Consider the following 65,315-nt stretch of genomic DNA (forward strand, 5'->3'; position numbering starts at 1 on the left):
CTCTCTCTCTCCCTTCCCCTCTTCTGTCTCCTCCAATCCCCTTTGTATTCTTCCTGCTCCTCCTTAGGGTCTCACAGCCCCTATGCCTGGGTTTCCACTGGGTCTTGGGCATGGCCATGTATGAACTCAATGCCTGCCTCTCCCTGGGCATGTTCTCTGCCATCTTCCTCCTCACCCTCACCAGCCTGGACCGCTGCACTCTCCCCTGCCCCCCGTCTGGTGCTGCCATCCCCGCACTGTGACCCAGATCAGGAAGCTGGTCGCGGGCGTGTAGCTGGTCTCCTTCACCCTCAGCGCTCCCTAACTCCTGGAGTCATCTGCAAGAATAGTTACACCTTCTCTGGAGAAGGGGACGGAGCCGAGACGCAGGCCTGGAGGAGACGTCTCCATCTGCTGCAGTTCAGGGTGCCGTTTCTGCTGGACGCCCTGCTGCCCCTCCTCACCAGCATGGGATGCCAGGGCCGGAAGGGGCTGGAGATTAAGAAGAAGGGGACGGTGAGGAGCGGGAAGCCTTTCAAAGTCATGGTGACTGCGGTGGTGTCATTCTTCATCTGCTGGCTGCCCGACCACCTCTGCCAAGGCCTGCTGCTCCAGAAGAATGCGGTGCCAGTGTCGGTCATGAGTGCCTGAAAGTGCCTGGAGTTAGAGAGCATTGGAAACTTGTCATCCCACTTGTTTCTTCATCCCTGATGCTTCTGAAACCCTATGGGTTCCAGGTATCTCAATGTTTATAAACCGATTCCAGATTCCTCGTTATCTGCAGAATCCCATGTGTTCTCTCAATTTTTTCAAAGTCAATGGCTGTCAAGGGTTCCAGATCATTAGCTGGCTCCAGAATCTTGTTTGTTTTTGTTTCTTGATGTGTTCTAACCTAACTGATTCTCATGGCTTCTGCATCACTGGCTGGCTCTGGAATCTTTGTTTTAAGTTTCTCAAAGACTTCATACTCAATAGGGTCCATGGGTTCTAGATTCCTGACCAGTGCTAGGACCCCAGTGGATTCTAGAGTGTTTTAAAACCATATAGACTCCAACAGGTTCCAGACTCTTTGTTGACTTAAAAATCTCATGGGGGTTCCAGATTTCCAAATGGTATAAAATCCATTGTGTGTGGTGTATTATAGGAGAGTCTGTGTATTATAAGAGCAATAGCTAGCTCTTCTCTAGTGCTTGTCCTCAGTAGATCTCAAAGAACTTTGCCAAGGAGGTCAGTAGCAGTCTCCCAGTTTTTACAAATGGGGAAACTGAGGCAGGGAGTATGGAAGTGACTTGGCTAAGGTCACTTAGTCCGCCAGTGGCAGAGCCAGGAATGGTACCAAGGTCTCCTGAGACCTGGACCTGGTCTCTAGAAAATACTGACTCCTTAGACAGTAAGCTCTCTCTTGTCTTTATACAGTGCCTAGCACAGCGAGGCTTGGGGCCATGACTACACCTCCCACTGGATTCTAGCCCTGTCTCTGGGAGGGGAGTGGGGGCTAGTTTTCAAGCAGTTTCTTAGGTGGTTGCTCTGCTAAGACAGTGTCCGAATGACCATTTCCGTTTATGGTTTGCAGCTTTTCAATGTGAGAGAGCAGGTGGGGGTGGAGCATGTAGAAGACACAGAGTTAAGGGGAGTGAACTCAACACATACGGCAAAGCTGAGTTGGGGACAGACACGTAGACGCTTTGCTGGGCAAACACATGTCATCTGAGTCTCTCTGCTGGGTCCGTGTTTCCTCCACCCGCTGCCCATGTGAGTCAAAACAATGGGAAGAGGGCCCAGCATTGGTCTAAAGGGGAATTTCCTTGCTAAGGCCACCTAGGAGCCACAAAAATTGGCTATTGTAAAGGGAAACCAGTGGGACTCCCTGCCACTGGGTATCAGTGGGGTTCTCCTGTAAAACTCCCTGCCACTGGTATCAGTAAGGTTAGCCTGTAAAAGTCCCTGCCACCGATAGCCCTGGGGTTAACACAGGGCACACAATAGACAGAGGTGGCAGGGGATGTCTGTGATGTGGGTGAATTTTTCTGTTTTGTTTCCTGTTAATCAGATGAGGTGTTACCCCTTTGGGGAGTCTAATCAACAGGATCCCACGTCCCTCCCAGAGCCCAGGAGTCTTGGCTCCCGGCTCCTCCCGCATTCTCTAACCATTAGGCCATTCTCCAGAGCAGACAGGACTCCATGCTAATAAGGTTGTGAAGGAGGCAATCCCAGACAGAGGCAAAATCCCCGAGGTCCCTGCTGCAGGGCTGGCAGCCCGGCTTGGGGGCAGAGAAACAGCTCGGTGGATTGAGGCTTCCTGTGTTACAATGAGGGTGAGAAGGACTCTGCACCCTCTCATGAGTCAGGGTGTAGCCTCAGTTCCTGTGACTGGCAGATGAGCACGAGAGATGGGGTGGCTTTTTCTTCCTTGTAGCAGTGAGTTCCACCGGCACCAGCTCCTGCATGCTAAGAGTCAAGAGCACCGATCCCCCCCTAACTGAGTAGGCATGATCCCCTGCCCTGGGGCCAGATTAGAGCTGGCCACCTGAGAGGGGAAAGGCCCCATGGCCCATTTCCTGCTCCCCTGTGCCAGCCAGTCATCCAGATCACAGCTACGTGGTATTCTCTGCATAGCTGTATATTTGGTCTCCTAGAGTGTCCTCTTCTCCATTCCTCCCATATCTGCTATCGCCCTTGTCCTCCCTTACTGCTCACAGCTCTATCCTGTAGCAGTGAGTTCCACTGGTTCTGGGGAGGCTCTGGCTTAATTTAAGAGCAGCTGGTAAGGAAAACAAGCTGGCAAGACAAAGAGCGGCTCCAGAGAAACCCCCTGCCCGTGAGCACTTCAGGGTGGTGAAGAGGTAACGTCCAAGCTAGTGACTGCGATGCGGTATGGAATGTGGGGGACCCTTCATAATATTATGGATACCGATATTACGAAATTGCAGTGAATCATACGAGATATGCCCTGTAAGGTTTCACTGGGCAAGTTATTGTAGAAACAGAGTGTGGCCTCCTTCCCAGATGGCCGGAGGGACAGTCACAACTGACCCCTGGTGGGCAGAACCAGGACACCCGTGCCCGTCCCACCGGAAGGAGAGGGGCGGGACAGGAACCAGAAGTATAAAAGGCAGGCCCTCCAGCTCCGTGACCGCTCTAGCGCCTCAGACCCGGAGGGACAGCCAGAGCTGCCAGTCGGCGGAGACACTGAGGAGTTGCTGGGGCTGCCGTTAGCTGTTTTATCCTGGCGGGATGATCAAGGACACTGGGACCCAGGTATTTCCACCCCTCCCCTTGAACGGGACTGTAGGAAGTTGCCTGGAGAGCTGAATATAATTTGGCTGTTTTCTCACTCACAGCTGGCCAGTGTTGTGGCTGAATTTCCCCACTGACCTATTGGTGTACCACTCCACCACTGTTAGGGCCCTGGGCGGGGACCCGGTGGATTCGGGTGGGCCCAGGTCCCCCTCCCCTGCCACCTCACCCAGGGGTAGCAGGCTCCCCACCCTAGGCCAAAAGGCCTGCATTTATTGGCGGTCCACCCGAGCCAGGACCCCTGGCTGTTTGGTGCCCTGCCCTGCCTGAGGGCCTGGGCCCCTAACTAATTACTGCTCTACACCGCCGAGTGACGGAGACCCTTGTGCCCATTCCCCCTGAACTGTGCCCTTCCAGCCGTGTTGCAGTGAGGGGGCATGGCCTCCCTCCCAGACAGAGGAGGAACAGCCGCAACCACCTTAGAGTTATGATTTGCGAAATATGATAAGCTGATTGATATGTATGTGTCATCTTTGTATCATGAGTTATAAATACGTGTGGTATATTGACGTCTCAGACTTGTGCTGTGTATCTGGGTGACACCCCCAGTCACACTGGCATCTGCACTATCCAGCCTGTTGGATGGATCATCCAGGGCAATCAGCTGTACAATGAGCCCGTTGGGAGAAGCCAGGGGACACATCTATGAGTCAGCAGGACATGTAGGGAGATGCCTGTGGACTCCAAGTGCTTTTCCATGCCCGTATGGTGGGAGCTTGTGTTTGGGACAGAGGATGTACAAGCCACGTGGCAAACATAAAAGGCAGCTGCATCTTCTCCATTTTGTCTTCAACCTGGCTTCTCACCTCTGGAGCAACTTCTCTGCACACTGCAGCTCTCAACGAAGATCCGACAGGCCCATCCAAGCTTTGGGTGTGTTCCAGAAGAACTTTACAAGCCAGCAAACTCCCCAGTGCTGTGAGGAACCTGATCTATGGACTCAGAAATCATATGTACGTATCTGATTGCTTTCACCCTTTAACAACTCTCTTCTATTTCTTTTCTTTTAGTTAATAATAAAACCTTTAGTTTTTAGATACAAAAGGATTGGCTGGCAGCATGGCATTTTGGGTAAGATCCAAACTAGTATTGATCTGGGAATGTGGTTGGCCCTTTGGGGACTAGAATATTTTGTATAGTGAATAGAGTTTTAAGTAACTTCTCACTTTACTGGAGTTATTTGCTGACTGGGAGCCTGCGACTGGAATGCAATAGAGGGACCTGTGTGATTTTTTTTTTGACTTCTCAATAACCCGTGTTGTGGACCAGGAACACGGTGTGTGGCTGGTTGGTGAATCTAACTACAGTGTTAACCACCAGTTTTGGGAGAATCTGCACTCCTTTTTTGCAGCCCACCCTCACCTTGGCATTTTCAGTTTGGGGTACCACAAACATTGGGTCACAAGTCACAGTAAGTATGAAGATCCCACCTGCCAGCTCAAGCCAAGATACAAAAGCTTGGCCAAGGCTGGGGGCCAGCAAATCCAAAGGAGAAGAAAGATTTTAAAAGACCTTCCTGGTGGATTCTCCATCACCAGCAATGTTTAAGGCAGGACTGGGTGTTTTTCTAAGAGATCTGCTCTAGTTCAACCAGGGACTTTAATTCGGGGATGTTCTTCAGGAATTCATACTAGGGGACCACTACGCTCCTTCTGGCTTTAGAATCTCTGAATCTATCCAAAGGTCAGGGAGATGTTGTTGGGGTGCTGTACCAGTTGTCACCTGGAACCACTGGGGTATCTGAGTAAGCGAGGCCTGTGTGGGCCACCAGCCCCGGGTGGAGGGCTTCAGGTAAGTTAGATATGTGCTTAGCTCCTCTATTTTAAAAATCTTTTCCCTTTCCTATTGTTCAGATGAAACAAGGCTGGCAACCATGACAGAAAGCACCTCTCGCTGATTCAGAATTCAGTAGGATCTCATAGCTTCTAGGAAACCCTAGCCAGTTCTTAACCTCTTGAGTACCAGGACTCTCAGTGTTTTGAATGTGTTCTGATGTGATGCGGTCTAGATTTCGAACATCAGAGCCATTGGCCATTATCTTTGAAAACTTGTGGCAATCAGGGGAGGTCCCGGATGATTGGAAAAAGGCTAATGTAGTGCCCATCTTTAAAAAAAGGAAGAAGAAGAATCCGGGGAACTAAAGACCTGTCAGTCTGACCTCAGTCCTTGGAAAAATCATGGAGCAGGTCCTCAAGGAATCCATATTGAAGCACTTGAAGGAGAGGATGATCAGGAACCGTCAACATGGATTCACCAAGGGCAAGTCATGCCTGACTAATCTAATTGCCTTCTATGACAACATAACTGGCTATGTGGTTATGGGGAAAGTGGTGGACGTAATATATCTTGACTTTAGCAAAGATTTTGATATGGTCTCCCGCAGTATTCTTGATAGCAAGTTAAAAAAGTTTGGATTGGATGAATGGATTATAAAATGGATAGAAAGCTTGCTAGATTGTCTATCTCCATGGGTAGTGATCAATGTCTCGATGTCTTGTTGGCAGCCGGTATCAAGCGCAGTGCCCCAGGGGTCAGTCCTGGGGCCAGTTTTCTTTTTCTTCTTTATTAATGATCTGGATGATGGGATGGATTGCACCCTCAGCAAGTTCGTGGATGACACTAAGCTGGGGGGAGAGGTAGATACGCCGGAGAGTAGGGATAGGGTCCAAAGTGACCTAGACAAATTGGATGATTGGGCCAAAAGAAATCTGATGAGGTTCAACAAGGACAAGTACAGAGTCCTGCACTTAGGACGGAAGAATCCCATGCACCGCTACAGGCTGGGGACCGACTGGCTAAGTGGCAATTCTGTAGAAAAGGACCTAGGGGTTACAGTGGACGAGAAGCTGGATATGAGTCAACAGTGTGCCCTTGTTGATATAAAGGGTAACGGCATATTGGGCTGCATTAGTAGGAACATTGCCAGCAGATCGAGGGAAGTGATCATTCCCCTCTATTGGCACTGGTGAGGCCACATCTGGAGTACTGTGTCCAGTTTTGGGACCCCCACTACAGAAGTGATGTGGAAAAACTGGAGAGAGTCCAGTGGAGAGCAATGAAAATGATTAAGGGGCTGGGGCACATGACTTATGAGGAGAGGGGTCACTTGCAACCAGATGCTGCTGACGCTGAGTTCAAAACTGCCCCTGGTCTGGGAATCCCAGAGGAGATCTGCTAAGGGTGCTCCTGCATCTGCGCCTGCGGAGAAAACTTTTCCTGTCAGAACCGACGAGTCAAAGAGCTCTGAAATCCATGCACCCGCTTGGCTTGGCTTGAATCTGGCTGTCTCTGAGCAAGATGGGGGCAGAATGAATGGGGCCGGTTCGGGGCCTTGGGATCCAGGGCCCTCAGTTAAAGCCGCATGAAAAGGAGTCACTCTTAATTTTTTCACACCGCTCTGAAAACCAGTTGCAGACTCGCACTGACTTGTGAAACCCTTCTGCCAGGTGGAGCCAGCAGCATCAAGGGCTGGGTTCAGTATCTAGGGGGTTCCTTTTCAACAATACAACACAAAACTGTCTCGAGCCCCACCCAGTGACCTGGGACAATTACACACCACCCCCGGGTGCCTCTAAGAGTCAATACTTCCCCTCTCACAAGCACAGAGTTTGAGTGTAGTAAAAACTTTTAATAAAAGAAGGGAAGTAACTCAGCATTAATTTGGGAAAACACCGCAACTAGGGTTCATAAACGCAAACCATGAGCAAAAGACCCACCTGTAAGTAGGTTTGGCAGGGTGCTTTGCCCCTCAGGGTCTTAAGTCCAGCAACCCCCAAAGTCCCTTTAACGTGCCCATCCCTTCTCTGTACCCCACTCACAGTTGCTGTCCTTGGCCAGTGCAGCCCCAGAGTTCAGAGGTTCAGCCGCAGAGTTCGCCGCCCACCCTGGGTCGAAGGTGGGGGCGGGGGGTAAGGAGGCACCTTACATGCTGCACTGCTTGGGCACTCGCTGATTGTCTTGCCTCTGCGGGGCTCTGCTCGGGCCCTCTCCACCAGCTTCTGTTGGGAATGGCTAGGGAATGGTGTCCCTAGACTCTGGGGGTGAGCAACGGGATGGATCACTTGATGATTCCCTGCTCTGTTCATTCCCTCTGGGGCACCTGGCACTGGCCACTGTCAGAAGACAGGATACTGGGCTAGATGGACCTTTGCTCTGACCCAGTAGGACCACTCTTATGTTCTTCTCTGCTGGCCACTTACTCCATCTCTCCACCAGCCACCTTGCTGGCCACTTTCCCCACCTCCCTGCCAGCTGACCACTCACCAAGATGTCTTCAGGCCCCACCCCCCCACTTAACACAACTGTCAGTGATTTCAGCTGCTTATGGGGGAGCCTCTCTGCTGGTGCACCTGGATAGTCTCTTGCAATAGAGACACTGTCCCAAAGTAGATCTAAGACTTAGACCTAGGTATCAGTGATTTCAGCTCTGCAGCATGTAACAAGACTCTCAATTGAGTCTAAATTAGCTGTTTTATTATTATACAGAGAATGGGTCAAACACTGTCTGGGACCCAACCCCACACCACCAGATACTTATCCACACCCTCTCTCCACTCATTGGGCTTTGAAACCCATGTCCCCTGCTTAATGAGTGCTGTTCAGTTGAGGGTGAGTCCCTCCATTGGGGTATGTGAGGTCCAGTTCTGCTGCCCTTGGTTCACACAGCAAGGATACCAATGTTTATTACTCCTTCCCCAATAACAAGGAGACTGGGGATCCAACTCCAGCCAGAACTGATCATTTGGACAAGCAATCCCATCATGCTGAGCGAAGCAGGGTGGGTGTGTCCATGCAAACGAAATCAGCTTCCACAGCTCACCACTAGATGTTAGGGGAGAGCTCATCCAGACTCTGCTTACACTTGGAAAGTGGCACCAAGCCTCAGGGGCTCTGCTGGAGGAAAGGGTGAATGTTTAATTGGGGACTCCATGAGATGCAGCCCCCTGAAGGTGAGCTGCTGTTAATATTCACAAATTGCACTGACGCCCCTGTGCATGGGGCAACTACCTTGAAAAATGGGGCGGGGTTTGTAGTGCAAATTTGGGGTCATTTGGTTCCCGTTATACAGGCTCCCCCTCCCCGCCACACATGCTGATTGAACATTTTCAGATTGTTATAATGTTCTCGGTGCAGAGCGAGGGGAAATAGCAAAGAGGCCGAATTTCAGGAAACAACAAGCCTGGACGGCCCCTGAGAACAGCTACGCAACAGGTCCGAGGGCCAGTGCGGCCATACTGCAAAAGTGAGTCCGCTCCTCAAGCTGTTTGCACCTGTGTTTAATAGCAACTCACCCCTCCGTGAGGTACGGCTTCCAGCAGAAATTGAGGGTGAGTAACACACACATTGAGCTGACACGTGGGGGCCTAGAGACACGGCCACTGCTATTTTGATCTAGAAAGGGAGATGTTTGAATTCTCGTCTCTATTATCACCTTTGACCTGGTGTCTTCAGCCACAATGGGGCTGAATTGGGACCACTGATGGCGTGTAAGTCCTGTGCCAATAACCGATTCTTCGGGTCTCCGTTTATTCCAAAAAATTGGGAGAGGGTCACTTATTTGGAGATTACCCCAAATTATTATTTTTTGGCAAATGAAAAGGGGCGGGGGATTGTTTCAGACCGAAGAAAATGATTTTCTTTGTGAGCTTAGATTTTACACATTTTAAATAAAATTGAAGTACATTTCAAGACAAAGCCATTTTGAAAAAGAAAATAAAAATGTTTCATTTGAAAATGTCTGATTTTTGGTGATTGAGCGAAATAATCTGGCAAATTTTATACTAATTCATGAAATGTTTTGGTGTTGCTAAGTTTGATCTAACTGCTAGAGACCACTGCCCTCCCAGAGCTGGGGACTGAACTGAGGAGTCCTTGCTCCTAGCACCCCCCCCCCCCGCCCCAGACTGCACTCACCTCCCGGGGCAGGAGAAGAACCCGAGAACTCTGAAGTGAAATCAACAAAGTTACACTGATTTACACTGGCCGAGGATCTGGCCTGTTCACTCCATGTCTTATTGCCTTACAGGCTTAATATTCCAAAATAATTGGTGATTATTTGTTATGCTTCTCTTTCTGGGGGGGTTCCCAGATGAACACTGTGACGGGGCGCAACTCACCACTGCGGTGCCTCCTGCTGGCTGTCCAGGGAATTAGCGCTGTGCCCTCTTCTGGTGGCGTCTTGCCTGCTGTCACCTCTGTTCCTGGACCCACATCACTCCCAGGACCACGGCGTCCTCCTACAGTGACACTGCCCCCTGGCTGCGCCACACTCTGTTCCCCCCTTCCGGGGGGACCTGTAGTCTATTGTCCGGCCACTCCCTTCAGTGGCAAACTGTGGTCCATGATCTATCCACTTCCTTCAGTGGCTCCAGCACCCTCTTTGCCCGTGTGTCAGGGCCTCAGTCTGCAGATCCCTGCAGCCTGCCAGGAGCTGCCTTTAGCTGCCTGGGTCTCTGCCTGCAGCACTGCTCTGCCCAGGGGACTTGCTGCCCTCCTCCTGCAAGGCAGCCAGTCCTCCTCCCTTCTCCAGCTCCAGGGAGTGACTCCCACTGCTCTGTTCTGCAGCCCTCCATGCACATGTGATTCCATGGACTTCGCCCTCAAAGCGGAGAATGTTCTCAGTTCCAGATCTGCTGCCCTGAGGGGTCTTGCTTGTAAAAGGCTTGAGCTTCCATAGTTTTTTTTTTAATGGATTGACTTGTAACCCTGGAGTTTCTAGAACTAACTGCACATCTAGAATTCACACGATCCTACTGTTTTTTCAGACATATAGGTGTTTGGAGCCCTTGAAGTACTAGACCATGTCAGATCTGATTGGATTTCAAAACACTGTCACACCTAGAACTCAAGAGGTTTCAGAACTAGCCAAATAGCTAGAACTTGTGTGGTACTACTCTGTGTGTGTGTGTGTGTGTGTGTGTGTGTGTAAGTAGATTGTAATAAATATAAAGGGAAGGATAACAACCTTTATGTATGCATCTGAGGAAGTGGGTTTTCTACCCACAAAAGCTTATGCTCAAATAAATCTGTTAGTCTTTAAAGCGCCACTGGACTCCTTGCTGTTTTTGTGGATACAGGCTAACACCGCTACCCCCTGATACTTGACAACTTTTATGTATGCAATAATATAAAATCCTTCCTGGCCAGAGGTACAGAATCACTTTACCTGTAAGGGGTTAAGAAGCTGAAATAATTTGGTTGGCACCTGACCAAAAGGACCAATAAGGAAAGAAGATACTTTCAAATCTGGGAGAGAGGTTTTGTTTGTGCTCTCTTTGTTTGTTCCCTCTCTGGACAGAGAGAGAAACCAAGGAGGTAAACCATCTCCTGAAAAGATACCTGAAATGATACATCTAAAATAACAGAAATTGTAAGTAAAGGCAAGGAAATGCATTAGATTATCTTTGGTTTTAGCTTGTGAATTTTCCCTCTGCTAAAGAGAGAGTTTTATTCCTGTTTTCTGTAACTTTAAAGCTGAGCCTAGAGGAGAATCCTCTGTGTTTTAAATATTTTTATTTATCATGTAAAGTTACCTTCCGTCCTGATTTTGCAGGTGTGATTCTTTTAATTTTTCTGTAAATAAAATTCTTCTTTTAAGAACCTAATTGATTTTCAGTGTCCTAAAAACCCAGGAGTTTGGTCTGTGCTCACATTGTAACCAATTGGTTAGCAATTATTCTCAAGCGTCCCCAGGAAAGGGGGTGAAAGGGCTTGGGGGAATATTTTGAGGAAATAGGGACTCCAAGTGGCCCTTTTTCCTGGATTTTTGTCTAAATCACTTGGCGGTGGAAGTAATACCGTCCAAGGACAAGGAAGGATTTGTGTCTTGGGGAAGTTTTAACCAAAGCTGGTAGAAATAAGCTTAAGGGGTCTTTCATGCTGGTCCCCACATCTGTACCCCAGAGTTCAGAGTGGGGAGGGAACTCTGACATAGATATAGATAGATAGATATAAATGCAATAGTACCCCATGAGTTCTCGATATTTGAGTGGTTCTTGAACCTTTTGACAAGTTTTTTGACAACTACTTCTGACAAGTTTGTTAAAACCCAAACTGGTCCTATGTCAGCTAGGACATCATATATGAGGTTTGAAACTAAGATGTTCTGGTCCACATCAGACCGATTGAGTTTTAAAATCTTGGCAGACCTAGAACTCAAAGGTTCAAGAACCAGCCAAATATCTAGAACTCATAGGATCCTATTGGCTTTTGAAACATACATGGGGTTTAAAAACATAATGTCTAAATCCAGGCCACATCAGATCAGATCACATTCAAAACACTGGCAGACGTGGGACCCAAGAGGTTAACAATCGGCCAGGATTCTTAGAATCTATGAGATCCTATTGAATTTTGAGTCAATGAGAGATGGTAAGTGTCATAGTTGTCAGTCTTGTTTTGTTTGAACAGTAAAACACATATGTCTAACTTACCTACAGCCTCCACCCTGAACTGGTGGCCTATGCAGGCCTGGCTTCCTCAAACACCCCAGTGGGCCCTAGGTGACAACTGGTATGCCACCCTGACAACATCTGCCTGTTCTCTGGATGTATTCAGAGATTCCCAGACTAGAAGGAGCATGGTGGTCCCCTACTCTGACCTCAGGCAGAACGTCCCTGAATTAGTCCCTGGTTGAATTAGAGCAGATCTCTTAGAAAAACACCCAGTCCTGCCTTAAAAATTGCTAGTGATGGAGAATCCACCAGGCAGGTCTTTTCAAGTCTTTATTGTTCATTGGATCTGCTGGTCCCCAGCCTTGGCCAAAGTTTTATAACATGGCTGGAGCTGAGAGGTGGGGTCTTCTTGATTACTTGGATGTTACTTCTTTACCTGAACTGTTCATGGACAGGTGGTTTCTGTGGAGCTGCTCTTTGTCCTGCTGGCTTGTTGTCCTTATTGGCCAATCTTAATCTAAGCCAGAGCCTCCACACACTAAAGATCCCAGTGACCGGGTCACGCGGTGGTTGTAAAGTATTTCAGAGCCATCACACAAACTTTACAGAATCTATGTCATTCAAGGAATGCCTGGGAATGATTATACTTATTATATTTTATTTCAGGTAGTTCCGGGAGCCCTAGTCCTGACCCAGCACCCTGCTGTGCTAGGCGCTGTACAAACACAGAGTAAAAAAACAGTCCAGGTCACAGAAAGCTCACAATCTATGGAGATACAATATATAGAGACCTGGCTGGGATGCAGGAGACCTGGGTTTGTTTTCAGTTCTGCCACTGGCCAGACCAAAGGTTCTACTGGGTGTCCTTGGCCAAGTCACATTCCCACTCTGTGACTCAACTTCCCCATTTGTATAACCTGGAAGACTGCTACTGATCTCCTTGCTAAAGTTCTTTGAGATCTACTGATGACAAGCACTAGAGAAGAGCTAGATATCACTAAAGTAATACACAGACTCTTCTACAATATAGTACACCTACTGGATTAAAACCATTTAGAAATCTAGAACCACAATGAAATTTTCAGAAAAGAATCTGAAATCAGTTGGATTCTATGTGGTTTGAAAACACTCTTGAATCCAGCGATGTCTTTGGTCCAGTCAGGAATCTAGAACCCATGGACTTTGTGTATGAACACACTGAGAGGCTTAGAATGAAGGAAATTCTAGAGCCACCTAGAGATGCAGAATCCAAGAGCATTAGTTAGGTTACACCACATTGAGAGTCCTAAAAGAAACGAGATTCTGGAACTGGCTACCGATTTGGTGCCATTGATGGCCATTCAGTATGAAAAAAAAATGAGAGACCTAGAACGCATGGGATTCCGGAGAGAGGAGGGAATCTAGAATCCAGGAACACTGCAGGGTTTATAAACAGTGAGGTGCCTGGAACCCATTAGGATTTAGAACCATGAGGAATCTAGAAAGAAATGGGATACCAAATGTTCAACTCTCCCTAAACCTGGGCATCTTCAGGCCATCACCTGTTTTCTGTTCTAGACTTCTGACCCCTGTCTTCCACTAGACTAGGGGACACTGCTGCCGAGATCATCGACAAAAGCTGCTTTGACCAGAGTGAGAAGAGACATCCTGAAGACCTGCCAGGATTTCTCCACCACAAAGAGGTAGAGGATGGGAGTGAAGCAGGATGTGAAGGTATGAATGACCAAGAAAGCACCTGCCACCTACTCTGGCATCTCCTTCTTGTAGAGGGTCAAGCTCTGTTAGAGGTTGTAGGGCAGCCAACAGAGGAAGAAGGAAACCACTGTGGCCACCATGACTTTGAAGGGCTTCCCAGCCCACGCCAGCTTCTTCTCCTTCATCTTCAGCCCTACTCAGCCATAGCATCCCATGGTGGTGCAGAAGGGCAGCAGGAGGCCCAGCAGGAACCAGACCATGAAGACAGACAGGTGGACCCATCTTCCCATCCCCTGCAGCTTGTCTCCGTTCCAGTCTCCGGAGAGGGCATAGTTGTTGATGCAGATGATTCTGCCCCCATCCAACATGTGGGTCTCCTGGAAAGCCAGATAGGGAGCGCTGAGACTGAAGGAGGCCAGCCACACACCCACAGCCAGCTTCTGAGCCTGGGGCACTGTGCGGTGATTCCAAGACCAGATGGGATGCTGAGTGATGGTATAGAGGTCCAGACTGATGAGTGTGAGAATGAAGATGGAGGTGAACATGCCCATTGAGATGCAGGTGTTGAGAAGCTTGCAAATGGCCATGCCAAAGACCCAGTGGAAACCCAAAAGGATGTAGACGGCGAAGAAGGGGATCAGCAGGGTGAAGAGAAGGTAGCCAGGTGAAGGAACCAGAGAGTGATCACCATCCTCCTCATCTTCAGCCCCAGCACCCATTGGTACAGCCTGTTTCCCATCACATCCACCAGGAAGGTGGGGAAGAGCAACACGGCCTCAGCCAGGTGAGCATTGCTCCCAGGTGCTGGAGGCTTGCTGGTATTTGCCCCAGCAATTAGTTGGAGAGGTGTCTTGCCTTGGTCCATGGTGCCCTGGGGAGAGAGAGAAGATGGGTTAGAAGGGACGACAGAGGAGAGGAAAAGGGGGAGGGGAAGAGGAGGAAGGGAGAAATAAGAGGGGGTTAGGAAGGCACCATTGGGGAGGATATCTCTGGGCACCCTCTGGTCCTCCAGAATATCCAGGCTAGATATTCCAAGCAACTGGGCTATAGCCGATGGAACTCACCCCTACAAGGTAGAACTATGGGCCAAGGGAAAGAGGAATAGTAGATGTGGGAGGGGTGGGGACGGGGACATTGTAGTAGGTCAAATACACAGCTATTCTGATAATATCACCTTGCTGTGATCTGGAGGATGGACTGGCTCATAGGGGTGGGGAATGGGATATGGGGCCTTCTCCTCCAGGAGGTGCTGGTTCCAATCTGGCTCTAGGGTGGGGACTGGCTGGCTCAGGGAGGTGGGGGTTGGTTCTGTTGAGCTGGTGCCGGTGAGGGTCCCCTTAACTCTGTGTCTTCTACATGCTCCCCCGCAACCTGCTCTCTGGTTGAAAAGCTGCAAACCATAAATAAATATGATCATTTGGACATTGTCTTAGCAGATCAAACACCTAAGAAACAGCCATTACTTTAAACCAACCCCCATTCCCCTCTCACAGCTAGGGCTAGAACCCAGTGGGTGGTGTAGTCATGGCCCCATACCGAGCTGTAGTAGGTGCTGTGTAAAGACAGAGGAAAAAGACAATTCCTGCACGAGAGAGCTCACTGTCTAAGGAGTCAGGGTTGATAGAGACCAGGACTCAGGAGGCCTTGATCCTATTCCTGGCTCTGCCACTAGTGGACTGAGTGACCTTGGCCTCAGTTTCCCCATTTGTAAAAACTGGGAGACTGCTCCTGACCTCCTTGGCAAAGTTCTTCGTGATCTACTGTGGAAAAGCATGAGAGAAGAACTAGCTATTGTGTTTATAATACACAGACTTTCCTATAATACACCACACCAAATGGATTTTAAACCATTTGGAAATCTAGAACCCCCATGAGATTTTTAGATCAAGCAAAGAAGCTGGAACCTGTTGGATTCTATATGGTTTAAAAACACTCTAGAATCTCCTGGGGTCCTAGCACCAGCTGGGAATCTAGAACCCATAGACCCTATTGAGAGTGAACAATTTGAGAGACTTAAAGGGAAGATTCCAGAGCCAACCAATGACACAGAACCCATGAGAATCAGTCAGGTTAGAATACATTGATTCTGTAGCCAGCTAGTGATCTGAAACCCTAAACACCCATTGAGTTTTGTAATGTTGAGAGACCTAGAACACATGGGATTCTGCAGATAACAAGGAATTTGGAATCCCAAGGACCCTGCTCGGTTTATAAACATTGAGATACCTGGAACCCATCAGGTTTCAGAACCGTCAGGAATGAAGGAACAGGTGGGATGATAAGTTTCCAGTGCTCTCTGACTCCTGGCACTTTCAGACGCTCGTGACCGACACTGGCACCGCATTCTTGTAAAACAGCAGGCCGTGGCAGAGGTGGTCGGGCAGCCAGCAGCCCAAGAACGACACCACCGCAGTCATCGTGACTTTGAAAGGCTTCCCTCTCCTCGCCAACCCCTTCTTCTTAATCTCCAGCCCTGTCTGCATCCCACACTGGTGCAAAGGGGCAGCAGGAAGTCCAGCAGAAACTGCACCCTGAACAGCAGCAGATGGAGAGGTCTCCTCCAGGCCTGCATCTCGGCTCCGTCTCCCTCTCCAGAGAAGGTGTAACTATTCGTGCAGACGACCCTGCCCCCTCCATCTCCAGGAGTTCCAGGAAACCCAGTTAGGGAGCGCTGAGGGCGAAAGAAACCAGCTATACAACCGCGACCAGCTTCCTGACCCAGGTCACAGTGTGGGAACGGCAGCACCCCTCCCCGAGCTATGGCCAGAACCCAGGAATCCTGACTCCCGGCCCCCTCAGTCTAACCCTTTGGATCTCATTCCCCTCCCAGAACTGGGACTAGAACGCTGGTTTGTGACTCCCCACACAGACCTGCTCAACCACTCGACCCCACTGCCCTCCCCTAGCCAGGGATAGTACCCAGGAATCCTGGCTCCCAGCCCCTTCCTCCCCCCCACTCTAACCACTAGACCCCACTCCCCTCAGAATTCAACCTTGGTCTCGTGTACCATGCCGTTGGGGGCTGTTTTCCCAGTAGCGCTGGATTCCTGTCGGGGATCTCAGGGTCCCAGCTCCGAGGATGGGGCCTGTGTAACAAACACTCTGGGGAGGGCTGGGTGTGACTGAGATTTTATCTAGAATAGGAAGGGGCAGCATTTCACATGAGTTGTCTCACTCAGGGACGTACCCACTACATGTAGATAACACAGGACCCCACACAACTATTGACCTGCTCTAACCACTAGACCCCACCTCCGTCCCAGAGCTTGGGACAGAACCAAGGGTCCTTACTCCCAGTGTCCCCCGCCCCCACGTCAAACCACTAGACCCCCCACCCACTCCTTGGCTGGGAGTTGCATCATTTGTGACTCAGACTTTGTTGTGAGCTAACACTGCTGGGTTATTTCTGGGTCGAGTTGTGCAAAATACAGGCCCTTTCTCTTCATGGGGGCACGCCTCAATAGTTGAGCTCCTGGCCAAGAATCTAGTGCATTGCAGGGGGGCCTGGGAACCAGGACTCCTGGGTTCTATGCCAGGCTCTGGGAGGGAGTGGGGCTAGTTTTAAAGCAACGATTGTTGCTTAGGTGGTTTCTTTGCTAAGACAGTGTCCAATGATCATTTCCGTTCATGGTTTGCAGCTTGTGGATCTCAGAGAGTAGGTGGGGGTGGAGCATGTAGAAGACACAGAGTTAAGGGGAGTGAACTCAACACACAGGGGAGGGCTCTGGGGTGCAGGGGACAGACACACGGATGCTTTGCTGGCCAAACACACGCCATCTGAGGCTCTCTCTGCGCTGGGTCTGTTTCCACCACCCGCTGCCCAGGTGAGTCAAGACAGTGGGTGGAGGGCCCCATGTTGGGTCTAAAGGGGAATTTTCTTGCTAAGCCCCCCTAGAAGCCACAGAAATTTGCTATTGTAAAGGCAAATCGGTGGGACTCCCTGCCACTGGGTATTTGTGGGGTTCCCATGGGGCACTCAATAGACAGAGGTAGTAGGTGAGGTCTGTGACATGGGTAAATTTTTTCCCCTTAGTTCATGTTAGTCTGACGAGTGATCCCCATTTACAAAGCTCTAAGCCAGCAGTTCTCAACCTTTCCAGACTACTGTACCCCTTCTATTGTGTACCCCCAAGTTTTCCCTCACTTAAAAACTACTTGCTTACAAAATCAGACATCAATATACAGACGTGTCACAGCTACACTATCACTGAACAATTGCTGACCTTCTCATTTTTCCCGTATAATTATAAATTAATTGCAACATAAATGTTGTACTTACATTTCAGTGTATAGTATATAGGGCAGTATAAGCAAGTCATGGTATGAAATGTTAGTTTGTACTGACTACGCTGTGCTTTTTGTGTAGCCTGTGGTAAAACTAGGCAAATATCTAGATGAGTTGATGTACCCCCTGAGAGACCTCTGCATACCCCTAGGGGTACACATACCCCTTGGCTGCGAACCTCTGCTGTAAGCCACAAGGCCCCAATTTCCTCCCACAACCCAGGAGTTCTGACCTCCACCCCACTCCCAGAGCTGGGCGTAGAACCCAGGAGTCCTGGCTCCCAGCCTGCCCTTCTCTAACCATTCGGCCAGGCTGCAGAGCACAGAGGACACCGGGCTAACAAGGCCGTAAGGGGTGCAGTCCCTGCCAGAGGCAATAGCCCAGAGGACCCGGCTGCAGGGCTGGCAGCCCGGCTGGGGGGCAGAGCAGCAGCTCGGTGGATTGTGGCTTCCTGTTGCAATGAGGGTGAGAAGGACCCTGCATGCTCTCGAGTCAGGACGTAGCAGCAGTTCCTGTGACTGGCAGATGAGCAGAAGAGATGGGGTGGGGGAGGGGTGGCTTTTTCTGCCTTGTGGCAGTGAGTTACAGTGGCACCAGCTCCTGCATGCTAGGAGTCAACAGCACCGATCCCTCCTCAACTGAGTAGCCCTGATCCCCTGCCCTGGGGCCAGATTAGAGCTGGCCACCCGAGAGTGGAAAGGCCCCATGGCCCATTCCCTGCTCCCCTGAGCCAGCCAGATCACAGCTACATGGTATTCTCTGCATAGCTGTATATTTGATCTCCTAGACTGTCCCCTTCCCCACTTCTCCCATGTCTGCTATCCCCCTTCTCCTCCCCTACTGCTCACAGCTCTATCCTGCAGCAGTGAGTTCCACCGGCTATAGCCCAGTTTCTGGGAATATCTAGCATGGATATTCTGGAGGACCACAGAGTGCCAGCGACGTCCTCTCCAGTGTTACCTTACTAACCCACACTGGTATTTCTCCCTTCTCCACTTCCACTCTCCCTTTTGACCTCCAATGTCGTCCCTTCAAAACCCTCTTCTGTCTCTTCCCAGGGTACCATGGAACAAAATATCACGGCACTCCCACCAACCACAGTGGCAAATTCCAGTAAGATCACAGTCACCACGAAGACCCATCACCTGGCCTCTGCTGTGTTGCTCTTTATCACCTTCCTGGTGGGTGTGGTGGGGAACGGGCTGTACCTGTGGGTGCTGGGGCTGAAGATGAGGAGGACAGTGACCACGCTCTGGTTCCTTCACCTGGTCTCCTGCTACCTCCTCTTCACCCTGCTAATCCCGTTCTTTGCCATCTACGTCCTCGTGGATTTCCACTGGGTCTTTGGCATGGCCATGTGCAAGCTTCTCAATGCCTTCATTTCCATGGGCATGTTCTCCTCTGTCTTCCTTCTGACACTCATCAGTCTGGACCGCTACACCCTCACTCACCACCCCATCTGGTCCCGGAATCACCGCACCCTGTCCCGAGCTTGGAAGCTGGTTGTGGGCGTGTGGCTGGCCTCCTTTGGTCTCAGCACTCCCTACCTGGCTTTCCGGGAGACCCAGGTGGTGGACGGGGGCAGAATCATCTGCATCAACAATTACACCCCCTCCGGAGACCGGAATGGAGCTGAGATGCAGAACCTGGACAGAGAGGTCCACCTGGCCGTATTCGTGGTCCGATTCCTGCTGGGCTTCCTGCTGCCCTTCTGTACCATCGTGGGATGTTATGTCCGCGTGGGGCTGAAGATGAAAGAGAAGAAGTTGGCTTGGGCTGGGAAGCCCTTCAAAGTCGTGGTGGCTGCAGTGCTTTCCTTCTTCCTCGGCTGGCTCCCCTACCACCTCTACCACGGCTTGAAGCTCTACAAGAAGGCGGTGCCAGAGTCAGTGACGGGTGCTCTCATGGTCATTTACACCTTGTCATCCTGCTTCAATGCCTCCTTCTCCTCCATCCTCTACCTCTTTGTGGGGGAGAAGTTCTGGCAGGTCTTCAGGAAATCTCTTCTCACTCTGGTCAAAGAGGCTGTTGTCGACGATCTAGGCAGCAGTACTGCTGAGTCTAGTGAAAGACAGGGGTCAGAAGTCTAGAACACAAAACAGGAGATGGTCTGAAGGTGCCCAGACTTAGGGAGAGTTGAAAACTTGCCATCCTCTTTGTTCCTAGATTCCTGCTTGTTCTGAAACCTGATGGGTTCCAGGTATCTCAATGTTTATAAACCCCAGTGTCCCTGGATTCTAGATTCCCTGCTCTCTCCAGAATCCCATATGTTCTAGGTCTCTCAATTTTTTCAAACTCAGTGGGTCATCAGTGGCACCAGATTGCTAGCCAGCTCCAGAATCTTGTTGGTTTTAGGTCTCTCAATGTGTTCTAACCTAATTGACTCTCTTGGATTCTGCATCTCTAGGTGGCTCTGGAATCTCATTTATTGTAAGCCATTCAGTATGTTCAAACTCAAAGTCTACTGTGTCTAGGTCCCTGACTGGATCTAGGACATCACTGGATTCTAGAGTGTTTTCAAACCACATAGAATCCAACAGCTTCCAGATTGCTTGCTAAAAGTTTCATCCTGGTTCTAGATTTCCAAATGGTTTAACATCCATTAGGTGTAGTATATTATAGAAGAGTCTGTGTATTATAATAGTGATATCTAGGTCTTCTCTAGTGCTTGTCATCCGTAGATCTCAAAGAACTTTACCAAAGAGGTCAGTAGCAGTCTTCCAGTTTTTACAAATGGGGAAACTGAGGCACAGAGTGGGGAAGTGACTTGGCCAAGGACACCCAGTAGAACCTTCGGCCTGTCCAGTGGCAGAACCTGGAACAAACCCAGCTCTCCTGTGTCCTGGCCCAGGTCTCTATCCATTCTGGGCTCTCTGGGACATGGACTGTCTTTTTGCTCTGTGTTTGTACAGTGCCGAGCACATCGGGGTCCTGGGCCAGGGCTGGGGCTCCAAGCTCTGCTGAAATAAAGAATAGTAATTATTAATAATTCCCAGGTTTTGCTTGAACTACGTAGTTTCCATAAGTTTTTTTGTGGCAGCTCTGAAATAATTTCCAACACCATGTGACCCGATCACTGGGATATTTCATGTGGGGAGGTTGTGGCTTAGTTTCAGAGCGGCTGGTAAGGAAAACAAGTCAGTAGAATAAAGAGCTGCTCCAGAGAAACCACCTGCCCATGGTCACTTCAGGATGGTGAAGAGGTAACGTCCAAGCTAATAAGAGTGACGCTGTATGGAATATGGGTGATCATTCATAATGTTATGGATACAAAATTGCAATGGAACATACCAGATATGCCATGTAAGCGATCAGTGGGAAAGTTATCATTTGATAAATATGATCAGCTTGTTTATGTGTATGTATCATCTTTGTATTGTGAGTTGTAAAGATGTGTGGTATAGTGATATCTCAGACCTGTGCTGTGTATCTGGGTGACAGCCCCAGACAGCTTGCATCAGCCCTGTCCAGCCCGTTGGATGAGCCATGAAGCATTTGCTGGCAGTGTGGCATTTTGGGTAAGATCCAAACCAGTATTGATCTGGGAATGTGGCTGGCCCTTTGGGGATCAGAAGAACATTTTGTGTAGTGAATAGAATTTTAAGTAACTTCTCACTTTACTGGACCTATTTGCTGACTGGGAGCCTAAGATTGGAATGCAATAAAGGGGGCTGTGGGATTTCTTCTTCTTCTTTTTTTTTTTTTTGGCTTCTTGATCACCAGTGTGGCGGATCAGGAGCACAGCTTGTGAGTGGTTGGTGAATCTAACTACAGTGTTAACCACCAGGTTTGGGATAAACTGCTCTCCTTTTTGCTGCCCACCCTGACCTTGGCATTTTCAGTGTGGGCTGCCCTCTGCACCTCTAGTCACAGGTTACGGTAACTGTGAAGGTCTCACCTGCCAGCTCCAGCTAAGTTACAAAACCTTGGCCAAGGTTGGGGGGCAGCAGATCCAAAAGATGATAAAGAGTTAAAAAGATCCTCCCGATTCTCCATCACTGGCAATTTTTAAAGCAGGACTGGATGGTATTTCTAACAGGTCTGCTCTAGTTCAAATAGGGACTAATTCAGGGATGTTCTGAATCAGGTCAGACTAGGGCACCACCATGCTGCTTCTGGCCTTAGAATCTCTGATTCTATCCAGAGGTCAGGCAGATGTTGTTGGGGTACCTTACCAATTGTCACCTGGACCCACTGGGGTATCTGAGGAAGCCAGGCCTGTGTGGGCCACCAGCCCCAGGTGGAGGGCTGTAGGTAAGTTAGACATGCACATAGCCCCTCTGTGTTAAACATCTTTTCCCATTGCTACTGTTCAGCGGAAACAAGACGGCCAAACATGACAGATACCGTCCCTCGCTGATTCAGAATTTAATAGGATCTTATGGATTCTAGGAATCCTGGCCAGTTCTTACCCTCTTGGTCCCAGGTCTGTCAGGGTTTTGAATGCAATCTGATCTGATGTGGGCTAGATTTAGACATCATGTTTTCCAAGCCACTTTATGTTTCAAAAGCCGATAGGATCCTATGCATTCTAGGTATTTGGCTGGTTCTTGAACCTCTTGGGTTCTAGGTCTGCCAAGATTTAAAAACCCGAAGAGATCCTATGTGGTTTTGAGCATCCTAGTTTCCAACCTCATACCTGACATCCTAGACCACACAGGACCAGTTTGGGTTTAAAATTTTTTGGTCAGAGCAAGAACCCAAAAGGTTCAAGAATCACTCAAATGTCTAGAACTCTTGGGATACTATTGTGTTTTTAAGTGTGTGTGTGTGTGTGTGTGTGTATACATATACGTATGTATATATATATATATATAATATACACACACACACACAACAGCACTGCATTAGTTCTAGATATCTGGCTTGTTCTTAAACCTCTTGGATTCTATGTATAACAGTGTCTTGAAACCCAATTAGATCTGACAAGGTCTAGTAACTGAAGGGTTCCAAGTACAGGGAACCATGTACTGACTTGAGACACTTTCCAACAGGCCTGATGTTCACAAAGCGTTCAGCTCCTTCTTCTGGAAAATCAGGCCTCTTTAATGGTGTTCATCTGGGACCCCCCCCCCACCCCCCCAAATAGAAGCATAACAAATAATCACCAATTATTTTGGAATATTAAGCCTGTAAGGCAATAGGGCCTGGAGCGAACAGGCCAGCTCCTCGGCCAGTGTAAATCAATGTAGCTCTGTTGACTTCACTTCAGAGTTCTTGGGCTCTTCTCCTGCTGCTGGGAGACGAGTGGGCTCTAGCAGGTTAGCGTGGGGGGGCTAGGAGCCAGGACGCCTGGGTTCAAACCCCAGCTCTGTGAGGAAATGGTGTTTAGCAGTTACAGTAGACTTAGTGACACCAAAACATTTAATGAATTAGTGTCAGATTTGCCAAATTGTTTTGCTCAACCACCAAAAAGCCGACATTTTCAAAATAAAACACTGTGATGTTCTGATTCCAAACAGCTTTGCTTGAAATTTGTTTAATTTGTTTATTCATTTAAAATGTGTAAAAACCAAGCTCAGGAAAAAAAAAAACATTTCCTTTAGACTGAAACAATCTCCATCCCCACCCCCCACACCTTTTCATTGGCTAATAATAATAATTTGGGGTCATCCCAAATGAGCCCCCCCGCACCTCGGCTGTTCAGAGACCCAAAGAATCGGTTATTGGCACAGGACTTACATGCCATCTGTGGTCCCAAGTCAGCCAAGTCACCAAGACACCAAGTCAAAGGTGATAATAGGGACAGGAACTCAAACATCTCCATGTTGAGATCAAAACAGCAGTGCCTGTGTCTCTCAGCCCCCACGTGTCAGCTCAGCGTGGGTGTTACTCACCCTCAATTTCCGCTGGAAGCCGTACTTCGCAGAAGTGTGAACTGCTATTAAACACAGGTGTGAACAGCTCAAGGAGTGGACTCAATTTTGCTACACGGCTGCACTGGCCCTCGGTCCTTTTGCGTGGCTGAGCTCAGGGGCCATCCAGGCTCGACGTTCAGCCTCTTTGCTATTTCCCCTCACTCTGCACTGAGAACATTATAACCATCTGAAAATGTTCAATCAGCACGTGTGTGTGGGGGGCCTGTATCACGGGAACTCCTGGACCAAAGGACCCCCAATTTGCATCACAACCCCCCGCTCCATTGCTCAGTGCCGATTTTCAAGGCAGTTGCCCCCTGCACGGAGGCTTCAGTGCAATTTGTGAATATTAACAGCAGCTCATCTTCAGGGGGCTGCATCTCCTGACGTCCCTGATCAAACGACCGCTCTTTCCTCCCGCAGACTCCAGCAGAGCCCCTGCTGCTTGGTGCCACTTTCCAAGTCAATGCGAGTCTGCAACTGGTTTTCAGAGTGCTGTGAAAAAAATTAAGAACAGCTTCTTTTCATGCAGCTTTAACTGAGGGCCCCAGATCACAAGCCTCTGAACCTGCCCCGCTCACTCTGCCCTGGGTCTTCCTCAGAGACGGCCAATTTCAAGCCAAGCCGAGCGGGCGCGTGGATTTCAGAGCACTTGGACGCGTCGGTTCTGACAGGAAAAGGTTTCTCTGTAGGCCTGGCTGCAGGACCGCCCTTGGCAGATCTGAAATAAGTATCTAAGATTACAAAAATTGTAAGTGAGGGCAAGGAAATTCATTAGATTATCTTTTGTTTTAGCTTGTGAATTTTCCCTATGCTAAGAGGGAGTTTTATTCCTGTTTTTTTGTAACTTTAAAGCTGAGCCTAGAGGGGAATCCTTTGTGTTTTAAATATTTTTGTTTACCCTGTAAAGTTACTGTTAGGGGGCTTATTCCTTCACCCACTTACTTCCCTGGTCCTTCTCGCATGAACAGAGAGCAACAATACCCAAAGTCCAAAGGTGCAAACAATTCAATGTTTATTGGGGTGAACTTCCAGCAAGCATGATTCCAGTTTCCTTCCTTAGTATCCTCCTTCCCAGCTCTGACACCACAGAGCCTTACACCTGTGTCCCTTTTCCCACTCCTGCCCTTAGCAAAACATGATTCCAATTTCCTTACTCCCATTCCCTGTTCCCATTTCCCCCTTTAGCAAAACATGGTTCCAATTTCCTTATCCCCATTCCCTGTTCCCATTTCCCCTCTTTAGCAAAACATGATTCCAATTTCTCCACCCCCATTCCCTGTTCCCATCTCTCCCACACACGCCCACCCCCTCCCACTCAGGCCCCCTCACTTTCTCATTGACTACAGATTATATAGTAAAACTTGAGTTCTGCTTAGCTATACCTTAACCAATCATTTTCCTGAAATTTAACTAACCAATCCTAACATATTGTAACATGATTATGTAACCAATTATATCCCACCACCTTAATTAGTTTACACCCAGCAAAATTAATTATCCAGCAGACAGGAACAATCCCAGAACCAGACCGAGATTATACAGACAAACAATAGCAAAGTGGGAACTATAATGACAAAACAATACAGAAGTGAGGATTTCACATCCCAGTATTGATAAGTGAGTTCTTGCCAGACAGGATGCTATCAAACTAAGTTTCCTTTTACATTTTCTAGGCACTTCCCTTTCTCTGGAGGTGATAGGAATTATCAGGACAGGATTGTATTCCTAACAGCCCAATAGCACCTTCTTTCAATGTGACTAGTTTGGGATGTGAGGATGTGACCGGTTGCTTCCTAGCTTATGGCTGCCTCTGCTGCTTAGCCAAAGGCCTTAGCCTAAGCACAGGGCCTCAGACTGTGACAGTAAGAGAAGGCCCTTACACCAGCAGACAGTGATTTTGATTCTCTCTTTTATACCTCTAGAACTAGCCAAGTGATAAGAATACACCTAAATTCTTAAAGTACAGGCCTTTGCCGACAGGCCTGAATATCTATATCCTAACAGTTACCTTCCATCCTGGTTTTGCAGGTGTGATTCTTTTCCTTTTTCCGTAAATAAAATTCTTCTTTTAAGAACCTGATTGATTTTCAGTGTCCTAAAAACCCAGGGGTTTGGTCTCTGCTCACACTGTAACCAGGTCGTTTGTATATTATTCTCAAGCCTCCCCAGGAAAGGGGGTGAAGGAGTTTGGGGGGGAATATTTTGAGGAAATAGGGACTCCAAGTGACCCTTTTCCTGAATTTTTGTCCAACTCACGTGGTGGTGGCAGCAACACTATCCAAAGACAAGGGGAGGGAACCCTGACATAGCTCCTTGAATCCAACAGCCCTTTCCTCTCCGCACACTTACATCCAAACCCGGGGCATCAGCCTGGCCATACTCATACCAGCCACCTCTGCCGCATCTCTGGGGAACGTGGATCTTTCAGAGCCCTATCGAAGCTCTAGTCCCTTTGGACATGCAACTCCCTCCAATGGACAGCAGTTGGCATTGGTATTTGCCCTGGAGGTACCGCTGAACCCACATTTCTGTAAAAAGAAAAGGAGTACTTGTGCCACCTTAGAGACTAACCAATTTATTTGAGCATGAGCTTTCGTGAGCTACAGCTCACATGCATCCGATGAAGTGAGCTGTTGCTCACGAAAGCTCATGCTCAAATAAATTGGTTAGTTTCTAACGTGCCACAAGTACTCCTTTTCTTTTTGCGAATACAGACTAACACGGCTGTTACTCTGAAACCACATTTCTGTGCATCCCTGGCCCTCCGCGTCCAACCGTCTAATGAGCCAAGCTGGGCAGTAGCGGATTATCCAATGGTGGAACTTGGTGGGATGACTGGAGTACTGTCATGGATGGATATAAACTGTTCAGGAAGGACAGGCAGGGCGGAAAAGGTGGGAGAGTTGCATTGTATGGAAGGGAGCAGTATGACTGCTCAGAGCTCCGGTATGAAACTGCAGAAAAACCTGAGTATCTCTGGATTAAGTTTAGAAGTGTGAGCAACACGGGTGATGTCATGGTGGGAGTCTGCTATAGACCCCCGGACCAGGGGGATGAGGTGGACGAGGCTTTCTTCCAGCAACTAACAGAAGTTACTAGATCGCAGGCCCTGGTTCTCATGGGGGACTTCAATCACCCTGATATCTGCTGGGAGAGCAATACAGCGGTGCACAGACAATTCAGGAAGTTTCTGGAAAGTGTAGGGGACAATTTCCTGGTGCAAGTGCTGGAGGAACCAACTAGGGTCAGAGCTCTTCTTGACCTGCTGCTCACAAACCGGGAAGAATTAGTAGGGGAAGCAAAAGTGGAATGGGAACCTGGGAGGCAGTGACCATCAGATGGTCGAGTTCATAGAATCATAGAATAACAGAGTTGGAAGGGACCTCTGGAGGCCATCTAGTCCAACCCCCTGCCCAGAGCAGGACCAATCCCAACTAAATCATCCCAGCCACGGCTTTGTCAAGCCTGACCTTAAAAACTTCTAAGGAAGGGGATTCCACCACCTCCCTAGGTAACGCATTCCAGTGTTTCACCACCCTCCTAGTGAAAAAGTTTTTCCTAATATCCAACCTAAACCTCCCCCACTGCAACTTGAGACCATTGCTCCTTGTCCTGTCATCTGCTATCACTGAGAATAGTCTAGATCCATCCTCTTTGGATCCACCTTTCAGGTAGTTAAAAGCAGCTATCAAATCCCTCCTCATTCTTCTCTTCCGTAGACTAAACAATCCCAGTTCCCTCAGCCTCTCCTCATAAGTCATGTGTTCCAGTCCCCTAATCATTTTTGTTGCCCTTCGCTGGACTTTCTCCAATTTCTCCACATCCTTCTTGTAGTGTGGAGCCCAAAACTGGACATAGTACTCCAGATGAGGCCTCACCAATGTTGAATAGAGGGGAACGATCACGTCCCTCGATCTACTGGCAATGCCCCTACTTATACATCCCAAAATGCCATTGGCCTTCTTGGCAACAAGGGCACACTGTTGACTCATATCCAGCTTCTCGTCCACTGTCACCCCTAGGTCCTTCTCTGCAGAACTGCTGCCGAGCCATTCGGTCCCTAGTCTGTAGCGGTGCATGGGATTCTTCCGTCCTAAGTGCAGGACTCTGCACTTGTCCTTGTTGAACCTCATCAGGTTTCTTTTGGCCCAATCCTCTCATTTGTCTAGGTCCCTCTGTATCCTATCCCTACCCTCCAGCGTATCTACCTCTCCTCCCAGTTTAGTGTCATCCGCAAACTTCCTGAGGGTGCAATCCACACCATCCTCCAGATCATTTATGAAGATATTGAACAAAACCGGCCCCAGGACCGACCCTTGGGGCACTCCGCTAGATACCGGCTGCCAACTAGACATGGAGCCATTGATCACTAGCCGTTGAGCCCGACAATCTAGCCAACTTTCTACCCACCTTGTAGTGCATCCATCCAGCCCATACTTCTTTAACTTGCTGGAAAGAATACTGTGGGAGACCGTGTCAAAAGCTTTGCTAAAGTCAAGGAACAACAAGTCCACTGCTTTCCCTTCATCCACAGAACCAGTTATCTCATCATAGAAGGCAATTAGATTAGTCAGGCATGACTTTCCCTTGGTGAATCCATGCTGACTGTTCCTGATCACTTTCCTCTCCTCTAAGTGCTTCAGAATTGATTCCTTGAGGACATGCTCCATGATTTTTCTGGGGACTGAGGTGAGGCTGACCAGCCTGTAGTTCCCAGGATCCTCCTTCTTCCCTTTTTTAAAGATGGGCACTCCATTAGCCTTTTTCTAATCTTCCGGGACTTCCCCCGATCGCCATGAGTTTTCAAAGATAATGGCCAATGGCTCTGCAATCACATCCGCCAATTCCTTTAGCACTCTCGGATGCAACGCATCCGTCCCCGTGGACTTGTGCACGTCCAGTTTTTCTAAATAGTCCAGAACCACTTCTTCCTTCACAGAGGGCTGGCCACCTCCTCCCCATGCTGTGCTGCCCAGTGCAGCAGTCTGGGAGCTGACCCTTGGTCTGGGAGTTCAGGATCCTGACACAGGGAAGAAAGGAGAACAGCAGAATATGGACCCTGGACTTCAGAAAAGCAGACTTTGACTCCCTCAGGGAACTGATGGGCAGGATCCCCTGGGAGAATAACAGGAGGGGGAAAGGAGTCCAGGAGAGCTGGCTGTATTTTAAAGAATCCTTATTGAGGTTACAGGGACAAACCATCCCGATGTGTAGAAAGAATAGTAAATATGGCAGGTGACCAGCTTGGCTTAACAGTGAAATCCTTGCTGATCTTAAATACAAAAAAGAAGCTTACAAGGAGTGGAAGATTGGACAAATGACCAGGGAAGAGTATAAAAATATTGTTCGGGCATGCAGGAGTGAAATCAGGAAGGCCAAATCACACCTGGAGTTGCAGCTAGCAAGGGATATTAAGAATAACAAGAAAGGTTTCTTCAGGTATGTTAGCAACAAGAAGAAAGTCAAGGAAAGTGTGGGCCCCTTACTGAATGATGGAGGCAACCTAGTGACAGAGGATGTGGAAAAAGCTAATGTACTCAATGCTTTTTTTGCCTCTTTCTTCACGAACAAGGTCAGCTCCCAGACTCCTGCACTGGGCAGCACAGCATGGGGAGGAGGTGGAGCCCTCTGTGCTGAAAGCCCTCTGTGGAGAAAGAAGTCGTTCTGGACTATTTAGAAAAGCTGGAGGAGCACCATGGACCGAGGCAACATGACTCTCCCACCAACCACTGAGGCGAATTCCAGCCAGACTCCAGCAGCTGTGAGCACCTCTCACCTGGCCTCTGCAGTGTTGCTCTTCCCCACCTTCCTGGTGGGTGTGGTGGGGAACGGGCTGTACCTGTGGGTGCTGGGGCTGAAGATGAGGAGGTCAGTGACCACGCTCTGGTTCCTCCACCTGGTGTCCTCTTACCTCCTCCTCTTCCTGCTGATCCCCTTCTTCATCGTCTCCCTCCTAATGGGTTTACACTGGGTCTTTGGCATGGTCTTGTGCAAGCTTCTCAACACCTGCATCTCCGTGGGCATGTTCTCCTCTGTCTTCCATCTCACCCTCATCAGCCTGGACCGCTACACCCTCACTCACCACCCCATCTGGTCCCGGAATCACCGCACAGTGCCCAGGGCTGGGAAGCTGGTGGTGGGCATGTGGCTGGCCTCCTTCGGTCTCAGTCCTCCCTACCTGGCTTTCCGGGAGACCCAGGTGGTGGACGGGGGCAGAATCATCTGCATGAACAATTATGCCCTCTCCGGAGACTGGAATAGAGCCAAGATGCAGGAGCTGGGGAGACGGGTCCACCGGGCCATCTTCATGGTCCGGTTCCTGCTAGGCTTCCTGCTGCCTTTCTGCACCATCGTGGGATGCTATGTCCACGTGGGGCTGAAGATGAAGGAGAAGAAGCTGGCACAGACCAGGAAGCCCTTCAAAGTCATGGTGGCTGCAGTGGTTTCCTTCTTCCTTGGCTGGCTTCCCTACCACCTCCATCATGGCTTGAAGCTCTCCAAGAAGGAGGTGCCAGAGTGCTCTCTTTGTCATTTATACCTTCACATCCTGCTTCAATGCCTGCTTCACTCCCATCCTCTATCTCTTCGTGGGGGAGAAGTTCTGGCAGGTCTTCAGGACGTCTCTGCTCGCTCTGGTAAAAACGGCTTTTGTTGATGGTCTTTTCAGCAGGGCTCCTGAGTCTAGTGGAAGATACGGGTCAGAAGTCGAGAACACAAAACAGGTGATGGCCTGAAGGTGCCCAGACTTAGGGAGAGTTGAACACTTGGCATCGCAGTTGTTTCTAGATTCCTGAGGGTTCTAAATCCTAATGGGTTCCAGGTATCTCACTGTTCAGAAACTCTGCAGTGTCCCTGGATTCTAGATTCCCTGCTCTCTCCAGAACTCCATGCGTTCAAAGTCACTCAATTTTTTCAAACTCAGTGGGTCATCAGTGGCACCAGATCAGTAGCCAGCTCCAGAATCTTGTTGGTTTTAGGTCTCTCAATGTGTTCTAACCTAGCTGACTCTCTTGGATTCTGGATCACTAGCTGAATCTGGAATCTCATTTATTGTAAGCCTCTCAGTGTGTTCAAACTCAAAATCTATGGGTTCTAGACAGTACCGGATTTACCATGGCCCCAATGACGGCATAGCGCTGGGCCCAAGCTCAGAAGGGGCCCCGTAACACTCATTTCCTCCCTTCTCGCAGCGCTGCAGAAGCGGAGCCTCGGAGGAGCAGGGATCGAGCGTGGGAGCTGAGAACCCACAGGGCCCTGGGAGCTGTAGTTCCTTGGCCAGCTCCCCGCCTAGAGAGCCGGCCCTGGAGCAGGGAAGGAACTACATTTCCCACATTCCCTTGGCAGCTATCAACAGGAAAGTGAGGGGGAGGGAGTGAGGAAGCTGAGATCCCATGCGTTGCAGCTTGCTGTGAATGGAGAGCTGGCTGCTAGAAGGGGGTGGCACTGTGAATGGGGAGCAAGGATGCCCAAGGAGTAGAAGGCTTTGGCTCAGATATCACCCTCAGAAGACTTCCCCAGTCCTGGTGTGACCCCTCCTGGCAGCCCCCAAAGAAGGAATTGGGTGGACTAAATAGACAGTGCACCTCTCTTTCTGAAGCCTAGCAAGGGAGGTCTGTGGACCCCACCAGGAGAAGTTAAAATGAAAAGTAAGGGAGAGGAGGCTCTACTCGAGGACCTGCGTGGCTTTAGATACAGAGCAGGAGGATTTCCACTTCTGAGCCATGGAAGCAGAAATTGACTTTTCCTTTCCAGATTTATCTAATATTCAGAAAGGAAATCTAGCACCTGCCTTCCAGATTTGGACACCCGCAAAATTCAGGGGTGCTTAAGCTCAATTTGGGCAGCTGTTACTTCATTTCTTGACTTTAGCAAAGCTTTTGACACGGTCTCCCACAGCATTCTTGTCAGCAAGTTAAGGACGTATGGGCTGGATGAATGCACTATAAGGTGGGTAGAAAGCTGGCTAGATTGTCGGGCACAACGGGTAGTGATCAATGGCTCCATGTCTAGTTGGCAGCCGGTGTCAAGTGGAGTGCCCCAGGGGTCGGTCCTGGGGCCCGTTTTGTTCAATATCTTCATAAATGATCTGGAGGATGGTGTGGATTGCACTCTGAGCAAATTTGCGGATGATACTAAACTGGGAGGAGTGGTAGATACGCTGGAGGGGAGGGATAGGATACAGAAGGACCTAGACAAATTGGAGGATTGGGCCAAAAGAAATCTGATGAGGTTCAATAAGGACAAGTGCAGGGTCCTGCACTTAGGATGGAAGAATCCAATGCACCGCTACAGACTAGGGACCGAATGGCTAGGCAGCAGTTCTGCGGAAAAGGACCTAGGGGTGACAGTGGACGAGAAGCTGGATATGAGTCAGCAGTGTGCCCTTGTTGCCAAGAAGGCCAATGGCATTTTGGGATGTATAAGTAGGGGCATAGCGAGCAGATCGAGGGACGTGATCGTTCCCCTCTATTCGACACTGGTGAGGCCTCATCTGGAGTACTGTGTCCAGTTTTGGGTCCCACACTACAAGAAGGATGTGGATAAATTGGAAAGAGTCCAGCGAAGGGCAACAAAAATGATTAGGGGTCTAGAGCACATGACTTATGAGGAGAGGCTGAGGGAGCTGGGATTGTTTAGTCTGCAGAAGAGAAGAATGAGGGGGGATTTGATAGCTGCTTTCAACTACCTGAAAGGGGGTTCCAAAGAGGATGGCTCTAGACTGTTCTCAATGGTAGCAGATGACAGAACGAGGAGTAATGGTCTCAAGTTGCAATGGGGGAGGTTTAGATTGGATATTAGGAAAAACTTTTTCACTAAGAGGGTGGTGAAACACTGGAATGCGTTACCTAGGGAGGTGGTAGAATCTCCTTCCTTAGAGGTTTTTAAGGTCAGGCTTGACAAAGCCCTGGCTGGGATGATTTAACTGGGACTTGGTCCTGCTTTGAGCAGGGGGTTGGACTAGATGACCTTCTGGGGTCCCTTCCAACCCTGATATTCTATGATTCTATGATTCTCCCAAATCAAATATGCTGATCCTCTGTAATTTGCTGTAGAAAAAGTAGGATAAAATTGAGCAACCCATGCTGGGGTCTTCCCAGTGCTCACTAGGACTGGAATTGCTATTTTCTACAGCCCTTGCCATTTTTTTTTAGTGTTGTTTGTTTAAAAAGAAGACCGTGATATTGCAATGGCAAATTCCCCACAGAAACGAAGAGTGGAAGAAAAGAATTTAAAAAGCACCTCCATTTCCCCTCATTTATGTAGGACAGTCTTACAATGTGGATCAGATATCGCCTCCAATCACACAAGCCGAAAAGTGTTCCACCTGACTGCAGTTCTGAACCAGGGGATCCACAGCTTAATGAGAAACCCTGGGGGCGGAGGGAGCTGTATATGGCAATGCAGATAGTCATGTAGAGGTGTGTGATCAACATGAAAAATGTCTCTGAGATTCAGTACCGGGTATACTAGGCCACCAATGGCCCTGCCACGCCAGGCCCACACTCGGAGCCCACAATGGCTCCATGGGGGCCCACAAATATATTTGGCGCCAGGGCTCACCAAAGGTTAATCCGGCCCTGGTTCAAGATTCCCGGCTGGATCTAGGACATCACTGGATTCTGGAGCGTTTACACACCACATAGAATGCAACAGGTTCCAGATTGTTTGCTAAAAGTTTCATCCTGGTTCTAGATTTCCAAATGGTTTAAAATCCATTAGGTGTAGTATATTATAGAGGAGTCTGTGTATGACAATAGCGACATCTAGCTCTTCTCTAGTGCTTTTCATCAGTAGATCTCAAAGAATTTTAGCAAGGTCAATAGCAGTCTTCCAGTTTTTACAAATGCGGAAACTGAGACACAGAGTGGGGACGTGACTTGGCCAATGTCACCCAGTAGAAACTTCGGTCCATCCAGTGGCACAACCGTGAACAAACCCGTGTCTGCTATGTCCCAGCCCAGGTCTCTATCCATTGAATCTCCATAGACTGTGAGCTCTCTGGGACAGGGACTGTCTTTTTGCTCTGGGTTTGTACAGTGCCTAGCACAGCGGGGTTCTGGGTGAGGATTTGAGCTCCCAGTGCTACCGAAATAAAAAATAATCATAAATAATCATTCCTGGGCATTGGGGTATGCCATTGGGGGTATGCCAGGCACAGTTCTGCTGCTCTTCGTTCACACAACAAGGACAACAACCCTTTATTCTTGCCCAATAACAAGGAGACTGGGGATCCAACACCAGCCACAAGTGATCATTTGGGCAAGCAATCCCACCATGCAGAGCACCTAGGCAGGGTGGGTGTGTCCATGCAAATGAGATCCTGCTTTGAGCAGAGGGTTGGACTAGATGACCTCCTGAGGTCCCTTCCAACCCTGATAGTCTATGATTCTATGATTCTATGATCAGCTTCTGCAGTCTTTTTCCACAGCTCAGCACTAGATGTCAGAGGAGAGCTCATCCAGACTGTGCTTACACTTGGAAAGTGGCACCAAGCCCCAGGGGCTCTGCAGGAGTCTGCTGGAGCGAAGGGTGGTCGTTTCATGGGGGACTTCATGAGTTGCAGCCCCCAATGATGAGCTGCTGTTAATATTCACAACTTGCACTGATGCCCCCGTGCATGGGGCAACTGCCTTGAAAAATGACATTCTGCAACGGAGGCGGGGGGAGGGGGAGTTGTAACGCAAATTTGGGGTGATTTGGTTCCCGTGATACAGACTCCCCCTCCTGCCCCCAGCACGTGCTGATTGAACATTTTCAGATGGTTATAATATTTTTGATTCAGAGTGGGGTGAAAAAGTAAAGAGGCCGAATTTCAGGAAACATCGAGCCCAGACAGCCCCTGAGCTCAGCTAAGCAATGGGACCGAGGGCCAGTGCAGCTGTACTGCAAAAGTGAGTTCGCTCCTCAAGCTCGTCACACCTGTGTTTAATAGCAGTGCACACCTCTGCGAGGTACGGCTTCCACCAGAAATTGAGGGTGAGTAACACCCACGTTGAGCTGACACGTGGGGGCCTAGAGACAGAGCAACTTCTGTTTTGATCTAAACATGGAGATGTTTGAGTTCTCGTCCCTATTATCACATTTTGACCTGGTGTCTTCAGCCACAATAGGGCTGAATTGGGACCACAGATGGCATGTAACATCCTGTGACAATAACCAATTCTTCGGGTCTCTAGTTCTTCTGAAAAATGGGGGAGGGGTTATTTGGAGACGACCCCAAATGATTTTTTGGGAGCAAATTAAAAGGGGGAGGGGTTGTTTCAGTCCGAACAAAATGTGTTTTTGTGAGCTTAGATTTTACACATTTTAAATAAAATTTGAAGCACATTTCAAGACAAAGCCATTTTGAAAAAGAAAATCAAAATATTTCATTTGAAAATGTCAGTTTTTTGGTGATTGAGCGAAACAATTTGGCAAATTTGATACTAATTCAATAAATGTTGTGGTGTTACTAAGTTTGCTCTAACTGCTAGAGACCACTGCCCTCCCAGAGCTGGGGATTGAACCGAGGAGTCCTTGCTCCTGGCCCCCCCACTCTACCCTGGTAGACCCCGCTCCCCTCCCAGAGGCAGGAGAAGAACCCGAGAACTCTGACGTGAAGTCAACAGAGCGACACTGATTTACACTGGACGAGGTTCTGGCCTGTTCACTCCATGCCCTACTGCCTTACAGGCTTAATATTCCAAAATAATTGGTGATTATTTGTTATGCTTCTATTTTTGGAGGGTTTCCCAGATGAACACTGTCCAGGGAATTAGCACTGTGCCCTCTTCTGGTGATGTCTTGCCTGCTGTCACCTCTGTTCCTGGACCCACGTCACTCCTAGGACCACAGCGTCTTCCTTCAGTTACACTGCCCCCTGGCTGTGCCACACTCTAAGTCCCCCCATCAGAATTATAAACGGAAGGGGAACAACCTTTTTGTATGCAGTAACATAAAATCCCTCCTGGCCAGAGGTACAGAATCACTTTAACTGTAAAGGGTTAAGAAGCTCAAATAACCTGGTTGGCACCTTAACGAAAGGATCAATAAGGACAGAAGATACTTTCAAATGTGGGGGGCAGGGAAGGTTTTTTTGGGGGCTCTCTTTATTTGTTCCCTCTCTGGATGGAGAGCGAGAGACCAAGCAGGTAAAACATCTCCTGAAAAGATACCTGAAATGATACATATAAATTACAGAAATTGTAAGTAAAGCAAGAAAATGCGTTAGGTTATCTTTTGTTTTCACTTGTGAATTTTCCCTATGATAAGAGGGAGTTTTATTCCTGTTTTTTGTAACTTTGAATCTGAGCCTAGAGGGAAATCCTCTGTGTTTAAATCTTTTTATTACCCTGTAAAGTTACCTTCCATCCTGACTTTGCAGGTGTCATTCTTTTACTTTTTCTTTAAATAAAGTAGTTCCTTTAAGAACCTGTTTGCTTTTCAGTGTCCTAGGGATAAAGAGTCTGGTCATTACTCACATTATTCTCAAGCCTCCCCAGGGCAGGGAGTGAAAGGGACTGGGGGAATATTTTGGGGAACAAGGAACTCCAAGTGACTCTTTTCCTGAATTTTTGTCTCAATCACTTGGTGGTGGCAACAATACTGTCCAAGGACAAGGAAAGGATTTGTGCCTTGGGGAAGTTGTAACCTAAGCTGGTAAAAATAAGCTTAGGGGATCTTTCATGTGGGTCCCCACATCTGTACCCCAGAGTTCAGAGTGCGGGACCTGTAGTCTACTGTCCGGCCAGGCCCCTCAGTGGCAAACTGCAGTCCATGGTCTAGCCACTTCCTTCAGTGGCTCCAGCACCCTCTTTGCCCGTGTGTCAGGGCCTCAGTCTGCAGATCCCTGCAGCCTGCCAGGAGCTGCCTTTAGCTGCCTGGGTCTCTGCCTGCAGCACTGCTCTGCCCAGGGGGCTTGCTGCCCTCCTCCTGCAAGGCAGCCAGTCCTCCTCCCTTCTCCAGCTCCAGGGAGTGACTCCCACTGCTCTGTTCTGCAGCCCTCCATGCACATGTGATTCCATGGACCTCGCCCTCAAAGCGGAGAATGTTCTCAATTCCAGATATGTTTCTAGAACTAACTGCACATCTAGAATTCACACGATCCTACTGTTTTTTCAGACATATAGGTGTTTGGAGCCCTTGAGGTACTAGACCATGTCACATTCGATTGGATTTCAAAACACTGTCACACCTAGAACTCTAGAGGTTTCAGAAGCAGCCAAATATCTAGAACTCGTGGTACTACGCTGAATGTGTGTGTGTGTATAGATACATATAGACAGTTATAGACATATAGATATATAAACCCAATAGTATCCCATGTGTTCTAGCTATTTGAATGGTTCTTGAACCTCTTGAGATCTAGGTCTGACAAGTTTTTAAAAACCCAAACTGGTCCTATGTCAGTTAGGACATCATATATGAGGTTGGAAACTAGAATGTTCTGGACAACATAGACCCTATTGGGTTTTAAAATCTTGGCAGACCTAGAACCCAAAGGTTCAAGAACTAGCCAAATATCTAGAACTCATAGGATCTTATTGGCTTTTGAAACATGCAGGGAGTTTGAAAACATGATGTCTAAATCTAGCCCACATCAGATCAGATCAGATTGAAAACACAGACGTAGCTGGGACACATGAGGTTAAGAACTGGCTGGTATTCCTAGAATCCATGAGATCCTATTGAATTTTGAATCAGCGAGAGGTGGTGTCTGTCATGGTTCTCAGTCTTGTTTTCTCTGAACAGTAAAAGACATATGTCTAACTTACCTAAAGCCTCCACATTGGGCTGGTGGCCTACGCAGGCCTGACTTCCTCAGACATCCCAGTGCGCCCTAGTTGAGAACTGGTGCACCACCCCAACAACATCTGCCTGACCCCTGGATAGATTCAGAGCTTCCGAGGCCAGATGGAGCATGGTGTGCTCCTTTCTGAACGCCTGCAGAACATCCTTGAATTAGTCCCTGGTTGAACTAGAGCAGATCTCTTAGAAAAACAGCCAGTCCTACCTTAAAAATTGTCAATGATGGAAAATCCATCAGGAGGGTCTTTTTAAGTCTTTATTGTCCATTGGATCTGCTGGCCCCAAGAGTTGGCCAAAGTTTTGTAACTTGGCTAGAGCTGGCAAGTGGGAACTTCTTGGTTACTTGGAAGTTACCTCTTCACCACCCTGAAGTGCTCACGGGCAGGTGGTTTCTCTGGAGCCACCCTTTGTCCTGCCGGCTTGTTTTCCTTACCAGCCGCTCTTAAACTAAGCCAGAGCTTCCACACACTAAATAGTGTGACCAGTGACCAGGTCATGCGGTGGTTGTAAAGTATTTCAGAGCCGCCACACAGACCTTATGGAATATAAGTAGTTCAAGTAACACCCGGGACTAATTATTACTTCTTATTTTTTATTTCAGGTAGTTCTGGGAGCCCCAGTCCTGGCCCAGGACCTGGCTGTGATAGGTGCTGTACAAACAGAGCAAAAAGACAGTCCATGTCCTAGATATCTCACAATCTAAGGAGCTGCAATGGGATTAGAGACCTGGGAAGGGATGCAGAATACCTGGGTTTGTTCCTGGTTCTGCCACTGGAGAGACCTTGGTCAAGTCACTTCCCCATTCTGTGTCTCAGTTTCCCCATTTGTAAAAACTGGAAGACTGCTACTGACCTCCTTGGTAAAGCTCTTTGAGATCTACTGATGGCAAGCACTAGAGAAGAGCTAGATATTGCTATTATAATACACAGACTCTTTTGTAATATACTACACCTAATGGATTAAAAACCATTCGAAAATTTAGAACCACAATGAAAATTTTAAGAAACAATCTGGAACCTGTTGGATTCTATGTGGTTTGAAAACACTCTAGAATCCAGTGATGTCCTAGGTCCAGTAGGAAATCTAGAACCCATGGACTTTGAATATGAACACACTGAGACTCTTAGAAAAAAGGAGATTCCAGACACAAACAGAGACGTCTAGAGATGCAGAATCCAAGAGAGTCAATTAGGTGAGAACACATTGAGTGATATAAAACAAACAAGATTCTGGAGCTGACTCCTGATCTTGTTCCATTGATGACCCACTGAGCTTGAAAAAATTGAGAGACCTAGAACAGATGGGATTCTCGAGAGAGAGCAGGGAATCTAGAATCCAGGGACACTGCGGGGTTTATAAACAGTGATATATCTGGAACCCATCAGGTTTTAGAACCATAGGAGATCTAGAAACAAAGGGGATGCCAAGTTTTCAACTCTCCCTAAGTCTGGGCACCTTCAGGCCATCTCCTGTTTGGTGTTCTCGACTTCTGACCCCTGTCTTCCATTAGACTCGGGGGCACTGCTGCTGAGATCTTTGACAAAAACCGCTTTGACCAGAGTGAGAAGAGACGTTGTGAAGTCATGGCAGAACTTCTCCCCCATGAAGAGGTAGAGGATGGGGGAGAAGGAGGAATTGAAGCAGGACGTGAAGATGTAAATGACCAAGAGAGTGCCTGTCACTGACTCTGGCACCTCCTTCTTTTAGAGCTTCAAGCTGTGATAGAGGTGGTAGGGTACCAGTCGCGGGAGAAGGAATCCACCATGGCCACCATGACTTTCAGGGGGTTCCCAGCGCACGCCCGCTTCTTCTCCTTCTTCTTCAGCCCCACGCAGACGTAGCATCTCACGATGGTGCAGAAGGGCAGCAGGAAGCCAGCAGGAACCATCCATGAAGATAGCCAGGTGGACCCATCTGCCCAGGTCCTGCATCTTGGCTCCGTTCCAGTCTCCAGAGATGTTGTAATTGTTGATGCAGATGATTCTGCCCCCGCCCACCACATGGGTCTCCCAGAAAGCCAGGTAGGGAGCACTGAGAGCAAAGGAGGCCAGCCACACGCCCACAACCAGCTTTCCAGCCTGGGGCAGGGCGTGGTGATTCCGAAACCAGACGGGATTGTGAATAAGGGTGTCGAAGTCCAGGGTGATGAGGGTGAGAAGTAAGGAGGTGAACATGCCCAGAGAGAGGTATGCATAGAGGAGTTTGCACATGGCCATGCTGAAGACCCAGTGGAAACCCAGGAGGATGTAGATGGTGAAGAAGGGGATCAGCAGGGTAAAAAGGAGGTAGCAGGAAACCAGGTGGAGGAACCACAGTATGGTCACCCTCCTCATCTTCAGCCCCAGCACCCACAGGTACAGCCTGTTCCCCACCACACCCACCAGGAAGGTGGGGAAGAGCAACATGGCCACGGCTAGGTGAGTGGCTCTCACAGGTGCTGGGGTCTGGCTGGAATTCGTCCCAGTGGTTGGTTGGTTGGATGGTCATGTTGCCTTAGTCCATGGTGCCCTGGGGAGAGACAGAAGAGGCGTTAGAAGTGACAACAGACTAGGGTAAAAGGGAGAGTGGACAACAAGGAAGGGAGAAACACCGGAGAGGTAGGAAAGTACCATTGGAGAGGACCTCTCTGGGCACCCTCTGGTCCTCCAGACTATCCAGGCTGGGTATTCTCAGAGCAACTGGGAAATGGCCAGTGGAACTCACTGCGACAAGACAGAGCTATGGGCCACCCCTTGCACTGAGCGTTCTGTGCCCAGGATTTTTGCAGTATCAGCACCCTCGTACGGCCCTTTCCTTCCTAAGTGGGAGCAAGGACCCTGGCGTAATAGGGAAATGGGTGGAGCCAGTTGGACACGTCAGCCATTTATCACCAGGAATTGCAAACCAGGTCAGGTTTCTTTTCAAAAATTTAATGCAATTTTTGTTGTTGTTAATGGAAAAAGTGGAAACTGGATTTTTGCAGGTTTCAGAAACTGACTGGGGTCAAAATTTGGGAGTTTCAGTAAATGTTTTGGGGGATGGATAAAAAATGGCAGTTTTGGTAAGAAAAAACGTGGGGTTTGAGTCAAATGTTCAGTTTTTATAAACTCTTTTAAGCCCAAATCTCGGGTTTTGAAAATGGATTTTTGGTAAGGGAAAAAAACCCAATCGGGTTCCAATAACTATATTTGGGGTTTGATTCAAAACCGTCAGTTTTGATGAAAACCATTCGGAGGCTTCGTAAACATTTTGAGTTTACAGAAAACAGCTTTTAGCACAAGCTTCGATTTTTGAAAACTGGTTTTCGGGGAAAAAAACAATGATTTTTATGTTTTAAAAAATCCACTTGCCAGGCTGGCTGTTTGGTTAAAAACAGAACAAGTTCAAGATTTTTAAAAAAATGATTCTTTTTAAACTGCAAACTCAGCACTTTTACCCCCCAAATTTAAAAGTTTGTACATTTTAGGTCAGATGTTAGGAAACTCTTTCTAACTCTCACGGGGGAGAAGCTCTGGAATTGGCTTCCAGGGGTGGAATTGGCTTCCAGGGGTGGTTTTGGGATCCCCATCACTGGAGGGTTTTAGGAACTGCCGGACAAACACCTGGTGGCTTTTCCGGAAGATGCTCTTGGCAAATAAGAGTGATTGGGCTCTTTATGGGGGGACTAATTGAGAGCCCCTAGCCTGGGCTGTGCCAGAGATGAGACTGGAATGATCTAGGGGCCCGTCTGGGTTCCAAACAGACGGATTTATGAATTAGCAGTGGCAGGAGGCTGAGAGTTCAGAGCAACTTTGCCCTCAGGTCAGAGCCCTCTCCACTGGGTTCTCTTCTCGCTGGGGATAAATGCTTGTGACATCTGGCCAGCCAGATCCCAGGCACAGATCTGAGTGTCACTGGGACACGTGAGGCTCAGGAGGCTGGGGGCAGGCAACAGGAAGGGGAACTGCCATCTGGCTGATGCAGAAAACCTCAAAAGCTGAAGTGGTTTCACAAATGCACACGCCTAACCCAGCAGGAGAAAGTGCCGTGCTTCTGTGCCTGGAAGGGGCTTTCCACCTGGCAGCCTTGGGCCTTCTTAAGGGCTGTGACTCAGAACCCCTGGGTTCTATTCCTGCCTTGGGGGATGGGGTCTAGTGGTTCGAGCAGGGGGAGCTGGGAATCAGGACCCCTGGGTTCTATTCCTGCCTCGGGGGATGGGGTCCAGTGGCTAAAGCTGGAACGCCCAAGAACAGAGAAACTGCTCAATGGGCCCATCTACCCCGGCGTCCTGTCTCTAGCAAAGCCCAGCTCCTTCCAAGGAAGGCGCAAGACACCCCCTAGTGGATGAGGATGGAATAATCTCCCTGTGGGGGAAATTCTCTGCCAGCCCCTTATGCCTCGGGGTTAGAATCATAGAATAGAATATCAGGGTTGGAAGGGACCTCAGGAGGTCATCTAGTCCAACCTCCTGCTCAAGACAGGACCAATCGCCAATTTTTGCTCCAGATCCCTAAATGGCCCCCTCAAGGATTGAATTCACAACCCTGGGTTTAGCAGGCCAATGCTCAAACCACTGAGCGATCCCTCCCACTGGTTCCTGCTCTAAGTAGGTGGGTCTAACCCCTTTCCAAGCATCTTGCTCCGAGTTTTAACTCCCGGCTCTAAAGGCTCCGCTTGTCCTCATTACTCATAGGTAAGGCTACGTTTTAGCCATGGGTATTTTTAGTAAAAGTCATGGACAGGTTACTGGCAGTAAACAAAAATTCAGGGTCTGTGACCTGTCCATGATTTTTACTATATACCCCTAACTAAAACTTGGGGCCTGGGTGCTGTGAGGGTGCGGTCTGGGGGTGCCGCGGGTGCTCAGGGAGTGGCCCAGTACCACCACTGGTGCTGGGAGGGTGGGAGCAGTGGCACACAGCCCAGGAACCCCATGAGTGTTGGGGAGTGGGGTTGGTGGGGCTGGCAGGGTCCCTACTTGGTTTCGACCAGCATATGTCTGCAGCTCCTAGGGGGAGGGGCGGCCGGGGTGCTCCACGCCCTGCTCCCACCACAAGCGCTGACTCCGCAGCTCCCATTGGCTGGAAACCGCATCCAATGAGAGCTGCAGGGGTAGTGCCTGCGGGCGCGGGCAGCACACTGAGCCCCCTGGCCCCTCTGCCTAGGAGCTGCAGGGACATGACAGTGGGAACCGAGGAGCCCACCCCCCCCAGGTAAACACCACCCCTGACCCCAACCATCTGCCCCAGCCCTGAGCCCCTTCCCACACCCAACCTGCTGCTGCTGGCCCAGGGGCTGGACTCTGCCCAGTCCTCCAATTAGTCTAGGTCACTCTGGACCCTATCCCTACCCTCCAGCATATCTACCTCTCCTGCCAGCTTAGCATCACCTGCGAACTTGCTGAGGGTGCAGTCCATCCCCTCATCCAGATCATTAATGAAGATGTTGAACAAAACTGGCCCCAGGACAGGCCCCTGGGGCACTCCCCTTGATACCGGCTGCCAACTAGACATTGAACCGCTGATCATGACCTGCTGAGCCTGACAATCTAACCAGCTTTCTATCCGCCTTATACTCCATTCATCCAACCCATACTTTAACTTGCTGGCAATAATACTGTGGGAGACCATATCAAAAGCATTGCTAAAGTCAAGCTATATCACGTTCACTGCTTTCCCCATATCCACAGAGCCAATTATCTCAGTAGATTTCAAAGAACTTTGCCAAGGAGGTCAGTAGCAATCTCCTGGATTTTACAAATGGGGAAACTGAGGCACAGAGTGCAGAAGTGTGTTGGCCCAAGGCACTTAGTCTGCCAGTGGCAGAGCCAGGAATAGTACCAAGGCCTCCTGGGACCTGGTCCAGGTCTCTATCCACCCTGACTCTTTAGATACTAAGCTCTTTCGTGCACGTACTGTCTTTTTCCTCTCTCTTTATACAGTGCATAGCACAGTGGGGTTTGGGGCCATGACTACACCTCCCACTGGGTTCTAGCCCTGGCTCTGGCAGGAGAGTGGTGGCTAGTTTTAAAGCTCTGGCTGTTTCTTAGGTGGTTGCTCTGCTCAGACAGTGTCCGAAGGATCATTTCCATTTATGGTTTGCAGCTTTTGACCTGAAAGAGCAGGTGGGGGTGGAGCATGTAGAAGACACAGAGTTAAGGGGAGTGAACTCAGCACACAGGGCAAAGATGAGGCGGGGACAGACAAAGGGACACTTTGCTGGGCAAAGACACATCACCCGAGTCTCTGCGCTGGGTATGTTTCCACCACTTGCTGCCCAGGTGAGTCAAGATGATAGGCAGAGTCCCCCTCATTGGGCCTGGAGGGTAATTTCCTTGTAAGACCACCTAGAAACCACAGAAATTTGCTATTGTAAAGGCAAAGCAATGGGATCCCTGCCACGGGGTATCAGTGGGGTTAGCCTGTGAGACTCCCTGCTACTGGGTAGCACTGGGGTTAACATAGGGCAGTCAATAGACAGAGGTAGTAGGTGAAATCTGTAACGTGGGTGAGTTTTTTGCTCGTTTCATGTTAATCAGATGAGGTGTTCCCCATTTGCAGAGTCTAAGAAACAGGATCCCACGTCCCTCCCAGAGCCCAGGAGTCCAGGCTCCCAGCCCCTCCCCCATTCTCTAACCATTAGGCCATTCTCCAGAGCTAATAAGTCTGTGAGTTGGGGAAATCCCAGACAGAGGTAGAGGTCTCTGGTGCAGGGCTGGCAGCCGGGCTGGGGTCAGAGAAGAAGCTCGGTGGATTAAGGCTTCCTATATTACAATGAGGTGAGAAGGACACTGCACGCTCTCACGAGGCAGGGTGTAGCAGCAGTTCCTGTAACTGGCAGATGAGCACAAGCGATGGGATGGGGGAGGGGCAGTTTTGTATTCCTTGCAGCAGTGAGTTCCACCGGCACCAGTATGCTAGGAGTCAACAGCACCGATCCCCACCTAACTGAGTAGGCCTGATCCCTTGCCTTGGGGCCATATTAGAGCTGGCCATCCTAGAGGGGAAGGGACCCATGGCCCGTTCCCTGCTCCCCTGAGCCAGCCAGACATCCATATCACAGCTACATGGTATTCTCTGCATAGCTGTATATTTGATATACTAGAGTGTCCCCTTCCCCACTCCTCACACGGCTGCTATTCCCCTTGTCCTACCCTACTGCTCACAGCTCTAACCTGTGGCAGTGAGTTCCACCGGCTTCTGGTAATATCCAGCCTGGATATTCTGGAGGACCACAGGGTGCCCAGCAACATCCTCTCCAATGTTACCTTCCTAACCCACTCTGGTATTACTCCCCTCTCCTCTTCCACTCTCCCTTTCACCTCCACTGTCATCCCTTCCAACCCCTCTTCTGTCTCTTCCCAGGGTATCATGGCTCTCCCACCAACCACAGCGGCAAATTCCACCAAGACACCAGAGACCATGAAGACCCCTCACCTGGCCTCTGCTGTGTTGCTCTTCATCACCTTCCTGGTGGGTGTGGTGGGGAACGGGCTGTACCTGTGGGTTCTGGGGCTGAAGATGAGGAGGACAGTGACCACGCTCTGGTTCCTCCACCCGGTCTCCTGCTACCTCCTCTTCACCCTGCTGATCCCCTTCTTTGCTGTCTACATCCTCCTTGATTTCCACTGGGTCTTTGGCATGGCCACGTGCAAGCTTCTCAATGCCTTCATTTCCATGGGCATGTTCTCCTCTGTCTTCCTTCTCACACTCATCAGTCTGGACCGCTACACCCTCACTCACCACCCCATCTGGTCCCAGAATCACCGCACCCTGTCCCGAGCTCGGAAGCTGGCTGTGGGTGTGTGGCTGGCCTCCTTCGGTCTCAGCACTCCCTACCTGGCTTTCCGGGAGACCCAGGTGGTGGACGGGGGCAGGATCATCTGTGTCAATAAATACATCTCCGGAGACTGGAATAGAGACGAGATGCAGGACCTGGGGAGACGGATCCACCTGGCTATCTTTGTGGTCCAGTTTCTGCTGGGCTTCCTGCTGCCCTTCTGCACCATCGTGGGATGCTATGTCCGCGTGGGCTGAAGTTGAAGGAGAAGAAGCTGGCGTGGGCTGGGAAACCCTTCAAAGTCATGGTGACTGTGGTGGTTTCCTTCTTCCTCGGCTGGCTCCCCTACCACCTCTACCACGGCTTGAAGCTCTACAAGAAGGAGGTGCCAGAGTCAATGATGGGCACCCTCTTGGTCATTTACACCTTCACGTCCTGCTTCAATGCCTGGTTCACCCCCATCCTCTACCTCTTTGTGGGGGAGAAGTTCTGGCAGGTCTTCAGGACGTCTCTTCTCACTCTGGTCAAAGCTGCTTTTGTCCATGATCTCGGAAGCAGTGCCCCCGAGTCTAGTGGAAGACAGGGTTCAGAAATCGAGAACAAAAAAGAAGAGATGGTGTGAAGGTGCCCAGACCGAGGGAGAGTTGAAAACTTGGCATCCCCTTTGTTCCTAGATTCCTGCTGGTTTTGAAACCTGAAGGGTTCGAGGTATCTCAATGTCTATAAACCCCTCAGTGCCCCTGGATTCTAGATTCCCTGCTTTCTCCGGAATCCCATACGTTCTAGGTCTCTCAATTTTTTGAAACTCAGTTTGTCATCAATGGCACCAGATTGCTAGCCAGCTCCAGAATCTTGTTTGTTTTAGATCTCTCAATGTGTTATCACAAAATTGACTCTCTTGGATTCTGTATCTCTGGCTGGCTCTGGAATCTCATTTATTGTAGTTTTTCAATGTCTTCAAACTCAAAGTCAGTTCAGTCTAGGTCCCTGACTGAATCTAGGACATCACTTGATTTCAAACCACATAGAATCCAACAGGTTCTAGATTGTTGCTAAAACTTTCATCTTGGTTCTAGATTTCCAAATGGTTTAACATCCATTAGGTGTAGTATATTATAGAAGAGTCCGTATATTATATTAGTGATATCTAGCTCTTCTCTAGTGCTTGTCATCAGTAGATCTCAAAGAACTTTAGCAAGGAGGTCAGTAGCAGTCTTCCAGTTTTTACAAATGGGGAAACTGAGGCACAGAGTGGGAAAGTGACTTGGCCAAGGTCACCCAGCAGTCCAGTGGCAGAACTAGAACAAACACAGGTCTCCTGCATCCCAGCTGAGGTTTCTTTCAATTTCATTGCCTTACGCAATGAGCAGTTTGGGCCTGGTTCTGTCCTTTCACTCTGTGTTTCTACAGCGGCTAGCACAGCGGGGTTACGACCCAATCACTGGGATATTTCGTGTGGGGAGGCTGTGGCTTAGTTTCAGAGCGGCTGGTAAGAAAAACATGCCAGTAGAATAAAGAGCTGCTCCAGAGAAACCACCTGCCCATGGTCACTTCAGGGTGGTGAAGAGGTAACGTCCAAGCTAATAAGAGTGACGCTGAATGGAATATGGGTGATCATTCATAATGTTATGGATACAAAACTGTACTGAAACATACCAGATATGCCATGTAAGCGATCAGTGGAAAAGTTATCATTTGATAAATATGATCAGCTTGTTTATGTGTATGCATCCTTTTATATCGTGAGCTGTAAATATGTGTGGTATAGTGATATCTCAGACCTGTGCTGTGTATCTGGGTGACAGCCCCAGACAGCTTGCATCAGCCCTATCCAGCCTGTTGGATGGGCCATGAAGCATTGGCTGGCGGTGTTGTATTTTGGGTAAGATCCAAACCAGTATTGATCTGGGAATGTGGCTGGCCCTATGGTGATAAGAAGAACATTTTGTATAGTGAATAGAATTTTAAGTAACTTCTCACTTTACTGTACCTATCTGCTGACTGGGAACCTAAGATTGGAATGCAATAAAGGGGGCTGTGGGATTTCTTTCTTTTTTCTTTGCTTCTTGATAACCAGTCCGGTGGATCAGGAACAGAGCTCGTGAGTGGTTGGTGAATCTAACTACAGTGTTAACCACCAGTTTTGGGAGAATCTACTGTCCTTTTTGCAGCCTTCCCTGACCTTGGCATTTTCAGTGTGGGCTGCCCTCTGCATCTCTGGTCACAGGTCACAGTAACTGTGACAATCTCACCTGCCAGCTCCAGCTAAGTTAAAAAACCTTGGACAAGGCTGGGGAGCATCAGATCCAAAAGATGATAAAGAGTTAAAAAGATCCTCCCTGGTCGATTCTACATCACTGCAATTTTTAAAGCAGGACTGGAGGGTATTTCTAACAGGTCTACTCTAGTTCAATTAGGGACTAGTTCAGGGACGTTCTGCATCCAGCCAGACTAGGGGACCACCATGCTGCTTCCGGCCTCAGAATCTCTGATTCTATCCAGAGGTCAGGAGAGGTTGCTGGGGTGCTGTACCAGTTGACACCTGGACCCACGTGGGTATCTGAGGAAGCCAGGCCTGTGTGGGCTGCCACCGCCAGGTGGAGGGCTGTAAATGTGTTTAGACATGTCCGTAGCCCCTCTGTTTAAAAATCTTTTCCCATTGCTACTGTTCAGAAATAAACAGAAGTCTCCTTCCGGCTCGAAGGAGAATTCCATTTCGGGGAGGGCTAGCTCAGTGGTTTGAGCATTGGCCTGCTAAACCCAGGATTGTGAGCTCAATCCTTGAGGGGGTCATTTAGGGATCTGGGGAAAAAATTGGGGATTGGTCCTGCTTTGAGCAGGGGGTTGGACTAGATGACCTTCCGAGGTCCCTTCCAACCCTGATATTCTATGATTAAGATGGCCAGACATGACAGATACCACCTCTCACTGATTCAGAATTCAATAGGATCTCATGGATTCTAACAATCCTGGCCAGTTCTTAACAGCTTGGTTCCCAGGTCGGTCAGTGATTTGAACGTGATCTGATGAAGGCTAGATTTAAACATCATGTTTTCCAAGCCACTTTATGTTTCAAAAGCCAATAGGTTCCTATGCATTCTAGATATGTGGCTGGTTCTAGAATCTCTTGGATTCTAGGTCTGCCAAGATTTAAAAACCCAAAGAGATCCTGTGTGGCCTAGAGCGTCCTAGTTTCCAACCTCATATATGACGTCCTAGACCACATAGGACCAGTTTGGGTTTAAAATTTTTTGTCAGAGCAAGAACCCAACAGGTTCAAGAATCATTGAAATGTCTAGAACTCTTGGGATACTATTGTGTTTTTAAATGTGTGTGTGTGTATACATATAAACATATACAAACATGTATATATATATATATATAATATACAGACACACGGTAGTAGCGCATTAGTTCTAGATATTTGTCTAGTTCATAAACCTCTTGAGTTCTAGGTATGACAATGTCTTGAAACCCAATCAGATCTGACATGGTCTAGTACCTGAAGGGTTCAAAGCACAGGGAATCATGTTCTGACTTGAGACACTTTCCAACAGGCCTGATGTTCACAAAGGGTTCAGCTCCTTCTTTTGGAAAATCAAGACTCTTTACGGGTGCTCATATGAGAAACCCTCCAAAAATACAACCATAAAAATAATCACAGATTATTTTGGAATAGGGCATGGAGTGAACAGGCCAGATCCTCAGCCAGTGTAAATCATTGTAACTCCGTTGACTTCACTTCAGAGTTCTTGGGCTCTTCTCCTGCCACTGGGAGACGAGTGGGGTCTAGCAGGTTAGCGTGGGGGGGCTAGGAGCCAGGACTCCTGGGTTCAAACCCAGCTATATGAGGAAATGGTGTTTAGCAGTTACAGTAGACACCAAGACGTTTAATGAATTAGTGTCAATTTGCCAAATTGTTTTGCTCAACCACCAAAAAACTGACATCTTCAATATAAAACATTTCAATTTTCTTATTCAAAACAGCTTTGCTTGACATTCTTTAAATTATTTTATCAATTTAAAATGTGTAAAAACCAAGCTCAGGGAAAAAAAACCATTTTGTTCGTACTAAAACAATTCCCCCCCCCTTTTTCTTTAGATAATAATAATAATTTGGCATCATTCCAAATGAGTCATTCGCCACCCCTGACGACTCGGTTGTTCAGAAGAACCAGAGACCAAAATAATCGGTTATTGTCACAGGACTTACATGCCATCTGTGGTCCCAATTCAGCCCTGTTGTGGCTGAAGACACCAGGTCAAAAAGTGATAATAGGGATGAGAACACAAACATCTCCATATTTAGAGCAAAACAGCAGTGGCTGTGTCTCTAAGCCCCCATGTGTCAACTCAGCATGGGTGTTACTCACCCTCAATTTCTTGTGGAAGCCGTACCTCGCAGAGGTGTGAACTGCTATTAAACACAGGTGCGAACAGCTTGAGGAGTGGACTCACTTTTGCACTATGGCCGCATGGCCCCTCGGTCCCATTGCGTAGCTGAGCTCAGGGGCCACCCAGGCTTGACGTTTCTCAAAGTTCGGCCTCTTTGCTATTTCCCCTCACTCTGCACTGAGAACATTATAACCATCTGAAAATGTTCAATCAGCACGTGGGCGGGGAGGGTATCGCGGGAACCTCTGGACCAAATGACCTCAAATTTGCATCACAAACCCCACCCTGCCTCCATTGCTCAGTGCCGGTTTTCAAGGCAGTTGCCCCCCACATGGGGAAGTCAGTGAAATGTGTGAGTATTAACAGCAGCTCATCATGCAGGGGGCTGCATCTTGTGACATCCACAATCGAACGACCGCCCTTTGCTCCAGCAGTCTCCAGCAGAGCCCCGGCGGCTTGGTGCCACTTTCCAAGTCAATGCGAGTCTGCAACTGGTTTTCAGAGCGGTGTGAAGAATTTAAGAACGGCTCCTTTTCATGCGGCTTTAACTGAGGGCCCCGGATCACGACCCTCTGAACTTGCCCCGCTCACTCCACCCCGGGCCTTGCTCAGAGACGGCCAATTTCAAGCCAAGCCGAGCGGGCGGGTGGATGTCAGAGCACTTGGGCTCGCCGGCTCTGACAGGAAGAGGTTTCTCTGCAGGCCCGGTGGCAGGAGCGCCCTTAGCAGATCTGCTGTGGGAGGACTTGGGCTCCCAGGCCTTGGGCAGTTCTCAGCTCAGCGTCTGCAGCACCTGGTTGCAAGTGGCCCCCTGAGTCCAACAGCCCTGTCCTTTCACATCCAACCCCGGGGCATCAGCCCGGCCACACATGCCAGCCACCTCAGCTGCATCTCTGGGGCGCGGGCCTCTTTGAGAGCCCTGTCAAAGCTTTATTTCCTTTGGACACATGACTCCCTCCAAGGGGTGATGGGTGGCGTTGGTATTTTCCCAGGGGGGACCACTGGACCCCACATTTCTGTGCATACCCGGCCCTCTGTGCCTAACCGGTCTAAGGAGCCCAACTGGGCAGTAGCGGATTATCCAATGGGCTGACGGGGCCTGTGCCCAGGGGCTCTGGACAATTGGGGGCCCCTGGAAAAATGAATGCCTCACCCCAGTGGAAATCCCAGAGCCCTGGCGGAAGCACTGGGTGGGCAAGGCGGGGGAAACACCCGTGGCCCGACTCCACTCCCTGGCAGAAGCGCTAGGCAGGGTGGGGAAAGCCCCAATGCCCAGACCCCCGCTGCAGCCCTTGGACTGCAGGGCTCTTGCTCCCTGTCGAGGCCTCAGCTTTAGTGGTTAGAGCAGGGGAGGGGTGACTCAGGATATCTGGGTTCAAGCCTCAGATGGGGGAGAGGAGTGGGTCTAGGGGGTTAGAGGAGCTGGGGGGCTGGGAACCAGGGCTCTGGGTTCTATCCCTGGCCAGTGGAACTCATTGCTACGAGGTGGAAAAAGCCACCCCACCCCCACCCCGTCTCTTGTATTCATCCGCCTGTCACAGGAACTGCTGCTACACCCTGACTCGTGAGAGCGCGCAGGGTCCTTCTCAGCCTCACTGTAACACAGGAAGCTTCAAGCCACCGAGCTGCTTCTCTACCCCACAGCCATGCTGCAGCTCTGCACCAGGGACCTCTGGGCTATTGCCTCTGTCAGGGACTGCACCCTGTCCCCCTCCGTCACTGGCACTGCCACCCCCGGCCATGTTTGCGTGGTGTCCTCTGTGATCTGCAGACTGGCCTAATGGTCACAGCACTGGAGACTGGGCGACAGGACTCCTGGGTTCTATTCCTGCCTCTGGGAGGTGAGTCACATTTAGTGGGTTAGAGCTGCAGACTGGGAGGCAGGACTCCTGGGCTGTGGGAGGGACGCGGGGGGGTCCTGTGGCTTAGAGCTTTGTAAATGGGGACACCTCATCTGATTAACCTGAAACAAGAGAGAAAAATTCACCCATGCCACAGACCCCACCTACTACATCTGCCTATTGAGTCTCTGTGTTAATCCCATTAATACCCAGTGGCAGGGAGTCCCCCTGGTTTGCTTTATTAATAGCAAATGTCTGCGGCTTCTATGTAGGATTAGCAAGGAAATTGCCCTTCAGACCCAGTGAGGGGCCCCTGCCCATTATAGAAGTATAGAATATCAGGGTTGGAAGAGACCTGAGGAGGTATCTAGTCCAATCCCCTGCTCAATGCAGGACCAACACCAACTAAATCATCCCAGCCAGGGCTTTGACATGACAGGCCTCAAAAACCTCTAAGGATGGAGATTCCACCACCACCCTAGGGAACCCATTCCAGTGCTTCACCACCCTCCTAGTGAAATAGTGTTTCCTAATCTCCAACCTCGACCTCCCCCACTGCAACTTGAGACCATTGCTCCTCGTTCTGTCATCTGCCACCACTAAGAACAGCCGAGCTCCATCCTCTGTGGAACCCCCCCTCAGGTAGTTGAAGGCTGCCATCAAATCCCCCCTCACGCTTCTCTTCTGCAGACTAAACAACCCCAGTTCCCTCAGCCTCCCCTCATCCGTCATGTGCCCCAGCCCCCTAATCGTTTCTGTTGCCCTCCACTGGACTCTTTCCAATCTGTCCAGACTGTCCCCTTCCCCACTCCTCCCACATCTGTGTTCCCTCTTTTCCTCCTCTGCTTCCTACACATCTACCCTGTAGCAGTGAGTTGTGGCCCATCGTCTCGACTCACCTGGGCAGGGCAGGACCCAGCGCAGAGAGAGACTCAGATGGTCTGTGTTTGCCCAGCAAAGCGTCCGTGAGTCTGCGCTGCCCAGGGTGTTGAGGTCTCTCCCCTTAACTCTGTGTCTTCTACACGCTCCGCCTCCGCCTGCTCTCTGAGATGGAGAAGCTGCAACCCATAAATGGAAATGCTCATTTGGACACCGTCTTAGCAAAGAAACCACCTAAGAAACAGCCATTGCTTTAAAATTAGCCCCCGCTTCCCTGCCAGAGCCAGGGATAGAACCCAGAGCCCTGGTTCCCAGCCCCCCAGCTTCTCTAACCCCCTAGACCCTACCCCCCTCCCCCATCTGAGGCTTGAACCCAGATATCCTGAGTCACCCCTCCCCTGCTCTAACCACTGAAGCTGAGGCCTCGACAGGGAGCAAGAGCCCTGCAGTCCAAGGGCTGCAGCGGGGGTCTGGGCATTGGGGCTTTCCCCACCCTGCCAGGCTCTTCTGCCAGGGAGTGGAGTCGGGCCACGGGTGTTTCCCTCGCCTTGCCCACCCAGTGCTTCTGCCAGGGCTCTGGGATTTCCGCTGGGGTGAGGCATTCATTTTTCCAGGGGCCCCCAATTGTCCAGAGCCCCTGGGCACAGGCCCCGTCAGCCCACTGGATAATCCGCTACTGCCCAGTTGGGCTCCTTAGACCGGTTAGGCACAGAGGGCCGGGTATGCACAGAAATGTGGGGTCCAGTGGTCCCCCCTGGGAAAATACCAACGCCACCCATCACCCCTTGGAGGGAGTCATGTGTCCAAAGGGAATAGAGCTTTGACAGGGCTCTCAAAGAGGCCCGCGCCCCAGAGATGCAGCTGAGGTGGCTGGCATGTGTGGCCGGGCTGATGCCCCGGGGTTGGATGTGAAAGGACAGGGCTGTTGGACTCAGGGGGCCACTTGCAACCAGGTGTTGCAGACGCTGAGCTGAGAACTGCCCAAGGCCTGGGAGCCCGAGTCCTCCCACAGCAGATCTGCTAAGGGCGCTCCTGCCACCGGGCCTGCAGAGAAACCTCTTCCTGTCAGAGCCGGCGAGCCCAAGTGCTCTGAAATCCACCCGCCCGCTTGGCTTGGCTTGAAATTGGCCGTCTCTGAGCAAGGCCCGGGGCGGAGTGAGAGGGGCAGGTTCAGAGGGTCGTGATCCGGGGCCCTCAGTTAAAACCGCATGAAAAGGAGCCGTTCTTAACCTGCATGCTAGGAGCCAGCAGCACCGATCCCCACCTCCTTGAGCCCACCAGTCCCTTCCCTGGAGACAGATTGGAGCTGGCATCTGCTAGGGAGGAAAAGCCTCGTTTCCCGTTAACCACCCTTCTGAGCCAGCCCATCTTCCAGATCACAGCGACATGGCATTCTCAGCATAGCTGTGTATTTGACTGGCTAGACTGTCCCCATCCCCACTCCTCGCACGTCTGCTATCCCTCTTTCCCTCCTCTGCAGCCCATAGCTCTACCTTGTAGCAGGGAGTTCCACCGGCTACAGCCCTGTTGCTGAGACTATCGCGCCTGCATATTCTGGACGACCAGAGCCTAGAGAGATCGTCTCCAATGGTACCTTCCTAAACCCCTCTTATTTCTCCCTTCCTCTTGCCCTCGCCCTTTCCCCCTCCTCTGTCGTCCCTTCTAATCCCTCTTTTCTCTCTCCCCAGGGCACCATGGACCAAGGCAACATGACTCTCCCACCAACCACTGGGGCAAATTCCAGCCAGACCCCAGCAGCTGAGAGCGCCTCTCACCTGGCTGCGGCCGTGTTGCTCTTCACCACCTTCCTGGTGGGTGTGGTGGGGAACGGGCTGTACCTGTGGGTGCTGGGGCTGAAGATGAGGAGGACGGTGACCACACTCTGGTTCCTCCACCTGGTCGCCTGCTACCTTCTCTTCACCCTGCTGATCCCCTTCTTCATCGTCTCCCTCCTTATGGGTTTCCACTGGGTCTTCGGCACGGTCATGTGCAAGATCCTCAACACCTGCATCTCCATGGACATGTTCTCCTCAGTCTTCCTTCTCACCCTGATCAGCCTCGACCACTACACCGTCACTCCCCATCCCATCTGGTGCTGGCATCACTGCACCATGTCCCAGGCTGGGAAGCTAGTTGTGGGTGTGTGGCTGGCATCCTTTGGTCTCAGTGCTCCCTACCTGGCTTTCCGGGAGACCCGGGTGGTGCATGGGGGAAGAACCACCTGCATCAATAATTACACCCTCTCCGGAGACTGGAACGGAGCCGAGATGCAAGAGCTGGGGAGATGGATCCACCTGGCTGTTTTTACAGTCTGGTTCCTGCTGGGCTTCCTATTGCCCTTCTGCACCATTGTGGGATGCTATGTCCGTGTAGGGCTGAAGATGAAGGAGAAGAAGCTGGCATGGTCTGGGAAGCCCTTCAAAGTCATGGTGACCACGGTGGTTTCCTTCTTTCTTGGCTGGCTGCCCTACCACCTCCACCATGGCTTGAAGGTCTACAAGCTCTCACCTGGAGTACTGTGTGCAGTTCTGGTCTCCCATGTTTTAAAAGGATAAATTCAAACTGGAACAGGTACAGAGAAGGGCTACTAGGATGATCCGAGGAATGGAAAGCTTGTCTTATGAAAGGAGACTCAAGGAGCTTGGCTTGTTTAGCCTAACCAAAAGAAGGTTGAGGGGAGATATGATTGCTCTCTATAAATATATCAGAGTTATATAGACCGGAGAGGGAGAGGAATTATTTAAGCTCAGTACCAATGTGGACACAAGAACAAATGGATACAAACTGGTCATCGGGAAGTTTAGACTTGAAATTAGACAAATGTTTCTAACCATCAGAGGAGTGAACTTTTGGAATAGCCTTCCAAGGGAAGCAGTGAGGGCAAAAGATCTATCTGGCTTTAAGATTAAACTCGATAAGTTTATGGAGGAGATGGTATGATGGGATAACATGATTTTGGCAATTAATTGATCTTTAAGTATTCATGGTAAATAGGCCCAATGGCCTGCTATGGGATGTTAGATGGGGTGGGATCTGAGTTGCTACAGAGAATTCTTTGCTGGGTATCTGGCTGGTGAATCTTGCCCATATGCTCAGGGTTTAGCTGATCACCATATTTGGGGTCGGGAAGGAATTTTCCTCCAGGGCAGATTGGAAGAGGCCCTGGAGGTTTTTCGCCTTCCTCTGTAGCATGGGGCATGGGTCACTTGCTGGAGGATTCTCTGCTCCTTGAAGTCTTTAAACCATGATTTGAGGACTTCAATAGCTCAGACATAGGTGAGAGGTTTTTCGCAGGAGTGGGTGGGTGAGATTCTGTGGCCTGCGTTGTGCAGGAGGTCGGACTAGATGATCATAATGGTCCCTTCTGACCTTAATAACTATGAATCTATGAAAAAGAAGGAGGTGCCAGCATTGGTGACGGGTGCCGTCTTGGTCATTTACACCTTTACCTCCTGCTTCAATGCCTGCTTCACCCCCATCCTCTATCTCTTCATGGGGGAGAAGTTCTGGTCTTCAGGAAGTCTCTTCTCACTCTCGTCAAAGCAGCTTTTGTCGACGATCTCGCCAGCAGTGCTGCCGAGTCTAGCGAAAGACAGGGGTCAGAAGTCGAGAACACAAAACAGGTGATGGCCTGAAGATGCCCAGAGTTAGGGGGAGTTGTAAACTTGGCATCCCAGTTGTTTCTAGATTCCTGATGGTTCTAAATTCTAATGGGTTCCAGGCATCCCACTGTTCATAAACTGCAGTGTTCCTGGATTGTAGATTCCCTGCTCTCTCCAGAATTCAATGTGTTCTAGATAACTCAATTTTTTCAAACTCAATGGGTCATCAATGGCACCAGATTCGTAGGCAGCTCCAGAATCTTGTTTGTTTTAGAACTCTCAATGTGTTCTAACCTAATTGACTCTCTTGAATTCTTCATCACTAGCTGTCTCTGGAATCTCATATCTTGTAAGCCCCTCAGTGTGTTCAAAGTGGAAGACTATGGGTTCTATATTCCAGACTGGATCTACGACATCACTGGATTCTAGAGTGTTTTCAAACCACATAGAATCCAACAGGTTCCAGATTGTTTCCTAAAAGTTTCACTGGGGTTCTAAATTTCCAGATGGTTTAAAATCCATTTGGAGTAGTATATTATAGAAGAGTCTCTATATTACAATAGCGATATCTAGCTCTTCTCTAGTATTTCTAATCAGTAGATCTCAAAAGAAGTTTAGCAAGGAGATCATTAGCAGTCTTCCAGTTTTTACTAATGGGGAAACTGAGATACAAAATGGGGAAATGACTTGCCCAAGGTCACTCAGTAGAACCTTCGGTCCATCCAGTGGCACAGCCATGAACAAACCCATGTCAGCTGTGTCCCAGCCCAGGCCTCTATCCATTGAATCTCCTTGGAGTGTGGGCTTTCTGGGACAGGGTCTTTTTGCTCTGTTTGTACAGTGCCTAGCATAGCGGGGTCCTGGCTCAGGATTTGGGCTCCCAGCACTACCAAAATAGAAAATAATAATAAATAATCATTCCCGTGTGTTCCTTGAACTACATAAATTCTGTACATTTTGTGGGGCAGCTTTGACATAATTTACAAACACCGCATCACCCGCTCACGGGAATATTTAGTGTGGGGAGGCTCTGGCTTAATTTAAGAGCAGCCAGTAAGGAAAACAAGCTTGCAGACTGAAGAGTGGCTCTAGAGAAACCACCTGTCCTTGAACATTCAGGGTGGTTTAGAGGTAACGTCCACGCTAGTAACTGTGACGCTGTATGGAATGTGGGTGACAATTCCTGATATTATGGACACCAATATTAAGAAATTGCATGAATCATATAAGTTATGCCATGTAAGGTATGCGTGGATAAGATATGATTTACAAAATATGGGAAGCTTTTTTATATGTGTGTGTCATCTTTGTATTGTGAGTTATAGACATGTGTGGTATATTGATATCTCCTATTTGTACTGTGTATCTGTGTGACACCCTGTAATAAATATAAAGGGAAGAGTAAACAGCTTTAAATCCCTCCTGGCCAGAGGAAAAACCCTTTCACCTGTAAAGGGTTAAGAAGCTAGGATAACCTCGCTGGCACCTGACCAAAATGACCAATGAGGAGACAAGATACTTTCAAAGCTGGAGGGTGGGGGGAAAGCAAAGGTTCCCTCTGTCTGTGTGATGTTTTTGCCGGGAACAGAACAGGAATGGAGTCTTAGAACTTAGTAAATAATCTAGTTAGATATGCATTAGATTCTGTTTTGTTTAAATGGCTGATAAAATAAGCTGTGCAGAATGGAATGGATATTCCTGTTTTTGTGTCTTTTTGTAACTTAAGGTTTTGCCTAGAGGGATTCTCTATGTTTTGAATCTGATTACCCTACAAGGTATTTACCATCCTGATTTTACAGAGGTGATTCTTTTTACCTTTTCTTCAATTAAAATTCTTCTTTTAAGAAACTGAATGCTTTTTCATTGTTCTTAAGATCCAAGGGTTTGGGTCTGTGTTCACCTACGCAAATTGGTGAGGATTTTTATCAAGCCTTCCCCAGAAAAGAGGGTGTAGGGTTTGGGAGGATTTTGGGGTGAAAGACGTTTCCAAGTGGGCTCTTTTCCTGTATATATTTGTTAGATGCTTGGTGGTGGCAGCAATAAAGTCCAAGGGCAAAAGGTAAAATAGTTTGTACCTTGGGGACGTTTTAACCTAAGCTGGTAAAAATAAGCTTAAGGGGTTTTTCATGCAGGTCCCCACATCTGTACCCTAGAGTTCAGAGTGGGGAAGGAACCTTGACACACCCCCAGACAGATTGGCATTAGCACTGCCTTGTCTGTTCAATGGGCAATCAGCTGTACAGTAAACCCATTGAGAGAACCCAGGGGCTACGCCTCTGAGTCATCAGGACTTGTAGGGACATGCCTGAGGACAGGAGACTCCAAGAAATTTTCCATACCTATATGCTGGGAACTTGTGTTTGGGACAGAGGATGTACCCAGGATATAAGAAGGCAGCTGCATCTTCTTCATTTTGTCTTCAATCCTGCTTTCGACCTCTGGAGTAACTTCTCTACAAACTTCAGAGTAGCAGCCGTGTTAGTCTGTATTTGCAAAAAGAAAAGGAGTACTTGTGGCACCTTAGAGACTAACAAATTTATTTGAGCATAAGCTTTCGTGAGCTACAGCTCACTTCGTCAGATGCATTCCTGCAGCTCTGAACAAAGGACTGAATGACCCATCCAAGCTTTGGTTGTGTTCCAGAGGGACTTTTCAAGCAAGTGAATTCACCAGTGCTGCTGAGAACCTGGTATATGGACTCTGAAGCCTCTGTGTGTGTCTGATTGTTTCGACCATTTAACAACTCTCTCCTTGTTCTTTTCTTTTTGTTTATAGTAAAACCTTTGGTTTTAGATGCTAAAGGATTGGCTGGCAATGTGGTATTTTGGGTAAAATCCAAACCAGTATTGATCTGGGAATGTGGCTGGCCCTTTGGGGATCAGAAGAACTGTCTGTATAGTGAATAGAGTTTTAAGTAACTTCTCACTTTACTGGGCCTATTTGCTGATTGGGATCCTAGATTGGAATGCAATAAAGGGGGCACTGTGATTTCTTTCTTTTTTCTCGGCTTCTTGATGACCCATGTGGGGGATCAGAAGCACAGCTTGTGACTGGTTGGTGAATCTAACTACTGTATTAACCACCAGGTTTGGGATAAACTGCTCTCGTTTTTGAAGCCTGACCTGAACTTGGGATTTTCAGTGTGGGCTGCTCTCTGCACCTCTGGTCACAGGTCAGAGTAACGGTGAAGATCTCACTTGCCAGCTCCAGCCAAGTTACAAAACCTTGGCCAAGGCTGGGGGCCAGCAGATCCAAAAGATGATAAAGACTAAAAAAGACTCACCCTGATGGTTTCTCCATCACCAATAATTTTTAATGGTGAGCTGGATGGTATTTCTAACTTGTCTGCTCCAGTTCAACCAGGGACTAATTCAGGGACATTCTGCCGCAGGTCACACTAGGGGACCTCCATGCTCCTTCAGTCCTTGGAATATCTGATTCTACCCAGAGGTCAGGCAGACCCATTGTCGGGGAGCTGTACCAGTTGTTACCTGGACCCACTGGGCTGTCTGAGGAAGCCAGGCCTATGTGGGCCACCAGCCCTGGGTGGAGGCTGTAGGTAAGTTAGACGTGCTTAACTCCTCTATTTCAAAAAAAATTTTCCATTCCTACTGCTCAGATGAAACAAGACTGCCAACCGTGACTGGTAACACATCTTGCTGATTCAAAAATTCAATAGGATCTCATGGATTCTAGGAATCCTGGCCAGTTCTTAATATCTTGGGTCTCAGGTCTGTCAGTGTTTTGAATGTGAACTGATCTGATGTGGGCTCGATTTAGAGCTTCATGTTTTCCAAGCCACTATATGTTTCAAAAGCCAATAGGATCTTACGCATTCTAGATATGCGGCTGGTTCTTGAACCACTTGTGTTCTAGGTCTGCCAAAGCTTTAAAATCCAAACTATTCCTATGTGGTCAAGAACATCCCAGTTTCCAACCTCATATATGATATCCTAGACCACATAGGGTCCTAGACCCCGGGGCCAGCAGCAGCAGTTTGGGTGTGTTTGGGAGGGGGCTCAGGACTAGGAGAAGGGGGTGAGGGATGTGGAGGGGTGTGCTTGCTTTGGGATGGGGGGCTTCCTGTCTCCCACTGGCATGGTCCTGCAGCTCCTAGGCGAAGGAGGGGCCAGAGGGCTCCACGCACTGCATGCATCCACAGGCTCTACCCCTGGAAATCCCATTGGCTGTGGTTCCTGGCCAAGGGGAGCTGCCTAGCCACAGATAGTGGTGGGAGCAGCGTGCGGAGCCCCCCTGGCTCCTCCGCTGCCTAAGAGCAGCAGAGACACGTGGAGCCAGGTAGGGAGCCCCTGCCAGTCCTGCCTCCCCCCCAGCACCAGCAGGGGTCCTGGGGCATGTGCTGCTGCCCATCCCACCCCCAGCACCAGAGGGATCCAGGGCCACCTCCCCAAGCACCTGCAGCACCTCTGGAAGACCCCCCGCAAGAGCGCCCGCGGCCCCCTGCCCAAGCTTTAGTTAGGGGTATATAGTAAAAGTCAGGCACAGGTCATAGGCCATGAATTTTTGTTTACTGCCTGTGACCTGTCCATGACTTTTACTAAAATTACTCATGACTAAAATGGAGCCTTAATTATAACCCCCTAGGGTCCAGAGGCTTCTAGATTCCTTTTTGGTTCTAGAACGCTATAGCTGCCATGGGTAGAAATAGTATAAAACTCCATGTGAGCCCAAGAGGTCTATATTAGGCTGACTCTGGAAGTGCGTGTAGTTTTGGATGTCAAATGCTTTTCAACCGCATAAAAGTCCACGCATTCTAAATCCATCACTGTTGGTAGGTCCTCATGGATTCCAAGTTTCTTAAAGCCTGGCAGGGTCCCTTGGGCTCTAGATTCCTGGATAGTTCCAGAATCTTGCACTTGGGGATATGGTTTTTATACCCGGTGGTATTTCACAGGTTCTAGAATCCTGGCATTCTAGAACCTCAGGGGTTCGACCACTCTCAAACTTTAAAAACCAGTCTTTTCTCGAACCTTGTTCATCCCAAGCACCTGGTATTAAAACTGATTTCATGGTGGGGTAGCCCCCCCCTCCAAATGGAATAACCAGACATCACTGGTTACTTTGGGGCATGGAGAAAATGGGTCAGATCGTGAGCTGATGTAAATCAGCATAGCTCAGCGGAGCTTATTTCAGGACTCCTGAGTTCTATCCCCAGCTCTGGGAGGTGAGTGGGGTCTGGTGTGTTAAAGCATCCTAAACTGGGAATGGCTCATCTGATAGACTTCAAACAAGACAGAGGAGTTTATCTCTGTTAGAGCCCCCACATGATACCCCCCTGCATTGAGTCCCATGATGTCACCCATGAATCCTTGGCGGGGGAGGATGGGGGTTACAAGAATATCCCCATTCTGGTGTGCATATTCTAGATCCCCAGCACAGGTTGTGAGAGGACTTAAATGAAAGCCAGTGTTACATAGCTGCGAAATGTATGCACAGATACTATGGCAGGAGTTACGTATGGTTCTTCTGTAGTGCAGCAGAGGTGGAGAGATGGGGTTTCTGCCAGACAAAAGAAATTTATTCTCTGGGCTTTCAGTTGGCCATGTAGATTTGGCATCGTGAGCCAACACAGTGGGAGGCTATCTACATGGAAAGGAGCACCCATGAAAAAACCAATCCAGGCCATGTGCAAGGACACCAGATTTTGGGGGATACAAGGAGAAGGCAAGAAGACACCCCTTTATTCTGCATCAAGGACATCAACCAGGGATCTCAACCAGGGTTGGTCGAAAGGGTGCAAACATTTGGGGTGAGAGAAACTTCCTTAGGCCTGGTAAGTGAAATCTCTAAGAAGCGAGTTGTGATTTTGCTTTGTCTGTGACCCCTTTGTTCCTGTTATACTCCCTTGCCGGCTATTCCATCATGCCCCTTGGATAACAAACGTATGCCTGTTTTGACTATAAACACATCTCAGCGCTGTGACGTTGAGTTGAACCATACCAGCCCGTGTGGGCACTCGTGGAGGGTAAGAAGATGACTCACAGTCCTCGGTATTCCAAAAACTCAGACTTGGGTTACTTCACTAATACCCAGTGGCAGGGAGTCCCATGGGTTAAGCCTGATAATACCCAGTGGCGGGGAATCCCACAGGTTAATCCCAATAGTACCGAGTGGAGTCTATCAGAGGATGGCCGGTCCTTATGGGGAAATGGGCTTTAGTCCACCTGAGGAGAGAGAGACCTTGAACTGTGAGCCAGCTCCAGGAGGGAGCGCTGGGGACTCCTTACCTATGGAGATAGAAACAGTGAACTAGGCTCGGGGCCCAGAAGGCCAATGTGTGTCTGGAGGAAATGAATTGGACCCCAGAAGAGGAATGTTTTTCCCCCTTTTGATATTAATACAAGGTAAACTGAGGCAAGGTACTGCAGCACAACCTCTGACCTCAAGGAGGCACTCAGGAGGCAGGCACCCTGTTAGAGCATCCTCTGGATTGACACCACTCTTGTTCAGTGGCAGGGGGACCCTTGGGCTGATGATGCTTGTGTTCAGTGGCAGGGAGCTCCACAGGTTAACCCTAATGATATCAAATTTCTGTGGCTTCTTATATTCATAGAGTCTAAGGTCAGAAGCGACCATTGTGACCATATAGGAAGTCTGACTTCCATATAACACAGGCCAGAGAACTTCCCCAAACTAATTCCTACAGCAGATCTTTCAGAAAAATGCCCAACCTTGATTATAAATAGCCAGTGATGGTGAATCCACTGCAAACCTTGCTCAATGGTAAATTCCCCTCGCTGTTAAAGATAAGCACCTTATTTCCTGCCTGAATTTATCTAACATCAGGCTCCAGCTCCTGGGTCATGTTAGACATTCCTCTTCTAGACTGATGAGCCCACGGTCAAATATTTGCTCCCCATGGAAGTACTGACAGATGGATATCAGGTCCCCGCTTAACTTTCTTTTTGTTACGCTACAGAGATGGAGCTCCTGGAGTCTCTCAGTCTAAGACTGTGTCTACACTGGGGGCAGTGTATAGAATTCCACATCTCAAAGGGAATTAAAACACTCCCCTTCTGGGGGCCAATTTATTAGGCCTGTGGCAGGGTGGATGAGGCCCTAAGGCCCCCTGCTGGAGGCCTTGCAGCCCTGCCACATCCTGACCCAGAAAAGGGCAGTGCAGAGGGTCCTCCAAGCTGCCTAGAGTGGCTGTGTGGGACACAGCCAATCAGAGAGGCTGCAGGGAGCAGCCAATCCAGGCCCAGCAGGCCCATATAAAAGGAACTGAGTGAAGTTCTTTGCTGGAGCTGGAGGAGTGTGGATGGCCTGGCTGAGCTACAGGACCTTGGACAGAGCCCTGCTGGCAGAGACCAGGGGGAGTGAGAAAGAGCTCTGGGCTGGCTGCTGAGACTCAACCAGGACATGGCCCTGAGGTGTGGGTGAAGAACACGCTGGGGATCTGGGGAAGTGTGACAACAAGGGTGAACTGTGGGGGGTGGGGTCTAGTTGGCAACCCCAGGGGTTCTGTAAGTCAGGACTTCTGGGTTGTTTACCTGGCTCTGGAGGGGAGTGGGGTCTAGTGTTTAGAGCAGGTGGAGGGGCCAGTAGCCTGATCTCCTGGGTTCTATTCTGTTTATAAGGTGGATTGTCTTTGTCTGGGTGGTGAAGAAGATACTGTTCTTCCACTGCTGAGGCAGGAGGGTTCCTGTATCTCCGCCTGCCCCCCTTTCTCCAAACTCTTTCTGTCCCTCTCTCCTGTGCCAAGGATCTCCCCTGCCCTGGCACTGCTATTGACCCCAGCACCAGCACGGGAGCTATCTCTGGCCACTCCCAGGTGGGTGGGAGGGGAAATCCATTCACAGCTGTGAGTTTTCTCCTTTGCCATCATCCTGCCATAGGGGGCTGGACCTGCGGGGGCTGGGGCTGAAGATGAGGAGCACGGTGACCAGCCAGTGGTTCCTCTACCTGGTTCTCAGCCCCCTGTTCTCCTCCTATTGTATACCGGTGTTTGCTGCAGTTCTGCTGGATGCAGCGTCCCCTACAGGGGAAAGGCCCCGTGTCCCTTTCCCCACCACCCTGAGTCAGCCAAGCATCCAGATCAGAGCCACATCATTTTCTCTGTGTGGTTCTGTGTTTGACCCTGTAGGCTGGAATATGCTTCATGCAAAAGGTCTCTTGCAAAAAGTATCATTACAAAGCTTATAATCTACTGCGTGTGGTCATCCTATTTGTATGTATGTATCATTCTTGTGTCTGAAACTAGAAATATAACTCTGAGGGCCTATTGTAGTTATGCAAAGTGTGGGCCATTAATGGTGGCTTGGAATCTTGACGGCTCCCATCATACAGGACAATTGACTGTGGATGGCTCTGTTTGTTTGCAGGCCTTCCTGTAAGTCAGGCTGGGAGGAATGGAGGCTTGGGGGGGTCTCACAGGACATGTGACCATGTCACCTGGTACTGGAAGCCATCTTAAACCTGGTGCTTTTCCATTTAGAAGGAGGGGTGGGGACCCAGAGAAACAAAAGATTCCCACCTTGTGCCAAAGCTATGTACAGGGGTGAAACAGAACAAAGCCAGCTGCAGTCACCAGAAATCCCCTAGCTACCACCTGAGCTGGAACAAGGATTGTACTAGGGGAAAGAATTGTGCCCAGACTAGGAAGGTGTCTAGTCTGTGATAGAACCTTATTGAAGCATCTCTGAGAGTGAGATTTTATCTGTATCCAGTTTTCTTACTGTATTAGACTTAGACTTGCGTGTTTTATTTTATTTTGCTTGGTAATTCACTTTGTTCTGTCTAGTATCGGGGGTAGCCGTGTTAGTCTGTATCCCCAAAAACAACAGGGAGTCACCAGACTCCCTGTTGTTTTTGTTCTGTCTGTTATTACTTGGAACCACTTAAATCCTGCTTTTTGTATTTAATAAAATCACTTTTTACTTATTAATTAACCCAGAGTATGCATTAATACCTGGGGGGGGGGCAAAGAGCTGTGCATATCTCCCTATCAGTGTTATAGAGGGCAAACAATTTATAAGTTTACCCTGTATAAGCTTTACACAGGGTAAAACGGATTTATTTGGGGCTTGGACCCCATTGGGAGCTGGGCATTTGAGTGTTGGAGACAGGAACATTTCTTAAGCTGTTTTCAGTTAAGCCTGCAGCTTTTGGGGGACATTGTTCAGGCCGGGGTCTGGGTTTGTAGCAGGCTAGTGTGTCTGGCTCAAACAGGCACAGTTCTGGAGTCCTAAGCTGGCAGGGAAAACAGGTTAGAAGTAGTCTCCACATATCAGTTGGCAGTGCCCAAGGAGGTTCTGTGATCCAGCCCGTCACAGTGCCCACATGCAGGACCATTCCATATGTCTGCGACTGCATTTCTAACAACCCTTCCTTGCTTCTGGCTTCTCTTGTTGTCACGGCTCTTGATGGCAGGCTTTTATTGGCAGCCAGACTCCCTCCAGCCCGTGACAGGAGGTCTGGGCGCTTACAAAAGGCGGATTTACACTGCAACATATGCACGTGGTTTTTTGGCTCACCTGGCCTTTTCGATTGTCGTGCCATGGTTTCAGCTGCCTGCCATACGGCCCCCAGCACATTCAAGG

The 65,315-nt window shown here is 49.2% G+C and overlaps 2 protein-coding genes, 1 long non-coding RNA gene and 4 pseudogenes across 4 annotated transcripts; 4 read left to right on the top strand and 3 right to left on the bottom strand.

The window, feature by feature from the left end:
* Positions 1–13,222: 13,222 nt before the first annotated feature.
* LOC114021137 lies at positions 13,223–14,229 on the bottom strand (annotated as a pseudogene).
* A 2,879-nt stretch (positions 14,230–17,108) lies between these two features.
* Positions 17,109–23,161, top strand: LOC102937160 (probable G-protein coupled receptor 33). The gene is made up of 2 exons (XM_027829158.3): positions 17,109–17,188; positions 18,708–23,161. Exon 2 carries the CDS (start codon positions 18,714–18,716, stop codon positions 19,737–19,739), a length of 1,026 nt encoding a protein of 341 aa, XP_027684959.2. The 5' UTR covers positions 17,109–17,188; positions 18,708–18,713; the 3' UTR covers positions 19,740–23,161.
* Positions 23,162–23,173: 12 nt separating this feature from the next.
* On the bottom strand, positions 23,174–52,403 carry LOC119564155. 2 transcript variants are annotated; one of them, XR_006287339.1, is made up of 4 exons: positions 52,171–52,403; positions 49,409–51,393; positions 24,089–24,228; positions 23,174–24,002 (listed from the first exon to the last, which is right to left on the bottom strand). It is a non-coding gene; the product is annotated as an uncharacterized LOC119564155 (long non-coding RNA). The 2 variants fall into 2 exon arrangements; XR_006287340.1 differs by having other exon boundaries at positions 23,177–24,002; positions 51,027–51,393; positions 52,171–52,400.
* On the top strand, positions 29,089–30,849 carry LOC102936932 (annotated as a pseudogene).
* On the bottom strand, positions 35,785–39,806 carry LOC122461334 (annotated as a pseudogene).
* Positions 43,251–57,256, top strand: LOC102936476 (probable G-protein coupled receptor 33). Its single transcript, XM_043535192.1, is given in 4 exon segments — positions 43,251–43,536; positions 53,839–54,663; positions 55,547–55,658; positions 55,661–57,256. Coding segments are annotated over 4 exon segments (1,155 nt in total). The 5' UTR covers positions 43,251–43,443; the 3' UTR covers positions 55,786–57,256.
* Positions 44,449–47,386, top strand: LOC114021131 (annotated as a pseudogene).
* Positions 57,257–65,315: the final 8,059 nt, after the last annotated feature.

This window comes from Chelonia mydas, chromosome 24 (genome assembly GCF_015237465.2).
Source record: "Chelonia mydas isolate rCheMyd1 chromosome 24, rCheMyd1.pri.v2, whole genome shotgun sequence".
Lineage (NCBI taxonomy): Eukaryota > Metazoa > Chordata > Testudines > Cheloniidae > Chelonia > Chelonia mydas.

Coding starts and splice junctions, on each gene's coding strand:
- LOC102937160 (XM_027829158.3), top strand. CDS start 18,714: ATGGAACAAAATATCACGGCACTCCCACCAACCACAGTGGCAAATTCC.